General features: G+C 41.9%; 2 long non-coding RNA genes across 2 annotated transcripts; both read right to left on the bottom strand.

Moving 5' to 3' along the window:
* Positions 1-23,732: 23,732 nt before the first annotated feature.
* LOC119155898 lies at positions 23,733-28,086 on the bottom strand. Its single transcript, XR_005106903.1, has 2 exons — positions 27,379-28,086; positions 23,733-24,177 (listed from the first exon to the last, which is right to left on the bottom strand). It is a non-coding gene; the product is annotated as an uncharacterized LOC119155898 (long non-coding RNA).
* Positions 28,087-37,076: 8,990 nt separating this feature from the next.
* On the bottom strand, positions 37,077-45,586 carry LOC119156387. Its single transcript, XR_005107110.1, has 3 exons — positions 45,373-45,586; positions 41,976-42,033; positions 37,077-37,792 (listed from the first exon to the last, which is right to left on the bottom strand). It is a non-coding gene; the product is annotated as an uncharacterized LOC119156387 (long non-coding RNA).
* Between the last annotated feature and the right edge of the window lie 26,503 nt (positions 45,587-72,089).

Here is a 72,089-nt window from a genome sequence, read left to right as displayed (position 1 = left end):
AGGATTTCTGGTGAAGGGAGGCGGTATATCACTGATTTCTTCATCAAGTTCCTTCAGGCCTGATTCTCCTCAATCAGACAGATCCTTTTTAGGTTCATGGGAACATTTGACATCTTTAGGATGGCCAAAAATACATTGGTAGCAGAGGGATCAGGGAATTGGGTAGCTTTTACAAGAGACCTGTGGTTTATGGCTTCCATGTCTCCTGGCTTTCAGTAGCTTTCTGAGGTCTGTTTGGCTCCTGCCTCCACAAGCTCCACTTGTGCTTTCATGGAAATGGTCTCCCCTGTTAAAATATTTCTCAGGGGCCCCATTTACCACCAGCTACTTGTGCCGTTGGCTACCTGTTTGTTAGGCAGTCAGGCCTAAATTTCTTATGGCAGTGTATATATTGTATGCATTTTGTGTTAAAAGAAAGGAACGTGCACCTTCCTTTTGTATGGTCATTTTGTGGGTGGTCTATAGCTTTATGTGGCAGTCTTTTGAGCTGAACTATGCACTAGTGGGATAAGGAGGAGTCTTACCTGAAGCAAACCATGTGCTGAAAGTTTGCCTTCAAATGAACTCAAAGTTACAAAGACTGATTTGGGATTCAGGAGTGACTCGAAGACCTGTAATGAAATGGAGAATTACACAAAAGGATTTAATTTTAATAGCAGTGTGTGTGAGAGTGAGAGGGAGAAGTCTGGAGTCTAGTCACATGAACCAAAATAGAAGGAAAGGGAGGAAGACAGAGAACAGAATTGGGCTAGGTCAAAAAGGTTGCCAAAAAAAAAAAAAAAAAGTGATAAACTAAAATAGACAAGACAAAAGCATGAAACTTAAAGCAAGATAGTAGAAAAGTGTTTGTTAATTTTGCATAAATTTGGTACTAGGGCAAGAGTGAGGCAAGAAGGGGAAGAAAGGAAATTGAGCCTAAAACTATTTATGCAGCTACTGAAGAGTTGCTTTTCTTCCCTTTTCTTGGAGTTCTCATTAAAATGTGTGAATGCCCTTTTTTCCCCAAGAGTTTCTAAGTGTCGCTTTGCACTAACAGTAAAGCAGACATCATGGTCCTATAGTGAGCAACACAGAAGGTGTGGCTGCAGGTGCCTAGAAAAACAAATGCAAGGAATATGCCTCTTTATCAATGTCTAAACGTTCTGTTAGATGCAAGTTGGTCTCAGGGATATGCATTCCTCCCAGGAATGCTTCCAGAGAACTACTTGGGTGTTTGGCAGGGCCATGAAGCACTGGAAGACTTGAGACTTCCCATTTTCAGGACACACTTGGAGGACCCCAGTCCTCCAGACTGCTTGCGCAGCTCCTTCTCCCTCTCTGCCCAACAGTCCCCACAGATATAAAATGGTAGTTTGCAGCCCCTACCTCATAGATGCACTGTGCAATTCATTGCCTGTTATTTTCCAACATGTAGAGACAGAAGGTGGAAAAGCATGACGGGGCTGAGCTAAGGACGGCTGAGGACAGCACTGGCCTTGGGGGGTACTGCTGAGACCCCTGCACGTACAGAATTCAGACCTGTTTACACAGCCTGCCCCCATCACAAATCTTGTGTTTCCAAATGAATATTTTAAGGCAAGGGAATTGTGTAGATTGTTAGTGTAGCTTATTAGGTTTTAAAAATTCATGTTTCTAAATTCCCAATATTATTTCCCCCTTGCTTTAAAGAAAAAAAAAAAGGGGGCGGGGCAGGGAATCTCTTTTCATCTTTTCGGTAAGGGTTTAGTCATCTGTTTCATCTGGAAAGCTCTCTGAATTGAAACTCCCTTCTCCACAATGCTACCTAGGCACTTTGCAATTTTATTCTTTTGAAGTATCTATTGTACAGTTTGTCTCACTTTCAAGCTTTAGCAAACTGGACATTTGCGGCCAGACAGAGGAATTTAAACTAAGCAGCGTGTTATGGACTTGTCAGGCTCCAGTATTCATTAGGGGTTGTGCTGATGCCAAACACTCTTGACCATAAGCATGAAAGGGTGAGGCTCATCTCATGCCACTTTAGCCATCTAAAAGCTAAGCTGCTTCTTTAATCACTTTGACATTGCCAAAGGGAGATCTACCGAAGATGAAATCTATCTATGTATCATCTCACCTATCTTAGGCATTTTTGGACAGGATGAATCTTCCTCTGGATTTGCCCAGCCCACTGTGTTAATGGTGGACTTCACACAGGTGAAGCCATGTGAGATGAAGCCCACAACATGGAGCTTCAGAAGGACCTTCAGCTGTCGGAGTGGTGTGTTACTTTGACCAACCTGGACTCTGATTTTTGGGAAACGGTGTCTGGAAGAAAGTTGGAAGCCAAATGAGTGGAGGCTGTGCCAAGGTATCCGAAATGACGGTTAGCGACACTTGCTCTGAATTGATAAACTCATTCAGAAAGCTATGTAATTGGAATAAAAATAGTTTGTGCTGAGACATACACATGTTGACTCTGTGAAGGGTAGCTGTTGAACCAGGCAATCATATTTTTAACATACTTTGTGTTTTAGCATACAAGTTTACTAAGTCTTAAAAAACCAACAACAACAAAAAAGCAGGTTCCAACAAAGGTACTCTTCTTTTAAAACAAGGGCCCACTTCAGGTGACTCTGCATGGATTGTGTCACTCTGATACTATACTAGCTAAAGCAAAGGATATTAATACTAGTTTATTGAACGTAAACCTGCAACTCGGAGAGAATTTACTGAATTTCCTATTGCATCTTTCTAGTGACTTCTCCCCAGTGTTGGAGAGATTCCTGGAGTAAGAGCAATCTTTTATGTTTGGTTTGGGTTTTTTTGGTGGGGTTTTTGTTGTTGTTGTTGGCGGTTTTTTTGTTGGTTTTTGTTTGGTTTGTTTTTTTTTTTTTTACAGTGCCTAGAGAAACATATCTATCTATCAGGAAGTAATATGCTTTACTTGGAGTACTTTGGCATACAGAGATTTGGTGTTCTGTCTCATTTCATTACCAGACTTGGAGCTTATAGGCTTGAAAATGGTGTAGATTTAGTGGTATTAATGGTGTGGCAGATGGGGCTGCCTTGTACTATGTGGCAGGGACAGATACCTGAATCTGACAGAGCTTTGCAATAGGGGAAAATAATCTGAATGGTAAATCAGGTAAATGACAGATAATTCACCTGTTCACCAAAAACTTGGAGAGCCGCTGGGTTGGAGCTGCTGTGGGTCTGTGAAAGAGTAGAAACCCCAGAAGCACCCTGTTGTGCTGGCAGACAGGAGGACCCGCAATGGAAGATAACTGAGGACATAAACCCCCTCTGCTATTACTATAAGTACGCAGGTACGTTGCAGGAATGCCCCTTCCTATACTGCTTAGAAACTGTCCAGAAGGCGTAAAATATGCTAAGCAGCTGTTAAAGGGGAAAAAGTAACATGTGGCAGGGAAAGATGAAGGATATGCATAAAAATATATTGAAGACACTTCTGATCAAAATGTGAAATATGACATTTTTCTATTTGTGATGCTGCAGAGTGCGGTAGCTGTGTTGGTTGGCGGGGCTGTAGAAAGATTGTTTTTCTATTAAGGGCAAACAAAGTGAGGGTAAAATTTTAAGTTGAGGAATTTTCTGCTGCTAGAAGGCAAATTACTACATGCACTGCTACAAAAGAGCAGGGGTAAACAATACAATATGCTGTGAATTGCAGATGCGTGTGCAGTAATGCTGTGAATACATTAACTTCCCGTGTTGTCAAGGCAAGTGACAGCGGCTGACTGAAATCCAGAAAGGAGCTACTGTCAGTGTGGCACTCGCCTGGGCAAAGTCACATTGCTCCTAATAACAAAGTCTATTCCGTTTACATCTGACATTGTGATCGAGAGGGTCTCGTTTGGGGAATTTTATTTATTTTGACCCAGGGACATCCATTGAGCTGCTCAGTCAGCCTCCAGACTCCTGCCATGGCAATTAGATAAACTCATCCACGCTGTTTCATCAGTAGGACTGAATTTTCCACACCTCTCTTTTCTGCAAGTAACTTTTTTCCCCTCCTGCTGGACTTTACTGTAGAAAGGACAAAAGGAAAAGTGCAGGAGTAAATAAAGCAAGCTCTTTTGGAGCTGTGCCTTGGATACTCTGACCATTAGTGAAGAAAGGGTTATTTCATGAGGGGCATTGAGTCACGCAAGTCTGTAGTTTTGTGCCTACAACTGTGCACCGATCTGTGTAGAAAAGGGACTGCACAGCCCCAAGTTTCTCTTTCTTTGTGCTGTACACGTCCCCAGGAAAACCCTTCAAAGGCTAAAGCGGTAGATTTAGTCTGTGTCCCAGTTTGATTGAGGTAGGTCTGTGTGTGACTTACCCTGTGCTGAACATATCCAAGGCAGGAAGGTAAACATCCCATTGTGCTGGATTTGATGAAAGAAAATCCTGGAAAACATTGCACTTTTCTAAGAAAACTGCCAGAGGCAGATTGTTAGGTCTGAATTAAAATGCAGACGAGATTCATTAAATTGTTGACCCTGCCCCCTCCAAAAAGAAGTCAGGTTGCCGTCTTAAATTGACAGCATTAGAGACAAATTATGTGCACTGATTAATAAGTGTGGGCTAAATTATGGCTCAGAGAGTGGGTGGAGAGCTGTGGGAGTGGGAGCGAGGGAAGGAGCGGAGGAGGCAAAAGCCATCCTGCCGTCGGGGACAGGGTAGTGCCAAGGCTGGGGGGGGCGGGGGGCAGTCTGTGGCACTGGTGGTGCAGACAGGGATGAAAGACCATCAATGAGGGGACAGGAGGAAGAATCTGAGCCTCCTCCAAGGATCCCGTTTCCTTTGGAAGGGAGATGGCAACAAGGCACCCACGAACAGCAGTTTACCAACATGCTTCCATGGGACAGCAGTGGTGGGGACAAGTTGTGAGCTCAGGAACTGTGTTACCCCTTTTCTTTGGGGTAGAGGGAACTTTTCAATTAGAAGAAGAAGGCATAAAAACACAAACGTTGGAATGGTCAGATTTAAGAAGTTACATAAGAAAGGCAGAGTAAATTAGAGACTTGGGAAGCTGGTCTCTATCACACTGGGGGAAAAAATACTGATCATTTCACCATTTCAGACAAAAAAGGGTAAAAGCAGGCATAACAGTATGTGTATTGCTCACAAGACATAATTCTTTGAAAACACTATGACCGGTACATAAATAGCAAAATGAATGTTATTAACATGTTAATTTTACTAACCCTTTAACCTATTGATTAGCCAAACAGAAGGAAACAGCATCTTTTCATTCTCCTCCCCCACCCCTCCCACCCCCCGCTTTTCATGTAATTGGATTCAAATTCACATCTGTAGCTACTAAACCAATGTTTTCAACCTTTCTTCTACACCTCCCCACCCCCAACTGTTTAACCTCCCATCTCCAGCTCTGGCATAAATGTAAGCCTTTATTTGTGAATATTCCGATAAGCACTTTGCCTCCAACTATATTGTTCAAGTACCAGCATCATTGTTACAGCTGTAATTGTTACTATCAAGACACAGTTCTTTGTAATTAGAAAGTCAAGATGGTATTCAGCAGTATGGCATCACAGATTCTCATTTGTTAGGCTATTAGAAAAAAATGTTTACAGAGAAAACAGTGTCATTGTTTAGTGCTCTTAATTGACCATCTGCCTCGTAAAGAAATGTCCAAAGAAGGATAAATAAGACTATAGTGCACTTATTTATTTATTTTCTTTGTGCCATGAGTAAATTAGGAAAAGCAACAGCAGATCCAAACTAGACAAGACATTGCTAAATCAGGCTGCAAGTGAAATCATGTCATGAATACATTAACTTTTATTTCTCTCAGTGTCAAGACTCGTGTCTGCATCTTCCTCAAAGTTTGTTGGGAAGAAAAAGGAGGCCAGATCTTGGTGGGCACTGTGGAGTTGACAGCATTCATCTTTTAACAAAGTCAAGCATATGCTGCTTTGAGTGCAGCATCTTTGCATGCTCAATGACGTGTTTAATGTCACCTTTCCCACTGTAAATCATCCCTGAGTAAATCCACAAGGGAGAGTGGTACTAGGAATTAAGCAGGAGAGAAATAAAATTCATGACCATGTGGTTCTATCTCAGGGAATTTGGTACGTATTGACAAGAGAGATTCACACCTGACGGGGCCGAGAGCTAATTTGTAGTAGGGCTGTTTATCTTCTGCCTGAAAGGAATACTTTTTCATATTTAATGTGCATTTTACTCATCTCTGTGTGTGTATGTGTTTGTGGTTTAATTTGTCTAAGGGTAATTCTGGTTTTGCTGCTTGGCAAAAATGCAGTTTTGAATTTCGGGCTAATTCAAAATTCTGGGCTTTTTTTCCTATGAAAAAGTAAAGGGGGGGGGGGGCATTTTTGTCTTCAAAAACCTGATTTGATGTTTTCATTGCACAAGGCACTGTCTTAGGTAGGGAGTATCTGATCTGTTCTTGCAACATTTGTTTACAGTTTTGAAATGAGAAATGAAAAAAGACCCAATAGTATTACCATGCTAAGCCAATATGGTAAATGACCAAAATGATCTTTTGTACTATTTGTCTTCCAACATTCCAGGTGGAAATTATCCAGTACATTTATATGTTGGTTTATTACAGCGGGGAGTACAAAAAATAGAGAGAAACAATAGGAAAAAAGAAGGAAAAAGAGGAAAGAACTAAAAAAAATATTACATTTAAAAATAATAATACTCTCTTAAAACGTTACCTTCCAGTTTGCAAGGCACCAGGATGCTGGTAAAGGGACCCCCAGTTCTGCCTACTCCACAGCTACTGCAATGTCCATACAGAGGTGCAGCCACTCAGATGGTGACAGTGGGACAGCAGCCAGTGCCCTCACAATTAGCAGCGAGGCTGGTAGGTAAAATTTCCCAATACTTAAAAAGCTGGCATTGTTTTAGCCATCAGTTCCAACAATGATAAATGCACTAGAGGCTCAAAGTGAATTTTCTTTCCCTAAAGCTGCTCCTTTGATGCCTTCACCTAATTTCTCAGGTGCATCGTCACTAGTCCATCTGTTCCCTACAGAAACCTTTCTTTTTCCATCTCCCCTGATTCCAGCTCTAAACCAAATATTTTTCCTTTTTATTCCCTGAGTACTTATTCTTGTGCACAGATTATTTTTGAGTTTCGAGGGAGTACATCAAAATCTTGGTTTTCTGCCCGATGGCTTTTGAGAAGGAGTGGTAGGTAATGGGATCTAGATATCATTTGTCTTAAAAACAGTAACATGTAATATATTGCTTCTAAATTTAAAATTTTCTTTCCCTCCCATTTCTGGAGATCTTTCATTAGTGCCAACTGCTTTTTATTGAGAAGACAATGACCCACCTGTCCTGGTTTCAGCTGGGACAAAGTTAACTTTCTTCCTAGTAGCTGGTTCAGTTTTGGGTTTAGCATGAGAATAATGTTGATAACACACTGATGTTTTTAGTTGTTGCTCTGTGATGTTTATGCCAAGTCAAGGACTTTTCAGTTTCTCAGACCCTGCCAGCGAGAGGGCTGGAGGGGTACAAGAACTGGGAGGGGACACAGCCAGGACAGCTGACCCAAACTAGCCAAAGGGATAGTCCTTCCATACCACAGAACAACATGCTCAGTGTAGAACCCGGAGGGGGTTTGGCTGGGGTGGGTGATCGCTGCTCAGGGACTGGCTGGGCATCAGTCAGCACGGGGTGAAAACTGTATTGTGCATCACTTGGTTCTGGGAGCGGGTGGGGGGCGGGGGTTGAGTTTTACGTCTCTTTCTCTTTTTGTTTTCTCCCTTTTCATTGCATTTATTAGTATCAGTATTAGCATTATATTTTACTTTATTTCAGTTACTGTTACTGAATTCTTCTTTTCTCAACCCACGGGTTTTACCTTTTTCCGATTCTCCTCCCCATCCCACTGGAGAAGAGGAGTGAGCGAGCAGCTGCGTGGTACTTAGTTGCTGGCTGGGGTTAAACCGTGACAACCACCCTTTTAAGATTTTTTTTTCCTTACAGTAGGGAATATAACTAGTAACTTCCACCAGCAGCTGCAGGAAGGTGAGAAGTGCACGGGACTTTCAGGGCACCTTTTTCCTGACCTAAAGACACTCAAATTTATGAGGTCCAAAATCTTTCTTTTGTATCTTCTGAACTGGAATCAATGGAGGTAGCCATCCCACCCTACCGAGGCTGAGAAGCCTGCTCATACAGCATCCTTCTTGCGCTTGCAGATGTCCCCTACACACTGCCTATTTCACTTAGTGCTTTATCAATTTTGATAGTGGTATAATAATGATTTCTTGAAGGTGCCTTTATAAACTGCATCTGAAGCTGTTTCCCCAGCACTAGGTGTATGAACTAGCACCCATAGGTCAGCATGCACCTTGCTAGGGTAGATGCTTGTACATGAAGCCTGTGCCTGTGTTTTGTCTGCATGTGCTTTGGAGTACTGAGCAGAATGAGTGGCTCAGAAAAATCTGATTGACACCAGTAGTTTTAAGCTCATGCATGTCTAGCTACTTGTTCAATTTGTTTAGTCCAGTGGTCTCCTTTATTAGGAGCCTTAGGGTTTTTCTTTTGATTTGGCAGGATGATTATAATGAGAGCTCCTTAGTGCTACTACACCAGGGTATCTGCCCACTTGCTCTCAGCCTCTGCTGTATAGCTTGTGATTAATGTAAAACAGTCAGATGCCCTTCAGATCAGTCAAATTTGGGGATTCTATTATAAACATGAAAAGCGTGCTGACTGCCCAAAGCCCTGGTGGTACCAATTAAAGACAGCGTCATTCAGAGTTGGCACTTATCATACTGCTGCTTTTTTTTTTTTTTCTTTCTTTTTCTTTTTTCTTTTCATGACAGATCTTTTCCATGGCAGTGGTGGCCCCTCTGCTGCCATGCACCTGTGCCATGCTCCAGCCCCAAGGCATGACTTCCTTGTGTAATAGGGCAACACTTTGCTTTCCACTCTTGCTGCCCAATTTCTGCACCTCTTAGCTAGCTCTCCTGTCCAGATGTGAGCGATGGGATTTGAGTACAATATTGTTTCATGTCATCATGCAGGCATGGGGTGTATTGCCTGGACTACCCCTAGCAGAAAGCCCTGTGGTGTCCCTTACCCGCTGGTGCAGTGGCTCTGGGCTGCCACTGCAAATCATTTGATGAATTTCACAGTAAGACCCCAGCTTATCAACATTATCTTTTTATTCCACTCAGTAGTCCAAGTATTCCTTGAATGTCACAAGTGAAGAGCTGTATTATTCACAAAGTGTCCAGTGTTAAATCCTATTTACATGCAAAAGTTGTGCCAGCTTACCCTGAGGTTAAATCAGTGCAAACCCCTTCTGTGAGGACTCTTCTAAACTAATGAGAATGACCTCCCATAATTTCTTTAATTAAAGAACAACAACAACCTAAATCAAGATAAAACATGCTTCATATTAAATAAGGTTGGCCAAGCAAATGGGCTTGTATTGCTTGAAATGCTGATTACACTTTTTACACTGAGTGAACTACGCAAGTGCTTTGGGCAGAGTATATCTCAGCCGTGGTTTCTGACTTCTGGTCGAGCAGCTGCAGCAGTGAGAGGGTGTTACACCTGCCCCCACCAAAGCTGACGGTGGTTTTGCCTCTGCCTGTGAGGTGGCCAGGGTCTCTCTCCAACACACGCATTTAGTGTTAAATCCCATGCACCACTTTTGATATTTCACAAATTCATATCAAGTGTCTGGATCAAGACAAAACGTTATTTTTCATGAAAGTTACTCCCCTGCTGCCACTCTGTGTTTTTCAGAAAAGAATAAAACTGCACCATACAAGAGCAGAGAGAAAAATCCTTTATTTCAGAAATTTCATCTTCTAGAGTCAGGCTTTTTCTTGCATAAGGCTCTCCATAACTCTGGGGTCTTGTAATGTTGATCTATTCACCCTTTGTCTACAACATATACTCCAATTGCACTTACTTAATGGACGGCAAGGAATTGAGGAATTGTCAAATAAGAAAAAAAAACCAGTACTGGCTTCTTATTTCTCTGTGTATTTCTTATTAAAAAAAAAGAAGAACAAAAAGGGTGTTTAAAAGGTACTTAGATTACACTTTCATTTGTGAAGGCAATGGCTATCCTCCTTCCTTTCATTGGTGATTCAGGAAAACACTGAAAACAGAAGTAGTGTTGTTTCCCATCCAACAACAACAATTTCACTGCAAATCTAGCGAGTGTCTAAGATCATCTTGTTTATCTCAACATATCCTTTTCTAATCCAGCTGTTTTCTAAATCTGTCCTGAGAGATGATTTTTCAGCTACTTTTCTCAGACCTAAACCATTCACTTACTCAAACCACCCGTTCACGTAGGGATTGGTGTTTCCTCATCAGTGCTCAGACCCACCTGGAAGGGGCTCTATGCCCGAGAAGCCAACCAGAAAAGTTGCCCCATGAGGCTATGGGATGTCGGTGGTGTTCACTGTGTCTGTATCTTACTGTAACAGGAACCTCATGAGCAAAATCACTGTGATTAATCCTAGCAGAAAATGTGGGCAAACCTGGAATGTGATTTTCTTCTCAATCGATATTATGGAGCTCCCACCAATCTTTTAATAATATTTTATTCATGGATGAAAAGATACTTGGGTCCCAATATATTTTAGGCATTCATATTTAGACCTGTAAATGAACCCAAAAATAATTGTAATATTTTATTGCCTGCTACATGTAAAGTATACACTCAGCTTACTAGTGTATAAATGAAAGATAAACTGCATTTAATCCCATTAAGCATTAAAATGTAAGCAAACAAATTGACGAACAAAATACAGCAGGATGGCAGAAAAATAAAATAAGCTCAGAAAATAATTGGTTCTAAGGAAGTTAATGAAAGTTTGTAGTATGCTTTTTATATGAATAGAGTTCAGAAGAGATTATTTTTTGAAGTGTTACTCACAAATCTCCCATATCCACAATAGATCTTTTGTTAACTGTACCTGCACATTTATTGTGTATGACAGCCTAATAAAATGAAGTCATTTTAATAAACATTGTATCGGAATATCCTATCTTCTCTGTGGCAATGTGAATTTCCACTACTGGAGGAAACATTTAACATTCTCACCATTTTAATACTTTTAATAAATATTTGCAATTCCTGTGATAACGCATAATGGCAGAAAAATGCATTGCCTCCAAAATTTATGTAGCTGTTGGCAGGTGGCCATTTTCCAATTTTCTGTCTCACTAATATACATTTATTATGTATTTCTAAGGATGAGTCTTTTTCCCCCAGTATTTGGCTTGCCATAAAATTGCTATTTCTTTTACAAGAAAAAGCGCTTGTGACAAAGAAATTCCAATTGAACCTAAAACTGACAAATGGACATCTGCTGGCCAAGCTAGAAAAGAAAAGCATTTGCCTGACATAGCTCTCAGTTTGATCCCTTCCCATCAGGTGAAGCCACAGTATGTTTGGATCAGAGACTCATATTCCAAACTGATAACAAGGATCAGTTCTCGCTTAGTAATATTTTCTGAAGTGTGACATTGCATTGCATCATGTTACGCATGACATGACATGAAGTAACATAACATTACATGATGGGTTATGACACAGGGAAGTAAGATGCAAGTTAATATTGTGCATTACATATTTTTTTTTCTTCTAAATAGTTGGATCAGAGCACATGATGAGCTGTGAGTACTCTCTTCTCTGCTGGCTTTATACAACAGCCATCGTTACAGTATCTGAGCATCTACCAGCAGGTAATTAAGCCCCTATTGACAGCTGAAATCCTTGAATCCTTCAATAAGCACAAATCGTTCTCTATATTTAAGTAATAGTATTCATTTGAAGAGCAAGGGAGCAGTGGCTCTCTTAAGTATGAAGCATAAACAGGTGATAAGAAGTGGTAAAACTACTAAAATGATATATACTTATCCTCTAAATGGAAGAAAGCTGATTTTGTAAAACTCTTTATTGCGTTCATAACAAAGCAGGGGATATCCTATATCACAGCACATGTGCTTCTTGAAGATCCTTTCTGGTAGCAAATGATGTTCAGAGAGTGCGATTTGTTATCAGAGAGCTATTTACGATGGCCAAGATAGTAGGGCACTGAATGAATATCTATAGCTCTCAGGAACTGAAACATGATGGTGCAATAGATGGAAAGAAATATCTCAAACAGAGGAAGAGAACATCCTTACCAAAGGTGACTGCAAATTGAATAGTTTTTTCTTTTGTTTTTTTTTCAAAGCTGTGGAGCAACAGCATAATCCAAAATAATAATATACTCCATGTTATTCAGTAATACACTTTGATTAAACTAATTCCTAAAATGATAAATGCAGTCTCCCTAGCAAAGGAGAAAGACTGTCCTGCATCTGTGCTCACAACATCAGGAGAGAGAGATTTGCCTCATCAAATACTGTAAAACATGCTCGGAAAGAATTTCTTGTCAATAAAGAAGGAAGTGACAGAAATATGATTCGCTTTGGCACCTTCCATGCACTTCCAAACTTCAGGAAGCACAATCGCGCCCCACTGCAGGTGCACCCTGTGCTGGAGAAGAGATTCAAGCGAGATACATGGGCATGGCCACAGCAGTGACTGCTAAGTCTTTCTGCAAAGGGTCATTGCATCTTCAGCACCCAGTTTGAAAAAAGGGGCAAATTCACACCAGTTTGGGGTTTGTTTTTTTTTTCCCCTGGTGCAGACCTTACAGATAAATATATTGGTGTCATGGCACGTATAGACAGGCTGGCATTTGCTGAACCTACAGTGGCTCAGTGAAGCTTGGCAGGTGCAATTAGGTGGTGGTATGAAAAAGAAGAAGAGGACCGTTTGCTCTGATGAAAGCAAGGCATAACGGCTGTGGCTAAACCCTCAGATTTTCACTGTCATGCCTGACAGAGTGTATTTGCTCAGGAAAAGTTGCGATTCGTGTTAGATTACTGGTTGGCATTTGACTGTAATTCATAAAGCAATAAAGGCTGCAGAGGGTCTAGCTGGGTAGGATGCGGCTGAGCAGTATGTGATAGCTGCTGGGGCACGCAGGCTCTGTCTGAGTAAATCCACTGCCATCTTTCTCTGTCTTGGTCAGGCACCACATTCATGTTTTCACCAAAGCAGCACAGTGACTTTTCATTACGCAAACTACTGTTGCTTCTCAGTCTGGGAGGCTCTCAAACAGCGTAGTGAAAGGGTGGCTTTCTCTCTCCCTGAACTAAAAAAGGACAAGGCTACAAACAGTTAACTGAGAAACAGGACTGGCTACTGTACAACAGGTTAAATCTCTAATTTGCTGGGGAATTATGGGCAAGTTGCTTCATCACCTGCATTTTTGTTTTTTCCCTTTACTTGACCTATGTTGGCCCCAGTTCAGGAAAGAATCACTATTTGGAAAAGTACTTACTGGACTTAATACGACTGTTTCAATGCTTTCCTGAACCAGTCCTGGAGATACTGCAGCACTGGATATGTAGAAGACAAAGGCGGATTTTTCACTGATGATTGTGGGCTTATGCCACTAGTAAAATTGCAGTTTGGAAGTGACAAGGTAAAAATTATCTGTTGGTTTGGTTTTGTTCTTTTTTTTTTAAATACAAAATTAGTTGTGACTAATCCTTTTTCATGAAAAGCATCTATTTTGAGGCTAATTCAGCTGAAAACCATGAGAAGTGGGTGCAAACTTTTCAGTTTTCTACTGGAACTTCTCAGCTGTGTGAAAAATTATGGCAGCCTTGAATACCTGCCCCAAAATCAAATTATTTTAAATAAAAAATAATTATACAAAATATTGTTTATATATATTTCTAAATGTTTACTTTATGTAATAAACAATTGAGAAAAAATATTAAATATTTATAAAAAGTATTTATTATAGGTTGGTGCTGTAACGTAATTATATAATACAAATAGTATTATATAATTATATGGAAATTTATAAGTATAGGGATTCAGGAGAGAAAAAATGTCATGATTTTTCTTTGCAATGGACAACATTCAAATATTGGGGTAAGGAGATGAAGGCCCCTTCTAACCCCTCCTGCCACTTAAGTCAATGGCAAAATGCAGCTCAGATATCTGCTCATGAATTCTCTGTTTCTTCAGTGGCAGAGTTTTTCTACATACTTTTTTTGTCTAATTGATTTTTCTTCCTGAATTTACAGCTATGCTGCTTTTTTGGACTGCTTTGTGGACTTGCTCTCATGTATATTTATTGTGATTAACCCGTCTCATGCTAGAGACTATCTGTGTTTTGTGTCCATTTATTTTTTTAAGAGTGGAGGATACTTCATTAAGTTTTTGTGTTGCCTCCTGTTCAATGCAAGTTGATAAGAACCAGATATTTGAAGAAATGGAGAAAAGTAGATTAAAGATTCCTGTCCCCTCTTGGCTAGCTTCTCTTAGATGAAATGAAGAATTTGTGAGCAGACAGAAGCAGGTGATACAATCGTTTTCTCTACCAGTAAGCTAACTGTATCAGTGTCTGAATCGTACATCTTTCGATAATGATTTCCTTGTGAGAAGAATTCACATATACATATTTCTTACTCGGGTGCATGCATGCTGTTTCCTTAGCAATGGACTGTGTTTTATGGTCCAACTCTGCTGGGTCAGTTGTCAAAGTATAATAATTCACCTAAACATCTTTTTTTGGGGGTTGTACTAGTATTTTTGAATTGGGATGCTCTCCAAAAGACAGTGCATGGTAAGTTTCAATCTCACAGCACAAAGGTTGCCTCAGATGTGAACGGCAGGCAGATAACAGAAAACCAAGAGATTGCTAAAAAGACCAAACTGCACTTTACACAGATGATGCACTTGGGTAGTGAACCTGATCATCATGCAGAGATTTAAACTTGTGCTTATGCTGCCTCATAGCACCCCAACCCTTTTGAACCTCAGCCTCCCAGCCTGCAGGGGAGCATGTGCGTTCTCCCCAGCAGCAAGTGTGTTGCTGCTGATTTCATCCATGTTAGCGAGTTTAGTTGGCTTGAAAAGATTTCTTGGAAGTAACTTTTCATTACAAAGGGTGGCCATTAAAACAAATAGAAAGAAACAAAATCCCACAAAAACAAGAAAAACACCTGATAGCAGGGAAAACTGTGGCACTTCTCCATGAATATTCTTAAGCTTATACCTTTTGTAGGTATTAGGTGATACCTTGTAGGAACAGACAGCAGCACATGGATTGCAACAGCTTTAAAGAACAGCTTTTTTTCTGTTGCTTGTTTTACAGTGTGGCCCAATAGTCTTGCAAACAGATATTGCTTGCACGGTATCACCATTTCTCTTAGGATAATCAGTATAGGTTGGTACAATGCATAGCAACACGCAATTAAAAATTAATAGTGAAATGATTACATTATTCTCTTCTAGCAGAAAAAACCTCCACCTTACAACAAAACCTTTAAAGCACTTTGGCTGTTTTCCAAAATAGCTAATTATAGTCCACCTAGCACAACTTCTGTGAAGCAGACACGCTATTGCCAGGCAGGAATTGCTAACTGTCCGTCGAGGACCTGGGCAGGCGGCAGGGAAGGCTCTGCTCAGAGTCCCTCTGCACCCAGCACTGCCCGCACCACACCAGGAAAACTGCGCAAATGGCAACAGCATGGCAAGTCAGTCTCTTCTATCATTGGAATAAGCGGTGACATTCAGAACTGAGAGACAGTGTGTTGGGAAGTCTAGAGATTTGCTTTCCTCAACACCAAAACAAAGGCTTTGCAACGTTACATATATTATTCTGATCACAAAAGTATCTTGCATTAGGGCTTTCAGCATGAGATAATTGACCTTGACATTGCTTTCAGCTAAGGGCACATAACTCTTATCGCAGTGACTTATCTTGAAGAAAAGCATGCAACTGCAAAGAATATTTACTTACCATCTTCTCTTTTTTTTTTTTTTTTTTTTTAATCTTGAAAACTGCACTGCAAGGACAAGTAGGCAGAAGTGTAGTGAGGGATGGAAGGTATTTTATGTGGATGAACACATGAAGAGGTGATTATGTACTGCTAAAAGTCTAATCCTTGGATAAACTACAGTTTGCTATTAATTCTTTTGGACTTGCTTAGCTGCTGCTAACATTTCCATGACTTAACGATTATAGTTCTTGACTAAGAGAACTTTCAACAAAATGTGTAGGGGATTAGAAACATTGATAATTATATTAAGTATATTAATGGGAGTGAACAATATTGTAGTCATATGACAAAACATGAGGAAAGCAGGGCTTTAATTTATCAATTAATTCTGTTTCTAATTGCTTCACTAGTCTATTGTCAGAACGTGTTCTACTTGCAACAAGGAATGTGTTAAGCGGGAAACGCAGACCAAAATTAAGGGGAAGAGAGATGTTGTATTGTACATGATACGCGTCTTGTTATCCAGAACACATTTAGCCTTGTTTGTGGGGCTTTGCATTTTCTCCTAGTCTGACGTGTATGTTAGTTACATATGGCAGCAAATCAGCTGGACTAATGGGTTGAGTCTCAGTTGAGATCAGGTTAGCTAGTTAGATAGGTCAGTCAAGAGCAGAAAATGCCACTTAATGAAGAGCTCTCCAAATTATCAAATCCTTCTTCCCACACCTCCCCATATGTGCAGGATGAAAGCACAGGACAGCAAGACAGCAGACCTTGGAAAAGAGGCGCTCAGTGGTGTATATCCTATACTGACTACGCCGATTTGTTTATTCATTTGATTGGATCGAAGCTGTCTCTAGAGGAAGGCAGAGAGCTGCAGTCCATTGGCCTTAATCCTTCCCGGTGCTCCCGTATCTTTATACTGCTCCACCAGCTCAACACTGCTGTAAAACCAACATAATCCACCCCCAGCGCTCCCTGGTGTGAGGGAAATCCCTCACCAGATCCCTGTGCTGAGCGTCACAGCTGCCACAGAGGCTCTCTTGGCAACCGAGATGGAAGGCCAAACCCCTCCTGCAGATGTGTCCCACTGCAGGGCAGAGCCGTGAAATGAATGCTCTGCTTGATGTCCCAACAGTCTGAGGTGTGCAAAAACCCAGCCGTAGGGGTGGGGCATCCATCAGGGAAAAAAAAGGTCATATCCATAAGTTTTCTGCATGAAAATCTTCATGTCCTGAAAACCACCCTCCTCGAAGAGATTTCAGCCCAGAAAAGAGATCTTAATGTCATTGAAGTTTCCCTCTGCACAGAGCCCTTGCCACATAACGATCCAAAGAGGCCATAACACAAATAACGACTAGCTCCTGAGGCAGCCGCAATAAAAAAAAGAAATAAAGTGCCGCCATCTAAGAAGTGTGCCTTTGATGGCCTCTACAGGCATGGTAGCAACAATCTCTACAACTGCTAAGTCCCCTCATGTGGTTTTACACTCACTGCCCTCTCAGTCCTGTGCCAGGAGGCTATGGTGCAACGTTTCGGGGTCTGCTTTTCTTCTCCGCTCATCCCTCCTCTGGTCCTCCTTAGGGGTTACACCCCGGCAGACTCTGAATAAAATATCTCACCAACCTTGCAGATACAGACTGAAGGAAGCCATCGCCCATAATGCTGGTTTAGTGGCCTTTTCGGAGCTTTGCCAGCTAAAGAGGGAACAAGCCCTGTCCTGCTCTCCTTACTTTGGGGTGTTGGGCGTGCACTAATGCAAGTGAGGGAAGGTGCCCTGGGGAGTTTCTTCAGCAACACCGCCATTCGATATAGGGGTCTTGGGTGATGAGGATGAGGAAGATAACCCAAATTTCTTGCTTCTTGTGGCCATCCCATTCCCCTCCTTGTGTGATAGCCAATGCTGATCCCGTTGCTTATTTTGCCAATCTATGCATAGTTTGGGATAAGAATCAGGTAAGCAATGATTTATCTTGTTGTGTAAGCCACCTTGTCAAAAGGGCATTCAGGACAGATTCAGATCTTTTGGTGCGGTGTGCTGGTATAAACGTTGCTGCTATCTCCATAGTCCCCATCAGGGGACAGAGCTCAGATAGTCCTTTTGTGTTTGTTTCCACTCACCACAGATGAGACCTGTGAGCCTTTGCTTTTCCCCCATCAGAAGCATAGATTAACGTCATCGAACCACCAGAATTGCTTAATGAGTCTCAGATATTAATAAAAGTTTGGACGTGACTCAGGCTACAATGGATGAGAAGTTTGAAAGCAGTTGGTTCAAGATTACAGGAGGCTGTGAGAAAATATGGTATCCAGCAGCTAGCATAGTAGTGCAGATATTTCACTATCCAGGGATCTCTAATTACTAATAATGTACAGGAACAGTATGATATGTCCTTACAATTGCAGAAATCCTTTCAAAGATAAGCTTTAATAGTTTTAATTTGACAACCTGTAAAATTATAGAAAATTATTAGTCTGGGAATTACAAAAAATCCCCATAGTACAGTCAGACAATAAAATTATAATTCCTGTGGGTATTGTAAATTTAACTGTTTTTTATTGTAGATTACACATCAATAGCAACATAAGTTCAAGAGTGTCCCCCTCCCCTCCCTTTTCTTTTCCTTACAGAAGCGGGAAAATGGACAACCCTGCTGGTAGCCTTGTGAGCCCTTGTCACAGAACAGAGCTTGAACAATTTCGATTAAAGCAGTATGTTCGAGACGTGTCATTAGACCTGCATTAAATTACATATCTGGAATGTTAAAATAAAGAGTACTGAAGCTTATTCACAGCTGCCTTGGTAAAGTATGAGTAGTCAAGGTTTTGATTATCTTTAAGTTCTTATTTTCTAAAACTATTGTTTCGTCAAACAAATATCTAGCACATTTAAGAACAGTGTGAGCACATGAACAGAATTGCTTAAGATGGTAAAGCATTAGCATTGTTTCCATTCTGTGCTTGGTAGTAGTGTTTAGTACTAACAATGGGTAATTTATCAATTATACAAGAGGGAACAAAGCTCTTCACCGTCTCTTAGCTCCAGAACTACCTATTGAGGTAGGCCCAAAGCTTGAGACCCCTTCCAGGCCTCAGGAGGCATCATTTAACGTTAGGCATTGCATTACCTGGTTTTGGCTTGTCCTCTCGTAGTGACCCCATGGAGGCTGCTCAGTACTCGGCACCATGGCACATCAAGACTTCCATGGCTTTTTTTTTCTACACCAAGAAAATTAGACCCTGTTTAGCTGTTTGCCCGCTGAAATCCGGGAGCTCGTGGATAATGAGGGCACAGAACATACCGTTCACAGTAGGCAGCTCCTTGCCTGATAGCCTGCTCGTCTTGATCGAGGTAAGTAGACGCATGCCAGTCCACTCTTGCCAATGTTGCCCGGGATGCTTGTAGGGACTTTTAGAAGAACAAGCTTTGTTGGATGTGTTTGGCCAGCATAAACCCTAAAATATGCTATGTTGACAATTAATCTTCTGTGTGACTTTGTTATATACACAGATGCAGATAACAGTGTTTGCCCCTATATAAGGATCAGACTGGCTAATTTTATTTGGATTCTGTAAGTGCTTGTGATCATTATGTGAATATAACTGCACAAATGAAAATACCTCTGTTTTATTAAGAGTTTCAATTAAAGCATTTAATGCACAGATTTTATCATAAGAGAGGCATCACACAGACCTGAGTAAACATGATGGCAAGGCAGGTATTGTTACGATTAGTTATTACTATTATTGTGTATAATCTTTGAAGCGTTAACTGAAAACTGGGAAATGGAGCTCCTGAGCACCAAAGAACTTAGCAGGTTTTTTATGGAGGAGGCACCAATAGCAAACCACATCTGCCTATGGCACAATGGTGCTAGAGCCCTGTCTGGAAGTCCGTGATCCTGAATGGTTTTCCCAATTTCCAGAGATCAAAGAAGGCAAAAAATTCAGTTGGATCCATTCGTTGCCATGCTTTTTTTATTTTTTATTCAGGGCACCTTTTACTCTTCCCACTGCCATTTTTTCCCCTGCCTGATCGTGATGAAGGGCATCCCTGCGCATTAGAGCTGTGATTGTGTCTGTTTACCCAGCAAAGCAGCTGGAAAGTTCTCATCAATAGTGGGATTTGAACGCCTTTACAAATGGACTTGAGGAGAGATATTTGCCTTCTTTGCGTGTCCTGTGCCATCTGAGATTTTTAAGTGTCTTGGGCCTCCTAAAAAGCTAAAGGGGAGGCATTCGTATTAGAGTTTAACCAATATAAATCTTTCAAAAGGAGAAACCTCAAGAGGGACTGTATTGTCAAAGCAGTTAATGGTCTAAGCCACAGCAGAGAAGAGACAGAGCTGGCCCCAAATCAGGTTCCTTATGCCAAATAGCCATGATCTCACGTAACACAGTGAGATGTAGCTGAGTGGTCTTTGTTTTGCTTTGGCCGTTTCCTACTACTGACCCTTGACCAACACCTGAAGGCTATGGGAAAGTTTTTCTCCATCCTTATCTTGACCGTCATTCCCTGGCAGATTCCAGCTGCTGAGCTTAACTGCCCTAAAAAAGAAGCTGGAGAGCTCTCATCCGCTAGGATTTATATATATGGATACTTGGAAGCTAAATCTTCAGCCACTAAAAGGCACCATACTGTAAGACAAAGAGGCAGGAGATAAATTTTCCTGCCTTTGAAATTTCTGTTCATGTCACCCACTGAGGCTAACTTTTACCATTTTGACTCCAGTGAGAAGAGCTATTCCGATGTGAGTGTCACACTCTGCACTGTGCTGCAAGGGTGAAGTGAGAACTAAGGATGAGTAGCACTGTCAGGATTAAAGCCAGGCCAAATTTTTTGTTTTGCTAAAACTCACTTTTTTGAGATAGAAATGGGGAAAATACTTTGATGCAACATGTTGAAAAGGACCAAAAAGTTATTATTTGTTCCCACAAATATGTTTCAAAAAGAGAGACCCAAGCCTTATGGTAACAGGAAAATATTTTCAAGTGAAAACACAAGCATTTAGGGACAGAGATTGGCACAGAGTACAACATAACGGGAGGGAGGGTCCAAAGGGCTTCAGGGAGCTCCTCACAGAAAGCACCATTAATGATCTTCATGTTTCTCTCCATCTGGAGGGTGTTTGAGCTCACAAATGTTTACTTAAACGTTTTACCTAAAGAAAGCTGCGAGCTTCCAAATAATTTTTTTTTTAAAGGGGTTTGGCTATTTTTCGTTCTCATGGATGAGGTTAGAAGGTTAATGAAAGAGTTAATCCCTGCCTGCCCTACTAAAGGGAACAGCTCACATTTGTGAGACTTCAAAAGCTTTTGGAGTGTGTGTGTATATGGATGTTGTTATTTCCTGCCAGCGCTGTCCCAAGAAGATGAGGCCAGGGGGCTGGTTTTTGGAAGAGGAGTTTGGCCTTTAAAGAAATTACCTGGAGTGAAAATAAAAAGGTTAGTGTAAAACATTTTTGAGAGTAAACCCCAATTCAATGAAGTTCTGGGTGTTTTTTCCTGTGAGGACCTAAATTAAAACTTACTGGAGAGCAACAGAGGCCAACCACAGCATTTCATGAATGGCCCAGAGAATCTGTTTTTAAAAGTGTCATTACATTGGCTTAAACTTTTGAATATGTTAACAGTTTGAAAGAAAAAAAAGAAACCGTCAATTTAGGAAACATTCAGCAGAACCATTTCTCCTCAAATTGGAAAAAAAAAAAAAAAGTATATTAATGAGAAATATTGTATGATTTTACTAACTGGTTTAGTGGACCTAAAAAAAGTAAAGGACTTGGAGAGCATTCTGTCTGAAGAACATATGACAAACACCACTTGTTCCCGAATGATGGCCCAGTGAATGCATCTTTGCTAACCACTTTCATCTAGCTGGATCACCAGCTTCAAGCACTTTTCAATTCTGTGATACAAGTTGGGCCCACTCCTTAATGAAACAGAACTTGCTCTTAAGCAGCGTCTTGTATATCAAATAAGGGAAAATGGGCCAAAGCTTTGTTGCAGTCTTCAGTCAAAGGGCAAGCACATTACCCAGTCATTTCGCTGCACTCAGCAAAGGGTTTTAGAAGTGCAGCTTTTCGGGCTTGTAGTTTTTGGGGTTTTGCCCCATCTGCCCATCTGCTGTGTGATGGCTACATGAATGGTAGCAGGCTAGGACAAAAACATCTTAGAGAGGGTGATTAATCACAGAACAGGCTTTTCCAAGCCTCTTCTCGTTGGTGTGGTGTTTTCATTCTTGCCATTGCAACCACAGAAGGGTTTGAGGCCATAGGCAGAGAACATGCCTGCATTATTGCGTGCAGAGAGGGGTTGGACACTCCTGTTTCTTGCCTCCAGGCAGGTCTATGTTATGCCCAGCCGATCACAGCACCAAGCAGTTATTTATAAGGAGAGCTGGGTGTCCATTTGCTTTCTGGCATTGAGGGAATGCTTATTGTACAGCATAGAAAATTACCTCAGGCCCTGTTAGTTTTTTCTGGAAAAATATGCACTACTGTTTGGGTTACTTATATGTCTCCATGACTCGGTGTCCCCCTGCACAGGTGAGGGTCCATGCTAAGAAACTGTGTAAATGTTATAGTTGATGTCTCCTGGCAGAGAAACAGCACTGCAATTTCTTTTTTCTTCTTTTCTTCCTTTTGTGTGAGGCTCCTGTGCTGCAAGCTAACCATTTCCTATAAGGAAATGGCATTGTGTTAAAGTTATATAGTGTATCATATTAAATTTTATAACAGTGCTTTGTGTTTTGAAAAGACTTGGGGGGGAAAGAGCATCAATCAGGGAACCACATTTGATAGACTTGGAAGGGGCCTCCTGGGTCATTTTGTCCAAGACCTCTATGAAACAGGAAAGCTTCTGCAAAATACCTTTCCCATAAATGTATCTAACCTTTTCTTAAAGACACTGAGTGATTGTGCCATAAACACCTCAAGCAGGTAAACTAGTCTGATTGACCTTACGATCAAGGAGCGTCTCCTAATACTGTGTATAAGGTACAATTTTCCATTCTTTCAACTGTAGCTAAGCAAGAAAAAAGGGCAAATACACAGTAATGGGCAACAATACAGACTGTGCAAACAGTTTTGCTTTCACTTTACTGCCATCACCTACCATAAATCTGGATGTACCATTGATACTTGGTTTCCCAGTGTAGTGTCTGTGATACTTGTAGTATCTATCTCACTTTGTCTCTGACTTTTGGAGAGCCAACATTACAGAGTGTGGAAATAACGAAGACGTACGAGCAGCACTTTCCGATTCAGAAAGCCATTCAAGACCCTGTGCCATATAGTTAAAGTATTTATTTCTATTTCTTATTTATTAGAATTTGCGAGTTGGTTCTTGTCAGGACTATGGGAGCAAGGGGAAGCACAGGGCTTTCTGTGTCTCCGTCAGAGTGTCAAAGAATAATTTTCATTCTCCTCCAACGATTGTGCATATTGAAAAGTAAATACACAGTAGTTTAGCTGTTTGTTGGTGCAATAGTAATGCATTGTGTACTGGTTATGGCCCTCCACTTCTCTGCCTTCTTTCCCTCAGTGAATATTGGGAGGTGTCATTTTGTGTAGATGTGTTATTAAATCAGACACATTTCAAAGGGCTTCCTGAACTGCACAAAAAATATCTTTGGCTTGCCTGTCCCACCCCACCCCGTTTCTTTTTTTTTGCAAGTACTGAAGGATGGCGAGAGAGCTGAAGGCCAGCTGCTCTCCCACCTATTTCTGTCAGGTGTGTGCTGCTTATGGAAAGGGGTTGTCTTGTGGTGTCCATCCCACCCGGCTGACCATTAACTAACGCATTCTGGGCGCAGGAGCCAGTTAGACACCCTCCCGTGTATCCCTGCAGCTCCCAGGGAAATGCACGTCTTTAAAAGCTGAATATGCCACCTTGGCGGCAGCGAGGCACGGCTGTCAGATGAATGAACAACCATCTCACAGTCATACATCAGGTTTTATTGTTGTCACCAGCCACTTCCTGAACATACAGCACCAAACCCAAATGAGACACTGAAGGAGCCCAGTAAAAGCTTGTGAAAAGGTGTGGGACAATCAATATTTTAACTGATGCCCAGCAGGCCCAGCCAAACAGCCTTTCTTTACTAGACAATCTCGTAAGAATACTATTCACAACCTGATGCAGAGAAGCATATTTCAGACTAGCCGAGGAAGACTCTAAAGGAATTTCTTCTTCAGAAGAGCTGAGAAAGAAATTTTACAAGGTGCAGGTATCCTGAGCTTGATTTTCATGTGCGTTCGTTGTGCTGGGGTAGATCAGGCCATCTTCTTTTTTCTGGCAATTTTGTTTGTTTGTTTCACAGTTGTACTTCTCATACACAGAGGATGCTGCATAATGGGCCAGGAAGGCTGGAGCTGAGTCCTAAAAGCAAAAGACACAAAAAAGGTAAGATAACTTAGAAAGAATACAGTGATCCTGGGTTTGAAGACATGTCGGTGTCTCTGCATGTCCCTGGCCACACTTCTATGCTGTGCCTTCTTTATGCCTCCTGCCTCTGTGCTGATTCAGACTGGTACTCACTTGTCCTTCTCAGCTCAGTGCTAATAATTTCATAAAGAACTTAAATAAGCTCTGAAAAATATAGATACTATTTTTTAACTGCCTTTTCTATACAACTAACTAAATGCCATCCTGTCTCTGATGTGCAGAATTTAAAAATATTTGTTCAGTATTTAATCACATAGATATATGGGCTAAAATACACATCATCCAGTTGTTTAAGGGCAGAGCTGGTGAGATCTTGACAATTCAATCTGATATTATAAAATTGCAAGGGAATATCAAATACCTACGCCAAGAAAAAGAATAGAGCTAACAGACCTGCTGTTTATCGCTTGTATTCTTTTCACCCATTGTCTTTTTCTCACTGAATCACCGAATCAAGCTTCCCTCACCAAAACAGATGAGCCAGTCCCAAACCCCAGCCCAGTCCTCATTCCCTTCCTGCATTAAACTCTGCTGTACTGGCAGCCCTTCTCTGCTGAGATGATTTGAAGCCCACACAGCATTTGCTTACACAGGGTCCTAGGTGCTTGACCCACAGGACAAAATCAGGTCTGCTTCCTTCATGCTGACCTGCTTCAGTCCCCCATATCCCCCATCCCCTAGACTGTAAATACTTGGTGGGGGGAGAAAACTGTATTTTTGTTCTGTTTTGTTAGGAGGGGGAATGAAGGCAAAGATGGCTTTTTTTTTTCTTTTATTACTATTATTTTTGAGGGAGGATGGTTTTTTAGCACAGATGAGTCTGACCTGTAACTGAGCTGTTAGGTACCCCTGAAAACAAAAAGTGCATTTCCATCAGGTGCTCCAAAACCAAACAAAAAAAAATTATATATCATAGAGATTTTCCTATCCTATTCAGTGCACAAATGCCAATCAGAAGCAAATATGGGGCTGTATCTTGCAATCCATTTTCATATTTACAACAGAACATGGCATATCATTTAATTTAAATTTGCAGCATGCCTAGTGTAATTAATGCTGTGCAGTGCCTAGAAAATCCTGATTTCTTAATGTGATACAACGCATGCATGCTGAGACCATTTTTTTTAAAGTACTGTATCATTTTGGAACATTAATGGGGAGGCACTTCCATTAAACAGGAGAAAGGGCCATGCTTACTTTCCCTTTTATGGAACTTCCATGCAGCTCCCCGAAACATGATGCAAAATACAGGTTTGGGTGTTGGTTTGGTTTCTTTTGTTGTTATTTTTTTTGCTGGTTTTTTTTTTTTGGGGGGGGGGGGGGGGGGGGCGAGAGGGGGAAGTCAGAGATTTGATTTTCCTTTGACACAGCATGATGCCTGAATAGCCAGGCAGCTATTCCTAAATTATGTGCATTTCATTCCTAGGAGCTGTGAGAATTTTGAATGGGCTGTTGTTAAATACAGTACACAAGCATAAATACTCAAGGGAGCAGCTAACTGAAATTTTGGCATGAGCAGAAATCTGATATCTATCATGGTAGTATCTGAGCACGTAATAATAATGCATATTGATTTGGCAGAGTGCTGAGAGAGGGGCTTTGGTGTTCTGGGGTGAGAACTGTTAAACCTGGGAGTATCTCGCGTGATTATAATAAGCTGTGGTATTTGTGTGCTGTGGTTTTGGCAGGGGCAGAAATGTTCACGTGTAATCTTTAGACTGGCCGGGGGTCTCATTTTTGGCACTGAACCCAAGAAATCAAATGCATGATAAAGATACATATATATTATACATAAATGAAGCATGGGGAATTTACATCTGTACCTGGAAAATCGGGTAACAAAAAAGGCAACGTGCTTGGCAAGAAGGGTGGAGGCCAAAAGCCCTTCAAGGTCGGGAGCTTTACTGCCCTGACTTCAGTGACCTTGGGTGTTAGTTTATCTACTTTATCAGGCAGCTATATGATTTGAATTGTGCAAAAAAGAAGAGAAAGTAATAAAAATAACCCAACCCCACAACAGAACCCCTATCATTTCACAAGGTGTCAGTTTCTAGCAGAGTGTACTGTAAAAGCTCTGTTTAAAGACCTGTTGATAGCAAAGCAAATTCTTCAGGTCCTCTAAATAAATCTGTTCCTAAATATAATGCTTCAACTTCTATACTCTCATCTGACACCTGACAATTCAACCTTAAGAGTAATTGGTCCTGTCTTTGAACCTCTGCAAATACTGTATGAAGAGGGTGGACAATTTATTGATTTAGATTGATTTTTGTAAGCAGCATATGAGACAGATACGGTATCAGGTGTCACACAGTATATATTGCACTCCTCGAAAACATCCATAGGCGATGAGGCTGGGTTCAAGAATACGGGGAGGGTAATGTTCAGCGAGCACCTGCAGATGAAGCCACGCTGCAGCGTGATACCTCTCGGAGTAATAATTACCCAGGAGCGAGACGTCAGCCGGGAACAACAGAATTGGCCAAGTCTGGGTTCCAGAGGTGTGCTAACATGGCTTTTCTGTTGGGAAGCCACCCTGAGCTATGTGCTGTCCCCACATGCAAGAACCCAAAGGGTTCTTCTAGTGCAACTTCCCAGCCCGTTGAGCTCTTTCTATTGTCTGTGTCAAGCCTCAAGAAGGGGCTGGAGGAACGGGCGGCTACTGGAATGAACGGTGGGACATTTCCATGCCCATAACTGTATGTTTTAGTGCTGTGGTTATTTGAGAACATTACAAGACAGTGCAGTGGATTTGTTAGGAGTGAAAGCATTTGTGAACCGGCTGTTTAGGTTGTGACAAAAATTGCCATTAATAGCTGTGAGCCCCAGTAAAGACCTAAAAAAGCTATGGAAATAGCAGAACAAAAGACGACAGAAACAAGACGGTACAGAAGGTCTCATCACTAGGGATAATGATTAAGATGTGAGACTGAGGGCTGTCCCACTTGTGTGCGAGTTTGGCTGGGGAAATGGCCCTCCTCTCGCTGTCTCGCTGCCCTCATCTATAATGAGGGAAAGAATAACTTTGCAGCATACTTTACATTGGCATTGCATGCTAACTTCATTACTGTTTGCAACAGCCTGTGCAATCCTCAGAGGGAAGGAATAATAACAAAGAAAAAAAATTATAATTACCAAGCACATAGTTTTCATCTGTAATCTTCGTTTCAGGATTCACTATTTCTGATGTCAATATTTTATAACGGAAGAATGAGATATGCTAAGTTTCTGTTTGATGGAAGTAAATTCAGATTTCATATTGCCGAGGAGCTGAATTTTTAATACACTAGAGCAGTATGCAGACAGTCCCCCTGTTTGCTGCTCCTGCCGCTCCTTTGTACCAGTTCAGCGATGTTCCCGTGACCAGGCAGAAAAATGGAAAGAAGCTGCTCTGAATTTTCTGTGGGGTGACAGTACTTTGTCATTTAGCTCTGTCACGATAATTGGGAGTGTCACACAATGAAACAACACGACACCCCCCCGGTAAACGAAGAGTTTTCAAAGTAAGTGATGTACAGCCCCTGTCAACTGCCAGAGCTTTTGTTTGTTCACAGGGTGAGGCAGCGTTTCCAGAAGAAAAACCGCACTGGAGAGGCACACTTACAAAGTAAGTTTGTGGTAAATTGATTTCCTCTGTGTTTTTATAAAATCGGATATATCGTATGAACAGTAGGAAAATATCCTCTTTTATCATACACTCCCAGCTTCCAACCTGCTGAGGACTTTCCGCAAACTCTTTAGGAATTTACCTCTTTTTGTTAAATTGGGTTGGATCTCATTAATAAAAGAATGGTATAATGGAAAGGAGTTTCTAAAATTATACTGTAACCTAGAATTGCAGGATTCAGCTTTCTCTGCCTGAAGAAAAAAATTCTGAAGCATTAAACTTACTTTATCAAGCATTGCACCTGACATGCTCTCATAAATTTTACATACATTTTAACTTATTTTAATATTATGCAGGCTTGGTTTAAAATATTCCCATGAAGTAACTAAAACGAAGCTGCTCAGCCATAAATTAGAGCTAAAAAAACAATTGTTCCCTGCCCGCCCCATCAATATTTCTTTACTTAAAATCATGTGTTGTATGTAAGTTAAATTTTCCCTTGCTGAGATACTTTGTATAGCTTAACAGGACTACCGCAGAACCAGTGAGCCATATTTCTGTAGGGTTAAATGCACTCTGCTTTATTGGAGGTATGGTGTCTAGAAGCAGACATTAGTAACCCTTTGCACGCCACGCTTCAGCAAGGCTCGTAATTAGACATGCAGTCATATATTTTTGCAGGAGCAGCCCTACAGCAGCCCTACTCATTGGCTGGGCAGATGAAGGGCCGGCCGGAGGCTTTGTGGTGAGGCCTCTCGCAGCGCAGCACACCCCAAGGACGCCCCTTCGGCCAGCATCCTCAGCCAGCAGGTACGACATCATTGACAACTAATCACAAAGCTCCATTTGTGTCCCAATTTCTTAAGCTAGTTCAAAGTCAGAGCTAAATTACACAAACATTTGCCTATCTAGACATAACAGGACTGTTATGAAATACTGTCAGCTTGTTGCCATTTAGCCTGAACACACACTGTATGTGTCTGTCAGGCCATACTTGGGCAGCGCTGCAGCATGCAACGTGTCCCAGACACTGGAGTGATTATGTCTGAATACTCCTTATCTGATGTAAAAGCCGACAATGCTACACATCTGTGCTTGCGAGGCTCCGCTGTTGCACTGCGACGCCAGTATTTATTTTGCTTCTGCAAGTTAGTTTTCCTTGAGAAGCAGCAGGGGCCTTCTTCAATGAACTGAAAAATGTGTATTGTATGAAGGTCTGTGGAGGGTTTGTACTGTAGTTCAGTGGGCAAATGTGAACCCAGGGGATGACATTTCATTTAAACATTTGGTTTACATCTTTACATGCCAAAAATATTAACGTCTTGACTTTAGCAAACTGAATTCAGCACTTCCCCTCCCCCTTAAATGAAGTAATTATAACCAAAACATTCTGTGAATATTTATTCTTCCTTCTCAAAGGTGGGGTTTCACACAAGAACATTTGGTTTCAGGGCTGAATTGTCAGTAGCTGCTCACTTGACACTTTCCCGTTAGTTTGTATTGGAAACCACCAGTAGTTTCTTTTCTTGTGTTTATTGTATTACGCTCAGAGCTTTGATCAAGACATCTTGGATAACGGTAAGGTCTAGCTTACCGCCTATTTGCTATTTTGAAAAAAAAGTGAAGAATATGGCTTCTGTCAGAGGATTTGTGAAGACAGTTAATGTAATTGAGAAGCAGAAGGGCATTTACGGAAGTGCATCTGAATGTCCTCTTCACATGTAATTGCATCAGGAATTCTACATTAACATGCAAGTCCTGTCCAAAGGAAAAAAAAAGGGAAAAAAAAGCTTATTTTTAGGTAGAAGCCCTCAGTGGGCAGTAAATTACCCATAATATCCCCCAAACTAGCAATTAGCCCTGTTTGCTGACTACCTGAATTGTTTCACAGTAGTTCAGCACAGTCTTACCAGTTATCACCATACTTATCATCAGAGATTCAGTGTACAACTCCCGCAGCTTCACATACTGTATGCCTAAGGTCAGTCATAATAACAAATACATTTTATTTGCTTCTTTTGGTCCTTCAGAACTGTTTTCTCAGGCTTCAATATGTGCGGAGAGCTGATGCTGCCATGCTGCTTAAATGGCAAGATTTTGAAAACAGAAAGCAAATCAGAAGCACAGGTATACTGTGGTATTAGCTAAGATGCGCGTTTTGTATTTATTCCCATATTAGCCGATAGTCCTAAGCATCTGCTCTGAGAGGTTGAGCTTTCTACCAATTTATAGGGTTTTCTCTTCAGAAGGTCTGACACTGGAAGACATTTTTCAACACAGGCTGTAACTGAGGAATGTAAAACTGGAAAATATGGAAACAAAAACCCATGGAAATTTTTTCCTTAAGGCTGCTGAGCAGTCCTCATATCCCTAAATATGAACGCTTTGCCAAAATAGTAACTCAGCTTTGAAAACAATAGCTCTATTGCCTGCTGTAGGCCTGCTCATGGGCCTACACATGCACACAAATACAAGCACACACATCCTAGCAGCAACATCTTCACTGAACATGCCTTGGTTTTAAAGAATACTGAGTGAAAATGAGACTAATTAAGCATTTGAAATAGAATACGGAAATATTTGGACCCTGAGCATCAAGGGTTTATTTTTAAGCACTGTGCACTCCTTTCTGAGTAATGCTTTAATTTACACGTTATTTCTTAGGAAAAATCCAACTGAATTAATATACACCCTACTGCCACTATTTACATCCCATTTTCAATGTTGGGTCTGCATCACATTATACTGTAGGACCTGTATTCCTACCTCGGATCTGACGGACTAGGTCTGAGTCGTCAGGTAATGAAGAAGATGGAACAGGAATTCATGCTGAAGAGGAATATTTGAAGACTGCTGTTCATTTGCAAAGACACTCTGAGAAGCAGAAAATGGAAAGATTGCCTTTGTCTGGCTCTAGCCAAAATGCTTCAGCTTCTTGTTTCAAGATCAGGAACATCAGCTCGGTGAATAGATGAAGTGCCTACTCCGCATATCCAAGAGAAGCTTTCAGAAGAGAAACCATCCGGTAAAGGGTAAGCTATTACTCTGATGGTTTTTTCACTTTTGTAGGGACAAATTAAGGTAAAGCACTCTGCATGGCTATGGGCTGGTGGAAGGACACAGCCCTGAGCTGCCCTGCCATTTTATACCGAGTCATGCTGCTGCGAAACAAAGGCAAGTGACACAGAGAAGACTGTAGGTAAAAGACTGATTTCCTTCTCAGGGTTTAAGCCAGGACACTGAGACGAGTCTTATGTCCAACTTTACTACTCTAAGAATCGCTCAAAACGGCCCCAAACTTCTACTATTTCAGCAGCAGATCCTCAGGTGAGGAGTCCATTGGCAATAAGCTCCCAGTTAACGGCTTAGCGGGGCAGTGACCACAGTGAGCCATGAGCTGTTTGGCCACCTTCACAAGACACTCAAGGGGAAAAAGGGAAGACTTGATGGGGACAGTGCCAGCAGACTAGCTCTTCAAAAGAACAACTTTTTTCCTGGGTGGGGGGAGGAGGGGGAAGTCTCTGGGTTGAACATTTGACTAAGAAAAATACAAATAAGCTGATCATAAATTAACAGTCATCCCCGTTGTGAGCATGACCCTGCATACCTGGCCAAGGCAGGCAAAAGCAGATTGATTAAACAACAAAGTTCACCTTGTTTTCTGAGTTGAAAGCTCATGCTGTTTCTTGGCAGAACAGGCATGTCAGGGCTGTAATAACCACTTGCTACCTTGCTTCAATCAGCGTTAAAACCAGCACAATATTAACATCTTGGGGAAAATCCATCTGGAAACTGCTTTCTGGGGGGGGGAAAAATGAAAGGCTGGTAACGGAATACCACACCCAGTGTTCATTTATTTATCAATTTCGTAGTAACTTTAAGGAACCTCAAATTTCTCCCTCCTGTCACCTGAAAATTTTGTATTTCAAACATTTTCTGTTAAAATGCAGAGCTGGCTAGTTGTTCAGAAAGAAGTGGCAAAGAAGAGCAGTTCTTCAGCTGAAGGTAAATTGCATGGTCTGGCAGAGGCAGAGGTTTGCATTTGCTGTTTGGTTTTACTCTGGAGGAGGCTTTTGTGCACACACCTCACCATGAATCCACGTGGCCGGTACCTTACCTGGGACGAAGCCAACCCATCGCTCCAGTAACAAGCGAGTGGTCAGAGCATCCCCAAACTGTGATCCAGAGCAACCACACACTCTTAGATGTGGGAAAGCTGTTGTGTTTACACCTTGGGGGTTTGAGGTTGGAACACAAAGAGCTGAACATTAAAAAGACTGTGAAAAAAATAGTTAGTTTTTGCTGGCATGGTAATATAAAATTGACTTTTTCTTCTTCCTCTTGATGTCCTGATATAGAGGACATTATTTTGCTGCACCTCTTCCTGTTGAATCAACTAACGTGATCGCTTCAGGATTCAGAGGACGCTTGTGCATGGCATGAAAAATTTTATGTAAGTCCTGTTGTGGGAACATTAATGCAAAGCTAACTGGGTAAATGAGCCAAAGAAAGCCTTCTGTTTATAGTTTGTGCTGATCTTTCTTTCCCTTTTTTTTTTTTCCTTTTTTTTTTTTTTTTTTCTCCCCTGAAGCACTGTACTCTAGCATTGATAAAGCTTGAGGACTATACATATGATGTACAGCACACATGTCCTAAAATCCATCTCCTCTATGTGACTGCTATCTTGTACAGTTGGTTCAGCTTGGAAGCTCGCTGTGCATGTTTTGGAGACTTTTAGCATCTCCAAAGTATTTTTGGAAAGCAAGCAAATGAATCAGGGTCTGGACACTGCATTTTTAAATTGGCAAAATATTTATCACTTAATCTGAAAAACACTTTGTTTCATAGAGCTGGACTATGAAGAAGGCATTTGGCTCTGGATTAATTTTAGATTAAGTTTTAGGACCAGGGTGGGCTGTGGGTTTGTGTTCAATGATACTTAAGTGTAATGCCCTGGCTTTCCTACATCCTGGCCTGTAACTGCGTGGGATGGTGCTCTGCCAAATTTCTGTCACCTTGGGCTTCGTTAGCATGAGAAAACAGACCCTTTTTGGCTTTGTGTCTCACTGAAAAACAAACCATTGGGGCTGGTTTGCCAGTCATCTCTTTTGGCCAGTTATGTATAGCTGCCTCCTACACTCAACTTTAAAGGGATTTGGACAGGATTTATTTAGGTTCAGTTTTTCATTACAGCTCTTAAGCAGGTACCAGAGTGAAGGTTCCTGTTTGCAGTGGTGAACATTTACTCAGGTAACTACTCCTAAAGGTCTCAAGAGCATTGGCTAAGTGCTCAGCAGAATGAGTAGATATTTTATAATTAAGTCCTTAATTGAGAATTCTATATTTAAAAAAATATAAAATTCTGCAACAGCTTCCACATGAAATATTACCTGTGCATTTAAGGGGGCTAGGGGGCTGCATTCACTTTCTCCAGCTATGCTAATAGCTATTTCAATAGATGGAGATGTAGTAAGTACAATGCTCCATATGGTGAGTGAACCAGAACACTTAAAAACATTTGCAGAAAGGAACTCGGAACGAGTAACACAGATAAGTAACTGGTATTTTTTCTTAAATGAAGAAACTTTCATAAGACACATTCATTCTGTTGTGGAACAGAAATAGTGGCACGTAACCAGCATGTGTGTGCAGCATGCCTTTTGTCTTCAGCACAAATACTATGATGTTGTTTTTCTGCCTCTGAACCAGCTATGTGGGGAGGAAGAAACTATCCTTCCTCCACAAATGATTTTGGGAATAATTATGTCTAATGGGAAAAAAAGGGAAAAAATATCACAGTCTGTTCATGGACAGTGTGAACAGAAAGGAGTTGAGACATTTGTGGAGGTACTAATTCATTATAAATTACTCCCATTTTTTGGGTAGCAACAGTCATTGAACACAAATACAATTCTATTAAGGGCAGTAAGAGTCCTGACCAGATAGAAAAAGAGTAAGGCAGTCAGACTTCTGGAAAGACAACTAGACGGGGTACAGCTCGTGCTGTGATCTCTTCAGCACTGGTGAAAAGAGCACTGTAAATGTTTATTTACTTTAGTACTCATTGGCTTCTTAAATGAAAGAACTGATACTATTTAAAAGCTCTGACTGTGTCACACTGTTCCCCTCCTCTCTGCAAACTGCTGAAGCTGAACACCTGTCCCAAGTTTTCTGCATTATTGGCAAACGCACGGGAGGCGGGTCAGCGCTGCAGCCAGCCAGAGCGGGGCAGAAAGAACTGGCATCATATAATGGGGGAGGAGTGGGAAACCCTCTGCTGGGTGGGGACCCAGTGCAATGCCCGCAGAAATCGGTACAAGCCCATTCTTTGAGTGCCATGATTATGGACAGGGTTTTAGAATGGCTTCATCTGATAAGGCTAAAAGTACCTGCAGGTTTTTTTCCAGGCCACACACCAATTAATGCATGTATTTTTTAAATTTCTGAATGGCATGTCAGTGAAAATCCATGTTAGTATGATTGAGTTCAGTGGAGTAACGCTAGGAGAAAAATCGGTTGAGCCAAGATCAGAGGCCAAGTGCATTTAAAATTTGAGGCTCCATGAAGGACTTCTAGAATCACCCTACTTTTATACACCCAAACAAGCTTACTGCTTCGGCTAGAATGAGGTTTTCATCTCCTTTGGAATTCTGGGGTAAACTGTCCTTGTACAATTTTTTTTCAGGGTCAAGTTTTAGGCAATATTTTGTGCTGCAATAACCACACCATGACAGACAACCTTTTCATCAGATAAGGAAAAAATTTTCTTCTTCAGGTCAGTAAGAGAAAGGAACATGACAAAGCTACAAATATAGAATCTAGAGGTGGAAATCTTCTGCGTTAAGTGCAGTTATTGGTCTTGTTTAAATTTTTACCCAAACATTTCAGATGTTTAGACAGAGAAGCAAATAGATACTTGAGGGAATCTCAGCAATGAAAGCAGCTTCTCTTTGTTAAATGATTCTCTCTGATAATTGCTGTGGAAATTTTCAGAAAATTATTTTTAAAATATATAACTGATAGAGGGAATTGAATTGGGTAAACTGGTTACATGTGCAACCTCTGATTTGGAACAGAAGCAGCTGAAAACTGAGGGGAAAGGCTGTCCGATCACGTTTCCATTTGCCAGGTAAGGGCCAAAGAAACTCAGCAGGGCTAAATAAAGATTTTCAGATAATAATTTGAACATCTTAATCTGTGATACTAAAAGAAAAACCCAGTCACCAAGCAACTGAAGTTAGACATTTAAATTATGCAACTGATTTCCAGAGGTGTGTGAATACACGACAGTGCCCAATAAAGTCGGGGAGAGCTGAGGAGGGCTCAGAGCACTGGGGTGGGGGTTGCAAAAGGGAAACAAAGCCCCACATGATGGTCTCAGATGCGTAAAGCTAAGTTTAATCACTTAAGTAGTGATATTTTTAGATCCTATCTATCTCCAAAGGTGCCTTGGACAATCTTTGCTGCGAGGGTGGTGGTTCTGAGATCTACATGCACATGACAGTTGGGTGAAAAAATTTCAATGGCTGTCAGAAACTGCAGTCTGGATATTTTGTTCTTAAAATTTGAACCCACACTTTGAAATTGTAAGGATTTTGTGTTGCCAAAGGTTACCATTGGCTGGAAAGAGTTTTGAACTGTTTGCATGAAGTGGCAAGTCTCTGGAGGCTCATCCAGCACTGGGTTAGATGAAGTCGTGGCCAGGGCACCGCAGCCAGAAGGATGGTCCTGATAAGGTAAGAAAGGAACAAATGTGAAATGGGGAGAGGGGGGAGAGACTGGTGATTCATTGTTAATCCTAAGAGTTTGCTTACTCACCTTGCCAGAAAAAAAAACAGAGTAGAAGGAGCACAAAATTTAATCCAAAAAATTATTAAAAAATAACCTCCTAATTAAAACAAACTAATTAAAATTAACACAGTGGTTCTTTTTTTCAGGCCAAGAAACAAAATCACTTAAAGGTATTTTTTTCTGAGTGTCACTTTGGAAAAATGTGTTCTTGGGGGCAGAGAAGAATGTCTCTCCATTATGGAAGGTTCCCCGTGGCTTTCACTTGGGCATCCACAGTGCTGGGGTCTGCTGCAAGGCTGGGGTCCGGGGGTGTCAGCGATCCTCAGTGAGCTCAGAAGCAGCTTTGCAAAGAGCTGCGTTGCTGCACAGTGGTCACTGGCTACAAGTACCGTGCCAGATGACCTTCCAGGCTGGCCAGTTACAGTGAAAAAATGGCACTACCGCAATTTTAAGATGACAGTGCTATAGCAAACCAGTCATCACATGCTTGAGTTAGTAGCACAAGCAGCAGATTTAGAGTATTATGAAAATATATGCATTCTGAAATGCTGTGAATTATACCAAATAATTCTGAATATCCCTTTTGCTATACTAATGAATCAAAGCAGAGCTTACCACATTATCTGTAATCACCATGGAGAAAATGGATCTCAGTGTACATAGCTCCTGTATAAATAGTACGTCCCCAGCACATTCTTTAAGTAAGTAGCGTCTTGATTGCATAATAATAATAATAATAAAGAGAGCGGTGTCCAGCTTGCACACAGGCCAATTAAAGTATCAAGTGCATGAGGCTAAAGCACTCCTGACTGGGGAAAAGTCAGGAGGCAGGTGTCCAGCTTACCAGTGCGCTCACCTCTGTGACTTTGCCTCCCGACAGCCCTTCTGACAGCAAACCATGGAGTCTGGAGACCTTTTTCCCTGAATCCTTGACAGAAACAGGTCACGGGGACAGCAGAGTCTCCACCACTTTACAGTCTCCTGGCAGAAACCAAGGATGTCGTGACTGCAGCACTGAGGCACAACTTTGCTGTTTGGGTGAAGCCTCAGCACTCGAGTAATTATTGTGCCTTGCAGCTTTGCTGGGCTGGATTTTCACTAGCTGGAGGGACCAGACCTGACCTCCACTGCATGCCACAGGTATGCTTGAGAATTCACGGAAAGCGGTGAGCTGGTGGAATGTAGTTTACAGGGTGGCTGGATCATATGTTTATGGCCTGAAATAGGAGATCCCAACCCAGACCACTTTGTTGGTTTCCAATGGTGAGAGGCAGAATATGAAGATCATATAATTCATGCTGGGGAGTGGACATGAGAAGAGAATGTGGGCAAAACCTGGCACAACCCACAGACTCAATAGTTGTCTTGACATTAATGATGGCTAACGACCTAATACCAGTACTAAACACCTTCAGATTTAATACATTCCACATTCAGCCTGTAGAAACTCCCTTCACAGAGATGGCCCAGAAAAGCTAAATGATTTAGATACTAGGATGCTAGAATTATACCTTGCTAACATCACTGGCATAAAAGCAGCAGAGGAGTAGGTGCCCTAGATCCCTGGAGATAGTCATTTGCCACCCAAAAGGAACGTCTAGCAGTTCCCAAAATTCATAAAATATTTTTGTACCCTCTGCTCAAGAGAAATGGGTGGTCAAGACTGTACCAGTATGGCTGGAAGGACTCTTCCACTTGAGCATTGCTGCGGCAGAGCTGGCCAGGTGGCTGGAAACACACCACCTGTGCTGTGATTGCATGGGCACATGCCAGCCTAGACACACGCATACTAATGCACTGCTCAGGCAGCCTTTTTGGGAGGATAATTGTATGCCCTGCCCTGAGCATCATCGGGAATGGGCCACTTCAGGGAATGAATCTGCTCTTCAAGATACAGCCACTTATTCTCTTCTCAGCACTGCAGAAGGGCAAATGTCCCTGGTTCAAGCCTTGGAAATAATGAGGTAAAATGGACTCAACACCATTAAAACCTCCCCAAAGACAGGACTAGATATTAGAATATCTGATGGGAAAAAAACAACGGACAAACACAGCTTGCCTTGGCAGGACCCCTCTCAAAGAGATGTGGTAAAAGCTCCCTGGTCACGGAAGGAGAGCTGGGAATTAAACGTGAAGTAGTCCACAGGGATTCTAGAAAAAAAAAAAAAGCCAAAACACAGCTAAAGACACTGACCACACTGAAAAAAAGGGGGCCCTGCAGGCGGTTTGCCACACTGCAGTCAGAGACTAGGGTTTTCCTTCTCCCAACAGAAACAAGCAAATGGTAGGACAATGTGCTGTTATCCCCATTAAAAAGGGGAAAGAAACTGGCAGGCATACACTTGGAGTAAGTATGGACTGTCTTAAGCTCCAACTCAACCTGCTTTCAGCTGAAAGGAGCTCACTTTTAGTATATATTAACTTGCTGTACTAATGCCAGTTGTGGCTATCAGCCTCACAGCTTGACCACACGCCACAGAAATAGCCAGGCTCAGGGCCGTTTTGTCTCCAAATACTTTCTAAATTTGGCTGTTTAAAATAGGATTTATGTATATTTAAGCATCTAACAAAACACCCCGTTCTAAACATCAGGGTTCATCAGTGGCCTCATTCATGTGCTTGAAATAAAGCACGTGCTGAGGGCCGCTGCTGAATGAAGGTCCGCATTACGGGGTTTCCAGAAACACGGAGCGCCCAGGTGCCGCTGGGTAAACAGACGGCTCTTTATTTTGGAAGCCTATAGAACCGGTGCCCAACTTTAGATAATCAGAATTTTATCCTCTACAAAAAGACCGTGCAAAACACAAGTTACCACCGTGAAACCAAGAGCTGCTTTTTATATGTTACCCTAACTTTACTGAATCTAAACTCAAAAATTTCTCAGTACCTTTGCCATTACTTTATAAAAAAATCTTGTGACCCTTTTATAAGAAAAAGTACAGGGGGTGTAGCTCCCATGCCCTGGACACACTTACATTTAGCTTGGTTCACTTCCAAAGGCCATGATCCAACAAGATATTCAAACACCTGTATAACTTTTAAGTACTTCACTGAACTTTGGCAAAAGTAGGGAAAAATAAATTCTGTTAAAACACCGCTTTATTTCTTTCAAATCTGATTTTTTGAGAATCTTGAATGCAGTGTATCACGTAAAATATTTCCTTCCTCATGCAGAATATTTTAATATTAAGCCAGATATTTTTATATTTCCACAAATTAAATGCACCATGGCTGAAGGTTTGACAGAAGCTTTAATTTGCACATAAAAAGGTAGAATGATTTCAGTTTTGACAGCACAAGCTTTTGATTTGTTAATAAAGGCAATTCTTTCTCAGTTGTGAACATATTCCCCAAATAAGACAATGCAGTTTGTAACAGAAAAAAAACATCTTCCTGGCATGGAGAATAAACTTTTGATCCAAAGTTATTAAAGACATTCAGATTTTATAAAAACAAAAGAATGAAACTTTCACATGCAAGCTTTAGTACTAACAGAACAAGAATCAGAGGAAGATTCACGTTCCTGCCACATTCTCTATACCTATTGTTACTAATGTAACCTACCGTCAATATACTTGGGTGAAGTTCATTGCTTGGAAGTACCTGCAAAAAGTTGAAGTCATTTTGGGGGCTGAGGGCGAGGAAGCTGTGTGTCTGGGAATGGGTTTGGGGAAAATCAACACAGATCTGCCTTGCAATGTCCTAATCAAACTGAAACGTAAGAACACTAAGATTTCAGACCCTCATGATGAAACAGAATTTGTAAACCAAGATATAACCAAGGGAACTGGAGGCTAAGCTTTCAGACTGACCTCCTCTGTGCCCATGTCAGAGTCCTCCTTTACTCCTGAGAGACTGCAGAGGAGGTGAGAGCGTGGAGCTCTGAAGCAGTTTGAGCAGAGCCAGCTCAAGCATGGAAAAAACCCATAACGTTTGGATTTCTGATCTCAGATCAAACAAATTATTTGAAACCTTTCCCCATGTGACAGCCAAAACCTGCAGCATGGAAGCAAAGCTGGAAGAACCCAGGGTCCATTTCGGTATATAAGAGGGTAAAGCAGTGCCTGCCCACGGGCCTGCCAAGTGCTCAGCTTTTTCACAGGCTCAGCAAGTGCTTTGCCCTGGTATCAGAAGCTGACTAAAGCTGCTCAACAAGGTGAGCGATGTGTCCAAACAGTTTGAAATACAAACCAGCCAGTGCTGTTATTACAGGCCCACCACTTTTAACTCTGAGAGTAGAGACTAATCCTGACCACCAGTATGTGGGCTCCTGGATATCACTTGTGTGGGCATGGGCGAAGCAGCGAGCAAACTGCGCAAATAATGCCTGACGTAAGATGTAACGCACCTCCCACACATTGCTAGAAAACTCTTCCTGGACATCTGCAGCCATGGCACGGAGCTGTTGACTGTCTGTGTCACTGGAGAGAGCGGTTACTTACAGATGATTGGCAGCAGCATATCCTGCTATAATGCTAACTAAGCCTGTGACACAGCCTGCTATCAATATTTTACTCTATTGCATGTGGCATTTTGCAGTGACACCAGATACAGTGCTCTGAGGCTTACTGCTTCACAGTCCTTCCATTTAATAGCAAAGTCTCTTGATGTTTGTAAACTTCTAAGCTTTTGCTGGAGGAAGTCAAGCAGTTCATTACTAAAAGACATTTTTGTTTTCCAAATAGTATCCCCTCATGCTTTTCTTTGCTTGCATCTCACCACAGTTGCCTCCTAATCCAGTGTTGGTGAAACAAGGCTGAAGGTATTTTGGTCATGTTTTCACACTTCTGTTGTACAGTTGCCTCCTTCCACTTTCCTTCTGACTACACTCTGCTTCACAAATGCAGCCATCTGGCACAACATCTCATTTTTTTGTATTGACACCTGAGTAATCACAGCCCTTTTTTCCTCTCTCTCTCTCTTTTTTTTTTTTTTTTTTTTTTTTTTAAATAAAGATAGCGTTTCCAGCTCCAGTGCATAGGCTTATAATAGGCAAGCCACATGCCATTAAAGAAAAGCAGCAGAAGTGAGAGGTCACTGGTATTAATGCTAGAAAACATTCAGGGTGAGATGAGAGAAAGAAAAGCATTCAGCATTTTCAATGAGATTATCACAAGTCATCTCCAGCACTTTTTTTTCCTTCACATTGGTTTACAGGAATGGTTATTTTAAAACTTAACCATCTTCAGGTTTGGGCTGTAAAGACGCTAGGCTCGATCGCTCCGGCAGAAAGGCCTGTGGGGCACCAGGGACAGCACGTGGGACATCATAGCAGTATCGCACACCAGAGCAAACCCAGCCTGGTGTGGTAGGAGCAGCATTTAAAGAGCACACGTTTCACCTCTGGATCCTATTGTTGAAAAATGAAAATAATTTGTGTCACCGACAGTTTAGTGGCGCAGTCACCTCTGGGAGTGGGAATGAACTCGACAGTTTAATTCTCTGTCTTTACGACAGTCGGCTGTAATTCTGCTAACTCCAATGGGTTCATGCTGGGAAGGGATTTCCCTTTCACAGGGTTCAGTGCATTGGTCACGTCTGAACACAGTTCTTTAAGATCACAACTCACAATACTATTAAGTCAAGCATCAATTGAGCCCTGCCTTCTCCCCCCACCCCAACTGGAAAGAAGTATTTCCATATATTGCGTGTATGAAATATACTTCTAGAAACTGATGGCAAAGTTGTGGCTCCCAAAATTCAGAAGAGTCTTACCACACATTGCTGTACAGCCAAAATTGCATCCCAAGAGTTTTTTCCTGGCCTTGTCTCAAAGGACATCTTTCAGACCTACTCTCTCCTGCTAACACTCACCTTTCCCATGCTAGAAATAAATTTGACAACGCTAACTTGATCTCCACCTGGCTGCCATCTCCTCCACACATCTGATCCTACCCCTGAACTCTATCCCTCTTGAAATAAAAGATGGCCACCACCCTGAGGACCAAGTGACCTGGAAACACTGCACAGAGATATATGAGCAATGGAGCAACTGTGCCAAAAGAAACTCACAAATCACATACTCCGGGCAATGGGACAACTGGCAGAAAGACAAAATAAAATGACTGCCTCTACCTCTCTCCAACTCCCTCAGCCGACACCACGACAGTCTGCTGCTGAAGCATATCTGCATCAGCTAAACCTGCTGTTTCTCTAACAAACCTCTTGCTACGGTTCTTCAAAGCAAGAGGAATTGGGCCAGCCAAGGTCAGGACGGTGCTGTGAGCCAGGAGAACCATTTCCTACCAGCTCAACAAATACCCAAGGACAGAGGAGCAGAAGCAGGCACAGGGGTAAGGGACAGATTCCAAGCAGCTGCCCTGCATGCACCTACCTGGCCACTCCCTTCCAGTAGCACGGCATGTTTGGAGAAGAAGCAATCACCGCAGCACCTGAAATAAAGACACAAATTCTCAGGCACAACAGCTGATACCCTATCATTCAAGTTGTCACAAACCACAGATGTCAACAGTATGATTTTTGCTGTCAATATCAATTTGGAAAGTGCCATTGATAAAGTGCCAGTACAGTTCAATAATGTTCGACTCCACAGACTGAATGTGCACTGAAATCCTTGCGGTTTTTTTCCCCATTTGTTTTAAACAGACTTTTCCGATAGACTCTATCTCTAGGGGCAGGCTAGGCAAGCGCAGTGGGCATCTGTGCCACATCAGCTCAGTGTCTCTTTGCTTTAGTGGGTTAGCAAAGAAGATTTTTTGATGCTACGAGCAGCGTCCCCCCTGTGTGAGTGATCAGCAGGGGCCACAGCATGCTTTTTGGATGGATTTACATCTCGTGGAGATGCCAAAGGGGAGGGAAGAAGTTTGACCTAAAAAGGTCAGTCTAGACCCTATCAGGATCCAAATGCAGACTCAGAACCAGGCTAGGACAATCTGGACCTGGTTTTGTGAGAAATACCTGTGAGTTTTTCAAAATGCAGCCACCTGGAAGATTCCCTTCTTCACTTTCAACTTGAAAAGAGAGATGGAGCAGTTAATGGGGGAAAAGAAAGGCCATGAAAATTATAAGCTCTGTAAAAAGTTTCTTTGCAAATAACAGTTTAACACTATGAAGTTAGTTTAAAATGGTTTCAAAGTCTAAAATTAGTTACATTTTAAACTAACAGCATATGCTTTTATTGTCTCTGATCTAAAATATAATCCCAGGAGGCTGTGAAAAGCATGCAAATTACAGAAAGCTAATTTGCTCCAACAGCGACACCTCCCATGTAGTTGGGAGGTCTATTAGACCTCGTGTACTCTCCATTATTTGCATATTAATAGCACCTGCTGAAATACTTTGGGATTTACTTTTCCTGCCAGCAGAGGGACAAAACAAACAAAGAATTTATATAAAATTCCCTTCATACAGATTTGATGAACAATAAACTATTTAGACAGCACTAAGAATGCCAAATTAGTGAGACATTGGGGTAGGATTGCAGATGGCATCTGTGATTTACAGAGAAACTGGACTGCAAGTTTGCTTAAAAAAAAAAAAATCACAAACCAAAAAAAAAACCAAACAACAAAAAAGCCCTCTCTGGAAAGCGCTGGGTAATTTGAAATCACTCAGTTGGCTCAAGTCTGAAGAATGGAAAAGTTTAACTAAAGAAATCCAGATACTGCAGCAAGAAAAAAAGAAAAATACAACAAAAAACCCCTACACATCCACAACCACTGAAATCAGAACCCCCCAAAGTGGACCTTGATTAAAAATCTACAAAACCCCAGGCTTTGATATTAGCCAGGCCTGCAAGGCCTAGTCTCCTGCACATAAAACAGAAAATAAATTAAAACCAGCTACAGCCTAAGATTTACTTAACAACCCAACTTCCAATCTCTGCTTATGACCACTGCTTCCCCTTCTGGCCCCCTAACTATAAAAAAAGGCCCCTTGTATATTCCTATAGCTCATCTTCTTCAGGGTAAGGGTGAAAGCAGTTTCTTTCCACAGTAGCAAATGGAAAAAGCTCACTTCTCTGTGCAAAGCTGAGCCAGACCCCGCAGGCGGGATGCATAACACATGCCTCTCTCTGCAGAGCGGACTCGGGAAGCTGACCAGGGAGGCCGGGGCATTCCCCAGCACCTCTTTTTCCAAACAGGCAACTGGTATTCCTAAAGAAGCACCAGCCATGTACTCGTATTCCCTTCAAGAGCTGCAAGGGGCCTATATTTCTCCCCACTTTTTAAACCCACTGCTTTGATTCTGATTATGCACCCTTTTTTAAATAGGCACTGAAAGGCCCACTAGAGTTATTTACTGCTGGTGTGCAGAATTTCTGTAGCATTTTAACTACCTTCATATTCCCAAATGAAGAAGGCAATTGACGTTAAGTTCAAATGACTAAATTGTTCTCCACATATTAAAAAAGTAGTGAAAGAGCTTTTCATGTAGGACAATGAAGCACGGAAAAGTAATGTTTTTAGCAGCCTGGCCAGTGCTCTGCTGGGAGGGTGAATCGAGAGTCTGTCCTGAGCAAGGGCAACCTTCAGCCGCCATCCTGGCAAAACCTGGCAGCCACCTTCCTCTGTGGCAGCAAAGCCCCCAACTCTGTCCCTGCGCACTGTGTGACTCCTGTGTGAGGGGGTGGAGAGAAGAAGGGACTGTTATCAGGAAATATATTATTATTGGCCTCTTCCCTCTTCAACCACAGGCAGAGCTCGGTATCTCTTTTGGCTCTGCACAGCCAAATGAGACCTATGAAAAACTTGCTTAGTGTCAATTGTGATTACCGAAGGAGGCAATCAAACACTACAGCAATGGGGACCCCTGAAATGCTACAGACAGGCAACTCCCACCATGGCTGTCAACAAATGCTAATTCTCATTAAGGTGTATGTAACTCTTAAATGCTGCAACAGTGGTAGCTATTAGTATTAGCTGGTAGCTAGTTAATAATAAGTAGTAGAACTAGTTAGCTGCAGGATGGCAAGCAGATGCAGATCAGAGAACTCAGCTCTGAGCTTATGATCACCATTGGTGATAGTATTCAGCATATTTTTGCATAGCCAAGAACCTCTAAATAGCTGGAAGGGAAACAGGTTACCAGAACGGTTCCTGGGAGGCTTCAGTGGCTCGGGGCATTGAGAAGCAAAGCTGTCTCTTTATGTTTAAGATACTAGCTCACAACTGTTAAGAACTGCGTGCTGCTATCATTCACATAGATTCAGTGCCCTGTAAAAATCGGTTTGCATCCCATTTCTAGAAGAGGAGGGCAGGATCCAGCTCCTCTAACTTTTTTGTGTCCAGCAATCAGTTACCTGCTGTGGGCTCGTCATGGATGCTGTGCTTCAGGGATGGCAAGAGCCAGCACGGCGCCTCGGTAGGGGAAGTGTCTCCACCAACAGAGATAAAGCCCAGCCTCAACAAGCAGGAGCTGGTGACCCAAAGTGTCTGCCCCAGTACAGCTTTTCCGGCTGGCACTTTGTGTTTCAGAGAGGCGAAGGCAAGTAGAAGCGTTCAGAGGGACCTGTGCTCTTCCAGTCCTATTACCTCTGGGGTATAGCATGGCAGAGAGACACGCACTGTTACTGCCTGCCAGGTACACAGGTAAAAACCTCCCGTGCTGCCACGCAGCACTGCCTCAGCCTTTTTGTAAAGTGTTCTTCCAATCACGGAGAGCCATGGATTTGTAATGACAGCGATAAAAACAATAATAAAAAACCCCACCCTGAAAAGCAAAACCCAGGCCATTACCTATTATAACAAATTGAATTGGATATTCCTTACCTGAAATTTCATGAGCAATTAGCAAACAGAATTATCCACAAATGCATGTATGCCCTATTATCCTCGTAGCGACTTCAGCAGCCACGACGTTACAAGCTCGCAGTTTGCTATCTAGCAGCTCTAGCCGCCTCCAAACCACAGCTTTTTCTTCTTTCTTTTTTTCAACATGAAGTTCATGGCAGCCAGTGTTCTACCACCTGCACACTGGGGGAGGAAAAAAACAAGGGGGAGAGGATCAATATGTACAGTATGTTTATATTCAGCAAGAGCATGTTGCAGAGTGGGGAGCTGTGATGTGTGTGTTTGCATTGTCTGTGAAAGGATCCTTAAGTGGCACTGCAGCTGGAAAAATAATGGAAGATCAGGGGACTGTCTTCAGTGACAAACTTTTATCTGGTAAGTTACAATTATATCGTAGGAAATGATACCTTAGACCACAACTAATTTGTGAATCCCAGGAAAGGCAGATCACTGATTCTTCATCAGGGCTGCAGAACCCGATCTATAAAAATTTGGGCCCCAGCAGGAGGTTGTGTGTAAGTGTGATTTACATTTCAATTCTTAGTCCACCACAACCTTTACATTTTCCTGCAGCACTATCACAAAGGAAATTTTTGTTCTCAGTGTGCTCAAGATACATATTAAAAAATAAAAAATCCTGGTACAATGGAAGTCAGTTGTTAATGGGAAAGAATGTGGCATTTATGCTCAAATTGTTTCACAAAACACCATTACATCAGAGTCTTTCATCATTTTACGGGGGACCTAGTCCCCCGACACCATCTTCAGGGACTTCATGTGGTGCTTGCCACTATCATTCCACTTGCACAGACACCCCAGCCCTTTCAATTTTTATCTGCTCAGAACCCAGAATATGTTACATTATTTAGTTTTTGTAAGAAGCTTTTCTGTATGAAGAATTCACAACAAATAAAAGCCATTTCCCTGAAAAAATGAGCTTGTGAGTGACGGTTAAGGGAATTTCGGGCAGACTCCCTTTACAGGAGGGGCAGCAGCTCTGCCATCCTTCCCGCTGACTGATGGCACAGGTCCAACTGATCCTACATGTAGCAGCCACCAGCACTGGCAACAATGGCACAAGGCTCACATATTTCTCCAAAAATCTTGATGGGTCAGACTACAAACCCTGTATATGTGCTGGAGATGAATTATTCACAGTAACAGGAGGGCTTCCCTGTGCCACCACTGAATCAGGGAGACAAGTTTGCAGAAAGGGGAAAAAAAACTACTCCTGACTCCTTTAGCCAAGGAAATGTTCCACGTCAAAAGCTCACAGCCTCTTAACCCAGTGTCAACAAAGACAGGTCTTCATGCCCTTCCTGTGTGTTTGTGAAGCCAACTGAGCCAAACTCTTTGAGAGGAAGCCAACGTGCAGAGCCGTCCACAGGCCATAGAAGATGATTATTAATGTGCTGGCAGAGCTCAGATGCCTCTCCTTGCCGCATATGGAGCCAGGTTTTGTCCTAAAGAGCTACATATGACCATGAATTCAAATTTACATTTATTTTGGCAGTTTGATACCTGTTTTCCTATGCACAGAATTTTATTGCCACTTATTCAGATATGGCTGAACTCAGCAACCCTTTCCGGTGACACGTTCCCCAGCTGATTGAATTTCCAGGCTCCAAAACTCAAAGCCCAAGTAAAGGGTGCAGGAGTTTGTCTACCACCAACAGGAGAACACCAAACATGTCCAAATGCGCTTCCAAGTTTCTTTCTGCTTTTGCTGTTACTGGGGTTGATAGGAGCTTCCTATTGACTTCAGCAGATACAGGCTTAATGAAGGACATTTTTTCTACCTATCTCATAAAGGCACTTTCCTTCCCTCACTCTAATTTGCCATGTTGGGACCCAGCGATTTGTTTTATTGCATAGTGATGCCTGCTGGCATTTGCAAGACTGCAGCACTTTCACCGTGAACTTTCATACAAGCTGCTCCCCTATGACAAATGGAAAGCAAATCTCCACACTGAAGGTTACGGCTCTTCTTGAAATGCTCTGACTAAAGTGTGTTGTTCCATAAGGAAGACGCCAAGCTTTGGAGAAGTTACCCCCATATTTGAGTACCTGTTTGGGGGGGTGGGGACGGGGGACAGGGGATGGGACGGAACACGGACTGGGGCTGATTCTGCAATATAACAAGACACTGACTCTCTGAGGCTTCTGACCTGGGACACCCCAAACAATCACTTGCTTTTCGAAATGTTTGTTTTCACTCCACTGAGTGTCTGAGTGCCCAACCAGAGTATTTCAGACTGAAAAAGAAGTCTGGTCCTGAACTTCCTGCTAAAAATAAAAACCTTTATACAAATGAAGGATAAATAACTTTTCTTTTATTTAAGGACACTTCCTTGTTAAGAGCGCAGAAAGCAGTCAGAAGTACAGATCTTACCAACTGCTCTTCAACTTAACATCTCTGGCATTCAAAACATACAACTTCTGTGTTTGTACTACATTTCCCTAACAGCTTATATCGAGGCCAAACAGACAGCATTCTGCAAAGGTCTTCTAAAATAAGCTGATTTAAAAGAGCAAGGTCAATGCCCAACATATGTCAGATTCTGTGAGTAGAAATCAAAGAGTTAGGAGCAAATGGAGTATGTCAGAACTCAGTGGTTTTCCATGCCAGGCTCCTTCACCAAGTTCACGTTTCTGCTGCCAAAAACAGTAACAATCCCATCATATGAGCTTCAGCTTTGGAAAAGTGTCTACAGAAAACCTCAGTGTCTGTACGTAGGCTACTTAGCTCGATATATGAGACTAACACATAGATAAATGTGTTTATCTGGACTTGCTGTTTATTGTCTCTACAACTATATTTTTCTTTTAATGGGACACATGCTGACTCCATGCCTTAGCCCTAGGCTCTATTAAAATCAGATTAAAAGCATTAGTAATGTAGTTAATTTAGTTTATAATATGCCTATCAAGAAAAAAGAGAACATCAAAATAGAAAATTTTATATATATAAAGGATTTAAGATTTTTTTTTAAAATATTCTGCTCCATTTTTTATTTTTGAAAAAAAAGGGCATTTTTAAAAAAATAGAAAAGGAAAACTTTTTCCTCTGTTCAGGTAAAGTAACTCTGTCTGGTCTTTTAAAACATGTCTTGCAGAATGATATTTGTGATTTCAATTAAAATATGCTATTGTCACTTTAGCCTCCCTCTTTGGTATTTTAAATTGATCCTAATGGCTTTGCCTTAAGTGATTTGCGTCCCATAGTGAATCCCTGTCACTTACAGCACCTCCCACTATTGCCCTCCCGAATAATCACTACCAGATAATCACTTCTTCCCCCTTCTTCCAACGTTATTGCTCGCTTCCCCTCTGACTCTGCATGCTCGTGCAGTCTGCAAAGTATTTGCTCTTTAACATCTTTAACATATGGCTTGTTGCTCTGGCACACAACAGTCAGGGATTTTAAAGCAGGATAAAAGCTGCATGAAAAAGGCCAAACCAATGGCTCTACAGGTAGGCTTGTATCTCTGCATGGCCTGTTTTTCCAGGCGGCAAACCGGAGAGTGAGGAAAGGAAAAGCAAGAGAGGAGTGGGCACCATACTCATAGTTTAGGGGCTGGCAGGTGCTTGTGCAGCCCAGGTCCACTTGCTGCTTTCTAACAGCCCTGTGAGATGGAGACCGTCTGAGGTGAACCTGTTTAGGATTGCAAGATTTCCACTGCAGACTTTCCACTGAAAAGATGCCGTCAGCCCCTAAAAGGCTTTGGTTGAAAGCTAAGAGCAGAGCTGCCCTCGGGCCCTGCGTGCTCCTTCAGTGATCCCTCACCCCCCCTGGTACCCACATAAGGACGCACACAGAACCGCGAGCTTTCTCCTTCTGAGAGGAGGATCCTTTCTCCTTTGCCTTTCATGGATCTCATTATTAATTGAAGAATCATTTGGTTTGCATAATTGTCCTCTGCCATACGTAATTCCAACCTTTCTCTTTAAATTGGCTTATTAAACTAAATACAGTCTTTTGTTTTTGTGACTCCATCTATCAAAGCTTCTAGATGGACAGTCAGTGCGATGTGAAGGAAAACCCCCAAACTAATAATATTAGGAAGCACCTCTTCATGTACATTTATGAGATCTACCACCAGGTGACTCCATTCTAAAATATCTGTATTTTCATAAAACAAAATGCTTTATTTCCTACACCCTGAACATGATTATGATGCCCCCCTCCATAAGATGTAACACTGAAAAAAACAGTGTTAAATGAACAGCACTCTTACTTAACATATGAACTATTTCTCTTTGAATAGCACATGAAATTGTTTTAGAGACAGGGATTTCCAGAACAGCCTGATCTGTTCCTGTCTAATCAGACCTGATTAATTCAAATCAAACTGCAAACCTCAGTTTTATTTTGCTTTAAAAACTCTAGATCAACAACAAATCAGCAGTATGTAGATATCACAGAGGCAGTTAACACAGAGAGCCTACAGACACAGAGTCTCGTAGAGTCAAATGGATATGATTAAACATTGGGAATCATTTATTAATATTTTATATATTCAAATATATACAGAGCAGGTAGGACCAGTTAGAGGGATACCCTTTCACAGGGGACTTTATTATATTTATGCCTAAGAACAGGAGATCCAGCTCAGGTGTCAAAGGGTGTTTCTTCAAAATATAGAAAAATTATTAACAAATAATAAGGTTATGTGGGAGGGTTTGTAGCACCGAAGTGCACTAAAGCATGCAATGATCTACACAGGTAATCAAAGTGTTCCTGTGATACTGAGCACAGCAGAATAAATAAAATAAGATAAAATAAAATAAAACAATCTTGCAAATGCAAGATTGCAAATGCAAAATAGGTAGCCATACAAGAAGTATTTCAGAGATTTACTGAGTCATTATTTCTGTGGAATGTGTACCCAGAGAGACTCTCAGCCCTGACCAGTTTAATCCACGTCAGACCAGGAAGACACAGGGTCAGGAGGCTGAATGTGGATTTGGGCACTTGGCACAGCTGTTTTCCTTAGGTGCAATACACTTGTCACTAGTGGTGGCACTTTGCATTTGCTGTATGGCAGCATATGTGCTTGCCACATTTGGGACCCATTATATCTCTTTACCCTGCAGCCACTTCCCTTCCCTTCTCGTTAGCTGCATGTCCGTATAATCTTCCATAGTCTTTGGCTACATTGCAATGCCAGTGCTTTGCCTCCTCTGCTTGCTCTACTGACTAGACATACTGCCTGCACTCTTCGCAAGCTTCACAAATTACAACCATCTGTAGATGGGGCAGACTGTTTATATATATTACCAAATTTGTACATATATGCACATGCATATACATACAGACATGTTCTACAAGAAAGCATAGCTACTCCATCATTGAAACACTTACGTGTTCAGAAATACTTTTGCTACCAGGAAGAGCACACACAGAAAAAGAAAAGTTGAAGAATAGCTGAAGAAATCTTTCAAAGCATAGTGTAAGCCCAAACTAAAAGCTAAGGTGAAAAAAGGGAGGGGATGGACTATACGTTCACATTTCAGCCTCTGCAATTTAAATCATAGTTACTGCAATAGCACAGACGAATTAGTATATGTTGATATATTGGCTTGCAAATAAAACAGTATCTGACTGCATGTCCAAAAGAGGTAGTTAAATGTTTCCGCTTGCTTTGTACAGACAGTTGCACAGCCAGGACTGACCGCAGGACTCATTCTTGCTCAGTGTTGGGTCACTGCATACGACAACAACAGTTAAGAAGAAATTTGGTTGATGTCTCATTTTGAGGGGCTGCACTGCCAGCCTCCTAACTTCAAATACACAGTGTTTCTTACCAGGATGCTGGGACACTGGTTCAGAAGAAAAAAGTCCCTGGTCTGGAGAGATGAGCTTGCCCAGGCAAGTTCCCAGCTAAGCGGTGCTCAGGCCCAGCAGAGGCTCTTTCTCGGGCTCCCCAGAGGTGTAGGTGTGCAGCCAACAAAGAACCATTGAGCTTCAGATAAAAGAGCTTTGCACACTCTTAAAGAACATTAAAAATGTAGCAGCCTCTGATTCACAGTTTTGTAAATATAACTATGTTTTTGATGGCCGGTATTCAGATAAGGCCAGACCTCCTTGTCTCCCTCCGAACCAGAGCAACCCAGGGTTTGGGAGCTTCATGCCTGGATGCATAGACGTGAGCCAGTCCGGTGGAGAGGCCCCATGGGAAATGCAGATCCCTATTCAGCTTTTTCTTTCCACAAATATGAGCAAGTTTAAAAACTAAATGATAAACTCATGATAAACCTCCAACCTCCAAACTATAATTAAACTGAGTTCTTAAAAAAACCCAAACTACTACTTAGCTTTGGTCTGTTTCTGTTATCATTAAATTTATAAGTATTTTCTGAAAATCTCATCCCAAGGAAGCAATCACAAAACCCCATTAGGGTTATTTTTACACAATGGTGAGGACACAGAGTTACCTTCCTGAAGTAGCTCCTGTCTAGCTACAGTGACACAGGCAAACCTTGATCTGCATGTGCTATATGCCAGGCCTGCTGTTTTTAAATGCTACTGAAAGGCAGCAGTTGGGAAAATGATGTTACAGCCATGGCCTACACGGGCTGTCATCTCAGGGAGCGCCATTTCTCTCGGCAGCTGCTCTCAGCAGCTATATCCCTCACCTGACAATTGCCTTGTTCAGCAACAGGTCAGGCCAGCAAAACCCTTCGCTTACTTTCAGCCTCCCCAGGTAACTGGGAGGGAGTGCGAATCACCTCTGGCTTTCTCTGCAGCCCCCATTACATTAATGAATGGCTTTATATAAAAAATTGCTGCTGACAACTAAATCCTTTCATAAGTTGTGATGCTTTTGGACCTGTCCCTCCATTTTCCCACCCTCTCTTACACAGATACAGGGAGAAGGCTTAGGAAGGCCAAAAAATCAGGGGAATTTTGGCCTTTTCTTTGAAGTGACCATTTGTGAAGCACGGGAAATTGGTTTGTTCACTTTGGGATGCACAGTTTTGAGGCAGTTGACTGGAGAGAGAGAGAGAGCATCCGCAGATCAACAAGAGACAGTTTTTCATCGGTACCCTCTAACACAAGTGACATGAAGGAAAAATCATAGCTGGGGCAGGAGAGGTGAGAGACTGGAAAATGCCTGTCCATTTTAATGTAAACAGTTACAATATGCACATACATTTCATGCCATCTCACTGCCCTTATGTCAGGAACGTTAAGTAGGTAAGAGGCCCCTGGCTAAGCACCGAGAAGTCCACAGCTTACAGCAACGCTCCCCAAGTACAGCCTGTGGGCCTGAGAAGCTTTTGTACGCAACATGTAATGGCCTTTTTAATTGTGGTCATCCTTGACAGAGCAGCTGATGGACAGCATTACAGTGGTGACAAGGTACCTGGCAGCCGTGCAGGTCCCACTCGAGGGGGAATTAGGTGACGCTGCTGAGCTTTCCTCCCTGTGCTTTGCACATGCGAAGCATGTTGCGTTCCATCTTCTGAACAGAAAGGTTCTGCATTTTGGGTGAATTTTGTTCAGTAGCCCCCCAGCCATGTCATTAAGGTGCCCTTCAGGAATAAAACTTGGAAACCTCCTTGCTGAGGAGCTTGGAACTAAAGATACAACCTGTAATCTGGGTCGAGGTTTTATCAGCATCAAGATCAGAAGGGAAAAAGCACTTGTATGTGAATGGCCAACTCAACTGCTTGGAGAAAGGAGTTGATTCATGCTGCCAATATTGGCTCTTACACAGATAATAAACTAGACTGGCCTTTTTCCTGACATCACACTTCAATCAAAAACTTTCTCACAAAATGTCACTTTCAAAGTTGCAGCTTTAAAAAAAAAAAAAAAGTCTTTATAAAAAATTCATGGCCACAATGATCTGATAATGCAGCTTTCTGATACCAGCAGATGTTTTGTCTAACATGTTCCCTGAAGCTGTACTCTGTGCCTTCATATCTTTCATTTCCAGTTGCTATCTGCTGACTGTGGGATGTCATGTACGTACCCTATAGCGATGCACAGCAATTCGCATCTAACACCGCCGTGCGTAATGAGCTTCACAAGATGCTTGTCGCAATAACTCCGCACTTCCCCAACCATATGGAACACAACACTCCAAAGCCCACAGACACTTTTTTTTATTACAGTTCAGATCCTTAAAACATAATCTGTGTGATGTCTAGTGAATGTACGTGAAGAGCTGCTGAAAACAAAGTTAACACTTGTTCACATCATCTGTTACAAATGTCCAATTTGGGACAATAAATTTCCTCGGAACCTGTTCTTTTGCTGACTCGTTGCTTTATCTTTTTTCTCTTTCTCTCACGTCGTTTTTTTTATGAACTATGCATATGTATTAAATGGGATTTGTTGTCCCTAGATACCAATTTGCATAAAGTGCAAGCCATCATTGGTTGGAGAGAAGCAAATTACTTCTCCAGCAAGATCACACTTCTTTTTTTTCTTTTTCTTTTTTTTTTTTTTTTAATTTTAACAAACCGCAGGCAGAGGCTGTTAACAGCACTTAGCCAGATATGCAAAGTATCACTTTTCTCAAAAGCAGTTTGATCAATGAGAAAAAAAAAGAAAAGGAAAAAAAAAAAAAAAGAAGAAGGGGAAGGTATTATTCAGTTAAGTACAATGCAGAAATGACCCAAGACTGAAGCAGCTAACCCAGCCATTCACCTGTAACTCAAGCTGCCTGATTCTCAGTAAAATACAATTCAAGTATGGCTTAGCACTCAGGACACAAAGCAAAACAGCTCCACTGAGCAGAGCCTCCCAGAATCACCGTCCCTCCTTCCAAGTGTCCTCAGTGTGTTTCCAGAAGTCCCAAGTGTGCTTGTTACTTTTACGTGTTGTTCAGCTCCCTTGCAGAAGCCTTGCTTGCTCATTCACATCCCCACACATTTACTCACGTTGGGCACATTCTGATGGACTGTATAAATACTGGCTTGAAAGAGCTTTACAAGTGCAGGGAGGCCCTCCTCTGCCCTCCCCTGATTTTACTGGCTCCCTGGCACCAGAGGTGCTCTGCAGGATGGCAGCTGCCATCCTAGCAGGCTTTGGACAATTACAGTCTCCCTTTTTTCCTTATGTTCCTCATTGCGCACACCTGTGACATGCTGGCAAGAGCCTCGGCTATAACAATATGACAGATTCCCAGATTCAGAGCTAGCCCTGTATGAGCCCTCTACATCCGAAAGGAGGAAAGACAGAGGAGGGAAAAATTACAGTGAGGGGATTTTAGAAATACTTCAAGAAACAGATTATGAAGCAAACGTGTGATGCACAGGATGATGTACAAACTCACCAGCCCACTACTAAAAGGATTTGCAAGCCATGAGCCAGGCTCAGTTGAAGTATGGGATATTAAATTCACTAAAGGGAACAAATTAACAAGGACAGTGAGCTGCAAAATTTCCAACTAAGTCTGAACTTCTTAAGAATTTAGTGCTGGGGCATTGCTTGGGGTGCTGGGGAGAAGAGGTCCTCCCTAAACATAATATTTTATTCTGTTGAGCTCTCTGAAAATGACTGCAGGATCTGTCTCTCACTAAATGTTTACTCAGAAGTTAATCCCAAATCCATGAATATCGTGTGCTTGGATTATTTTACCTCTGAATTTAATGGACAGATGATACTCTCTTAAGAATGGTTTCTAAGATCACACAGAACATCAGTAACTCTTTGCAGACATAGGGCAGTTTTGCCACGGTGATGACTAGATGCTGAGGTGCCTTTCAGGGAGTTGTGCATGCCAGAAGAACAAGCTAGGACCCAGCGTGTGTAAATTCTCAAGAGACAGTCCGTATTTCCTTGTTACCTTCAGCATCTATCCAAAGATACACAAATACCCACAGATTTTATACTGTGTGATGATTTGAAAGTGGAAAAAATAGTTTCCGTCTGCAGAAATATTGGCAACTTCTTGCAGCTTTTGCAAAAAGGCAAAAATTTCACACATCTCTTATTAACGTATGCTGCTTTGTTTCCGTATTTATATTTGTCACATTTAAAAGGAATAAAATAGAATTTAAAAGAAGATCCTCACTCCCAAATGATCACAACAGCACAAAGAAGTCATGCAAAGATTATAACAAAAACTCACAAGAGGGAATTAAGCACCAGCTTTGAAAATGGGGCTTTTTGGTAACCAAGGGGACTGTCACTGTTAACCAACAAAATCACCATAGGACCATGTGAAATCACGTTTGGGACACTTACCCTCCAATGGAGAAGAGCACATGGACCTTGTCGCTCCGCTCTAAATTTGCTGTCTTAAAAGGCAGGAAGGATCAACAACTTTCTCTCTCAGGCTTCTCTTGCTTGAAAACCCTGGCACACTCAACTGGCAGTTCAAAAAGGCAGCGGCTAGGTGCCTCCGTACAGGTGCACCTGCTGCCCGATTCCTCTGGAGACAGGCGTAGCCGAAGAACTATATTGCTAAAGCTTAGCCGAACGCAGCGTACGAGACCCAACTGTACGGCAGGCACTAGATAACATGCAATCATGGCCTCCTACTGCAGCAAATTCTACATAAACCCAGGCCTTTGAAAGAATTAGTAAAAAAAACAAAACATGTTTTTCTCATTCCTTATCTGTACCTACTCCATTTTACCTAAGGCTTGCTATTAGCTCAGCTGGTGATGTCACTTACTTCACTGGAACCTGTTATCATGAAAGATTTCTCACAGGATTTTCTATTTTGTTGGCTTTGCGCTTTGTGCACTGTTGTATTTCATTCCGTTAGATAAAGGGTTAAGTAAATCACGTTCTACCCATATAGACTAAGTTATACTCCCTGTGGGTTGCTGGCTTCCTATTGGCTAGAACGATGACCTTGGAAACAGACAAAAATGATGCATTGTTGCAATAAATATTATAGCTTGCACCTGTTTCTAATTAAGTCTGCCAAACAATTTCAGAGATACTGAAGAGAGAAATGTGTTGGCTTTTAATCGGGTGTTCTTTGCTGTTTGATCTGGATTGTTAAGCCCCCCACATGACCTCGCCTTCTTGGCTCTTGTTTTTGTTTTGCTTTCTGGACTTTTAGAAAGCGCTAGCTTGAAAGAAGTCTTCTCAAAGAGGAACATCTCTGCTTAAAATCACTTATAACTAAACCCCTGAAAACTGATGGATTACACTAAGGCTCGAAGTAGTTTATAGCAGGATGCCTCAGAAATCTCCAGTATGGTTTCTCGGTTTCATACGTCTGTTGTGGTCTCCTTTTCCTTCATCTCCTCCTCTTCCGCCTCCTTCTCTCTTCTCTCTCTTCAGAGCTTAAAACCAGCTCCATCTATTAGCAGGCAGGATCAGGCTGACCAGGAAGCTGGGTTGGTTTTTTTTGCAACGGGACTTCAACATGCCAGGGAAATAGCTCAGGGAAGATTTTCCTGCTAAATTCACCAAAGATATGCAAATGGAGCAGTGGCCACCTTCATATTTCACAGTTAACGATATCTTGGGAAAATTCTGGCAGCTGGTGCCTATCAGAGCAGTTGCTTTAGGGCAGGTATAGATCGAGGAAGAGAACACTGAAGGCTTCACAGACAGGTTGTGGTTTGCAGTTCAGCATCATGCTTTTGACTCACTATATTGTTTCTCAAGTTCATCTCCCACTGAAAGTGCTTCTTGGTGAAGCGAGCGTTTTGTTACTTGGACATCTACCTATCCAAGCTACGCACACTTTGCATAGATTTAACACCTGCTCTGTGATCTAGCTCTGTGGACAAAAGCAAACATACGTGGCAAATGTTGACAATGACAATGTTTTCCTCAACACAAGCGGTAAAGAAATAAGGATTTACTATTATCTCCGTTTTCTAAATGGGGACTGGAACCACAGCTCAGCCAACACTTCTGGCTGTCAATGATAGAAACAGTCCTGTCCCTTCAGCCCCTATGGGGTCCCTTTTCTCACGCTGGGATAAGCATTTGTGCATCTGTAGTTTGGAACTGACTGAGGAACTTACCCACCTGAAAACTAATCCAGAGAGAAAGAAAAAGAGTTTTTATTTCAGCCAGATCAACTTCCTGATTTTGGTTTGCACGCAGCCTGGCAGGACAGGACTGAACAACTACGACAGAGAGAGTACAAGGCAATATTTTGGGATGGAATTGCATGAAATTGCTGAAGAAACAAGTAGTGGCATCAAGAAGACAATGAGGGTCTCCAGAATACACAGATGCCTTTCTCTGTTGTTAGTGTAATCAACCTCACAATCTAGCAAAGATTTGCTAGTTGTGCACCAATCCTCTGAGCCATCCAAAGTTTCTCATGTGTGGGCAATGCATCTCAGAAGTACCATGACTGGTGGAATTAAATGAGCCTCTGCTCAGTCAAAAATTAATTATTTGGGGGTGGAGATTGCAAGGGGATTATTTCAGTAGCCATACTAATGAAGGCAGTATCAGACAGGTTAAAAATAAGCCTAAACACCAAGAAGATACGGTAAGAGAAGGGAGCAGCTTACCCTGCGCAGTGTGATGAAGCCCTGCATCAGTATTATGGCAAGAGTTTTGCTCAGGAGAAGAGACAGAACTACAGAGATATTTTGCAGGGTTAGCACATCTTCCTCTGTCTGATACGCTCTCTCTTTGCCACCTTTCCCTCGATGGCAGGTAATAAAATGCCTGCTGGTACCCCCCCCCCCATGACTGGAGGTACCCAGAGTGGTTCAGCCCATCGTGAGTGCTGTGCCAATCATTTAACAATTCCCACAGCTGCCTTTGTGCGAAGCCTCTCTCTTAAGCCTCTGGTTTAAGAATTTAGAGTAATCATGTAAAAATGATACCCCTGTGCTCTATGATCCGCTGAATCTCACTAATGCCGGATCCCAGAAGAGGGCTTATTAATGAAAAGATGCAATGCCTCTCTCTCTGCTCATGTTTCACATGAATATCTCTCATGGATTCGGCAGTAAACCTTACTGCTGATAAAGTAAGTATAATGAACCTCTGTGCTCCACGAGAATGAAATCTCGGACTGATGAAGTAGTTACCTGCTCTACTTTCCAGCACAATGGCAGGCTTGAGAGGTACGAGGAGAAGTACTCGGCTGCTATGGGAATAGCGGTGCAGTATTGCAACCTCCTAAATCTTGGGTCTGATTTGCTAGCGATGCCTTTGGCTGTGTGAAAAGATCAAGAGTTTGGAAGGGAGGAGTTTGTAATTAGCTGAGAGAAATGAAATTATGTTTTATTGTAAATCACTGAGTCAACGGAAGAAAGAAGGTTTTTAAAGGGACAGCAACACCTTGAGGCTACTCTGTGGCCTTTCAACATTACACAGTAGTCAAAACCCCCGTCAGCTCTTGCCAGTTGGCTAGCTTTTGAGAAAGGACGAGCACCAAGCATTCTGCAAACAGCAGGATCCTGCTGCTTCCAGCCCCTGGCATCTAACCCATTTTCCAGAAGGCACTGAAAATACTTTCAAGTACTGCCTCTGTCCTGAAGCTCCTTTGTTAATGGCAGCAGACTTTGCCATCCGAATTTTCAAATTGTTATAAATCCTTTCGCTGTAGCTGTTTGAAAGCAAGCAAGCAAGCAAGCAAAGAAACAAACAAGAAAAACCCCACAGACTAACAAGAAGAAAGGCTGATTCCATGTTTATCCATGGCAAAAGAAATCAACTACCCAGAAAGCACCATGATGCTGCAAAAAGGAATAGGTAAAATATTGTAGGCAGCCGTGCAATCAGTCTCTGTATTTATCTGAGGCCCTCTGTGATTTATGTTTTCCATTAAAAGGAACACATGCCTCACGAATTATCCCTAATCTGAGCATCGGTAGGATGGTATAGGACAAGCAACAAAAGTCTGGAAGGCGTCACTCTGGAATATCCTGAAATGATCACAGAGACTAGCTTTACGTCCAACAACCAGACTATATCAGCTCATTGCACCTCTGCTACCTGGATCATGACTTATCTTTACAGAGCCAGCCCCATGTAACCAAATCCAAACTTCTCAAACCTCTGTGAGGCACACATCTGAATATGGAAAATTATCGCAGAGATCACAATGCTGAAGAGTGGTTATAATCCCATCTCAAACACTGGTTATTATCCTCTGCAGGTTTATTCAATGATTTAAACAACCCATGAAATTGTCAGCATCATCCCTCACTTCAAGGGGATTCTCTGGTTAGAGGGAATTCAAACACCCTGAAACTCAGTGGAACCTTAAAACCGGGACCACATTTCATATTAGCAGCTTGGGTATAACTCCTGTTATGATTAATACCTAAATGCCCCATATGTTGTCTTTAGAGAGGAAGGAAGTCACATCACCTTTATGTGTGTGCATTCTTCCCTTTGCTTTTACATTTCTTCAACACACAAAATGTACTTAACACACTGCTTATTGAATGAAGGATTAGTATTATTTTCCTTCCTCCAGTGAACTTTGTTTCACTTCATCCTGCATATATTTTGCTAGGCTGTGTTTTCCTGCCAGTACACCACTGTTCAGCAAACTACTGTACGTAAGGCCAGCCAGCTAATACAGTGATACCCTTTTAGTCACAAGGAGTGTTTCTGTAATCATGGTTGTGCTTCTGGTATGAATGACAGCTTACACCAAGAAGCACAAAATGCACTTCCAGAAGCTTTGCCGAGCTGGGACAGAAATAAAGCAGCTTCAAACTGCCAAGGCATTTGAAACATCCAGGGGAAGACACATTTTGAAATATAGCCTGCTATCTAGCTACTCTGCTAGCATAAATGTTGACCAGGCACTGTGAAGGGAGCTACTGCCCCATCCTCCTTTTATTGTGCTGCCGCATCTCATGTTGAGCTAGACTGGGAGCACTTGTAAAAGCACCCTGCTTTGCATCCTGTTAAAAATTAGTATAAAACAAACAGCTAACAAATTTGCAATGGCTCTTTATAAGGTTTACAGTCTCATTTTTTTGTTACTAAGATTGGTATGCTGCCCAGTAGAAAAGCAAGTAGAACAGAAGGGTATACAATCCATGATGCTCTTGGAAGACCAGTTGGAAGTTCCTGTTCACATCACTGCAGCAATGCAGACCTGTCTGGTGGAACTATTTTCTTTTTCTTGTGGAATTATACATTAAGTCCTGCTAGGTAGTTACTCTCTTTGTTTCTGAGAGCCAAGCTAGTTGCAAGATCATGCTATGCCATGCTTACAACCTCACACTAAAAAGGAGAAGATTACAAAGGGGGCAAAATACCCTAGAGGGTTCCCCTTTATCAGAACCTTCCCTGACAGTTTGCCTTCTCATTTCCTGAGCTCTTGTCTGATTATTAGTGTACTGACAGAATAAAAATAACCTCATATTCCTACATGAATCATAAATAAAACCCTTTTATTTCATCAAAGAGGTTGGCAGGTTTATAGTCCTTTGCAATGCATGCACGATGTGAATGACATACCTTTAATTTTGCTGACAAGCTTGTCGGGGTCCTAATGAAAAAGAGTGAAAAGTGGGTGACTTCTCTAAAGGTTTAGCAGTTGCTTTTTGGTGAGGATATATATTTCACCTTGCCACTGTAATCAAGGAGCCAACTGATCTTGGTAATGAACTCTTCAATTACAGTCCACTTCTAACTCTTCGAGAATGCCTAGGCAACAATACCACAGTGATTATTGCTGATATTACAGATTAAAGCAACCTGGGGAGAAAAGGAGGGGAAAAAGAAAAGAGAAAACCTGAGCAGTGTCCTTGCTAGAGCTTCAGGTACCAGGGTGCATCAGCAATGAACCAAAAAGAGTGATCAAATTCCAGATTTCGGAGAGCTAGATTTTATATTGCTGTTGTACACCAGACAATAATAAAATCACTACTCTCACCTGTATTTTGACATTATGTATTCCTTCCCATTTGTTCAACTAGCCCATTTGCTTTTAGAAACCAATATCAAGTATAGTAGAGGTTATCTTGGGACAGCCTCATAAAAAAGAAGAGGATAGTGCAAAGTATTTCTTTTGGTGTCTCTGGCAATCAAGTTTTCTGATATAGGTTGCACAAAGAAAGAACAGTCCAGGAACACAGAAAATAGATGCAGTACAATCAGAAAATCTTTCCTATTTCCCGTCCCTCATAAAGTGACGTTTAGCTGTTCACAAAGAGGGAGGCAAACAGTAAAATATTTATTTTTAGCAGCGAAGGAGGTGCTTTCCCCTTCTTCAACACATCCTTTCTTATTTGTGCTTTCCTTTTACCGTCACCTATTTTGCTCGGTAAAAGTCAAGAAGAACACTAGCCCCTAAGTTTGCTTTCTGACCACAAACAAATCATCAAAGCCACAAGTCTTTACCCTTTCATAAAAGAAGTCCTGCTTTTTCGGAAATGGCCCAGGCAGGTCTTCACCTAATAATCTGGGAAGAAATTAAGGGAATAGGGCAGCTTTATTTGATATCTTGGAGCTTATGCTTTGTTTTGCTAGTGATTCCTGTCTTCAGCAAAAGCTTGTAAGAGAAAGTTTGGGATTTGGCATGTTACCCCTGCCTGACTGCTGTTCTTTTCTATTTCTTGGGTTTTTTTGTTTTGCTGGTGGGTTTAGAGGTGGGACTGCAGAGAGAAAAAATGAGAGACACATAACTAACGTCATCTGACCAGAGAAAGAACCAAGGGTTGCGTGCACAGCATTGTGTGTACATGGGGAGGTGGGGCAGAAAAAGAGAAAAAAATCATGGACAGTGAATTCCAGATCGCTATCTTGTCAGGGTTTTACAAGATTCCAGAGCTGCACTTTTAATTTTCATTACTTTCCATTTTCCTTTGATATGTTCAGAAGCAGTATCTAATTTTATTAGGAGCTTTTCATCAAACATGGATATCTTCCTTCCTCAAGGGATTCCCTAGCCACAAAAACATCAGGTTCTGTGAAACATTAGCTAATCCCAGTTAGAGTTACTTGACCCTATCAAGCTAAGAAATAAATTTTACTCTTCATGAGAGTCCTACTGTTTACAGTCCAGACAGAATTCTTAGATCTCAAACTTTTCAGAGGAAAAACATTTTTCATAATGCCAGAAAAAATGGCCTTAAAGACCTAGGCCATACAAACCTGAAACTGTTTCTTGTTTAAAATTAAATATGTTGACAGACTTCCTTTTGACTGTGGCTGACACCAATGCCTGATTTTCTTGGCATAAAATCCAAATGGGTAACAGCAGAAGCCATTACTGGCAACATCCAGTCCTGTACTCCACACATCACTACTTCTTGCCCTCGATCTTCCTGCATGTGGCTGCACACAGAGGGAAACTGCCACGAATCAAAGCACTTCTCCCTGTTCAGTGCAGACAACACACACTTCAACAAGAGGCTCAAAGTTTGGTGAACCTCGTACAGCAAGTGTTTGTGTGGTGCATGACCACACAAGCCACTGCGGCACGGCCAGGTGAGCAACGCAGGCACAGGCAAGCTGGAAGCTGCTGCTAGCAGCCAGTAACTTGGCACATGGGAAATGCAGAACATTTGGGGTTACATTCAGAGCTGGTAGAGAGCAAAGCACACACTCCAAACCCAAAGGGCCAGAATCTTTCTGAAGCTGTTTTGCTCCACTCTAACACATTTAACAGCTAGGATCATGCCAGGCATATTAGCTAAGTACATTAAAAGTACACTGTCACACCATGTTTTTAAACATAGCATAGCTTATTTTATGAAATGGAATGTGTTTTGTACTTAGAGCCTTGCTCAATCAGCACAGCCCCAGTGCTCTGGAAAACAGGGGATCAGGCACTCTGGCTGTAGTGGTGTTACTTGTTCAGCTGTTTGCAATGAAAAGTCTTGCTAGAAAAGGTTAAGAAAAGACTCATCTATTCCAAAATTATCGGTTTGTTATCACTATTAATAATACTTTATAGTACTTAACATGCTACTTTTCATCTTCAAAGCACTTTGCAAATATTAATTAATCCTCACAATCTGCCTGTGGGATAAGCAAATGCTGTTGCTCCCAGAAGTTGAGTCACAGGGTTAACTGACTTGCCCAAGTCTAGAGGGTCAGGATCAGCCTCCGCACGTCCTGCTCTGATGCTCAAAACACTTAAACACAGTGTTCCCCCTTCTCTTAGATGGGACGGTGGATGTGTGCCACTTTTATACGCGAGCTATTTTCTTAAAGCACTGTCTCCAGCTACTAACTGCAACTTCAGCTGCTTGAACAAGGCTGCATTTTTCTCCCTTCCCATGTATTTCTGCATTGATGCAAGACATGGACAATTATCACCTGATAGTTAAAGGATTAGGTTCATGGAGGAGCTTCTAATTTCTAAAACTACTCCTCAAACTCTGCTTTGCAGTGGAGAATCATGTATGTGTGCACAGAAGTGATCAGAGAGTCACAGCTTAAAGAAGAAACAGACTTTAAAGACTTAACAGGCCACCGTCACTTAGAGACATCAGTAAGCCGAAGTGTCTGACTGAAGGCAGCCTGCCTGTGTGGACTGATTAGCCCTAATGTAGTTTTTTTCACTTATGGATTTGGGTCTGGTTTGTTTTCAAACAACTTGCAATACTTTAAGTGCTAACAAGCTAATGAAGGTTTAGGGGAAAGAAGGACAGGCCCACTACATGTTTTTTATTTGTCCATGCTTCTTTGAGTTGGTAAATCACACTGCATTGCTTTATTGAGTGTCCCTTTAGGAGTATATTGGAAAAAATTCTATCTGCCACAATTAATACAGTGCCTAGTGGATCATGCGGCACAACCCTGGCATCGAAACTCAGCATTCTCTGGGAGTCCTTTGGTCCCACACTGGATGCCAGAAAGGATAGTAGCTGTGACATGTGATACAGCTGCTGATAAATGATGGTGATAATGCAGAACAAAAAGGCTAATGAGTTCTCTCCAACACCACACTACTTTCATGAAATGAATGTGATGATGACCCTGTTTTGCTACTTTTTTTTTTTTTTTTCTACTGAGTTACTTATCCCTTTACCTGCGTGTTAGTTTTATCTTCTCTTTACAATGCTATGGCAAGACAGCCAAAATTAATGTCAGCATCTCCCTTCACTTTCAAACTATAAAAGAGCCTTTGAAGGTAGAGTAAACCAAAGAAGCCAGTAACTAATTATAAGCCATTGTACTGGACTTCGAGGAACAATGAATAGAAGCTATTCCCCAGGCGCTTACCAGAGTGCTTTGCAGAGACAGTGGTGCCTTTGTGGGAGAGGGAGATCCCTTCAGTGGACCAGAGAGAGAAGAAATGGAATTGTTAATGTATGTAAGAGGCAGGAGGATTTCTATGGTACTATTTCATCGCAGAGGCAGAAGGTAGCAGAGCCAATCATGAAAAGCGTAAAGGTGTGAAGGCACAAAGATGGAGAGTTGATTAAAAGCACCGTGGGGAGCATGAGCGAACAAACCAATGGTAATGATGGAATTATGCTTGAGTGGAACGCAATAGTCTACGGCATCCTGGCGACTTGGGGATTAAACATTACAAGGAGCGGAGCCGAGCCCTTGTCCAGCCTGTTGGTACTCAGAGATGCGCTGATTGATGGGATGGGTTACATTACAAAACAGGCTGAGGTAAGACCACACTCAACATAAGCACGTCTGCACCCCAGCGAGATGTGACAACTGAATATTGCCCAACCAGGAGCCGGGGTGGAGAAGAGTGGTATCGAGAGAGATGCCAGTCATGGCTGTCATGCCTGGGGCAGCAGGACAGGGCTCCATCTGGGGAAGCAGAAGCACGAAAGAAGAAAAGGTAAAAGATGAGAGATGGGGCCCTGAGGGTCCTTGGTGAGGTCAGAGGTAGCACCTGTCAGGGAGGCAGGGAAGTGGAGCTGTGGAGGCTCACAGCAGTGGGGGAGAGATGAGCCGTGGCTGTGTGGGGCAGCGAGGCAGGGGCTTGGAGGCACAGGCCACAACAGAGGGAGCACAGATCAGAGCTGGCTATGAAGGCACTGAGAGAAAGGCCTGGAGCAGCCTGGAGGGAGGGAAGAGACAACTGGAGCAGCCGGCAAGATCAATGCAGGGCTGGCTCTAGCTGGGTCAGCAGTGGCTTAGGGCTGCCAGCGCTCACCAGCGCCTGCTAGGCTTGCCCTGTGCCTACAGCCATCGCCACATTAAGCACGTTTGTGTCAAAAGTACAGCAAAAGCTGCCTTCATAGCAATACCTCTATGAGCAGTCTTGCACAAATACAGCTTTAGCTCCCTTCTCCTTTACTATCTTAGGGATTCCTTTGCTGGTACGAGGCATACATCTTTATGTACATATATATCTCTCTCTATCCCAGATGCCCCTATCGCTATGGCACCAGGATCACAAATCTTACCTGGTTTTGTGGTTAGTGACCTCAGGAGGAGGGGCCTGGGGCCATTTTGCCTGCCCCAAGTTGGTCATACAGTGTTGCCACAAGAGTAATTGCGATGGATGGAAGGAGGAGTAAATAGATACTGCCTGTCAGGATAGACAGGGAGTGCTGTGGTCTATCCATAATGGATAAAATCATGACTATGACAGTGCCATACATAATACTAAGCAACGTGGAGATTTTCTCTCCGATGGCATTAGCCACGTTGCCCCACAGCCAACAGTAAAGGTAGCACTGCCCATACCAGGAATGCAAGGGGACAGTTTGACCTGAGGCCTTGCCTGACAGGCAGTCCTCCCACCCCACAGTGCCAGAGCCAGACCTTTAGCAAACACAACAAGGCCATACCTGGCGTTTGGGCACGAACTCATAGTGAAATAATTGAAAGCTAAACATTTTCAAAATCAAACATTCGCTGAGTGGTGAAACAGACTACTGCAGCCAGAGGGAAGCTGTTCCTAGGTGGCCTCATCAGTTCAGATCCTACATGCAGCTGGGACCACTGGTGTGGCCCCAGTTGAGGGACCTTCAGCTTGCTAGAGTTCACTTGTGCTCTTGGCAGTCAGGCCAGCTGGGTAGGAGAGAGCAAATTTCTGTCATCCAGAGCCCTGATCTGGATAAAGATTCACAAGCAGAAAATGCACAGAATCTTTCTGAATGCTCTTAATGAAGATGACTTATACATGACAGTTAAAAATATACCGTATGTTAGCTTCCCACTGACAGATATGTATCTTTCGTACAGAGTCAAGCCTGAGCACAAACTAATAAACCACTCATTGAGAGAGGAGCTCAATACTGGAAAGCAAAAATCTGATGTTTAGGCACATCTTTGCTCTTTCCTAGCAGTAGTGGGTGAAAAGTCTGAAAGTATAAGGCTCAGAACTGGGCTTGAGCACGTGTCCCTGGATGGGCCCATTCTCCAGATAGGGTCTTTTCACTCTTGAAAGCAGCAGGCACCAGAAACTGGAGAGGTAGATCAAGACACGGCACAAATATTAAATGTAAATACGACACATTCCAGTACAGACCCTTCACTGAAACAAGCCCTAGAGCAAAGCTATCTCTTCCTGTTGATGACAATGCAAAGGACTTCAGCATAATAGTATTTACTCAGTTAAATGAGATCTGTGATGCACTTCAGCCTTAGAAACAAAACCTGAACTATCTAAGTGTACCATTTTCAAACCTGAGGATTTATTTGCATGTGGCTGTTGACATCAGTGGGAGTCACTGCTGCAACCAAACGGACTGCTTTTGAAAGCCTGCTCAACAGGTGAAAAGGCTGTGTTACATGTAATGGGGAATGACAACTTTTGCTTTAAGCTCAAGCAGAACCCAAAGCGAGGAAGTACAGACTTAGTTTAGATACTAATAAAAGTACAAATATATTTTAACTTTGCAGGTGTCAACTTTCCAGAGTCAAACTAGCCCTAGAAATGCAGGGGCAATTTGATTGGCCTTCTTGCCCAGTCAAAAACTGTACATTAAAGACGCCCCTATCAAATTCCATGAGGTTTACAGCTTAGCAGTATCTAGGACTCAGAAGTTGATCTTCACACCCATTTGGCCACTGCTCAATTCAGTTGCCTTGTACAAGTCACTTCACCATCTTTTACCTCACTTCCCTTCAGTAAATTGGGAATAAATATGTTCATCCTCTTGGAGATCACTGGATAAGAATTAAGTACTATTATTAGGTACATTCATACTAAATGGGTGATGCTAATGTGGTAAATAACATGTCTCTTCTAGTACAGAGCATTTTTTTGGACACAAGGGTGCTGGGAAGTTTTAATAACCACCTTGGCTTTTGCCTTCATACCGGTGAGAGTCACCCACTCGCTTAAAAGGCCTTTTGCTATTTATTTTTTAAAATATATGTTGAGCCTTTCAGCCTAGTCTTCTTAAGCATTTCAACGCAGAAACAGAGTACGCACTTTTAATAAAGCTCATATGGTCATGTTTGTTCCAACCTGAGCTCCCCCCAATCTGAGTACCTAATCTTTCCCAGGATGAAGTTTTCTTTAAAAATATGACATGGCAATCCTCTTTCTAACAAAGACTACACGACTGTCTTAATCTTTGCTCGTGTATGGGAGGCACTTGAAAAAACCTTTTTTTTTGTAGATCTAGCAACTTTAGAGAACAGGAATCAGTAAACAGCAAGCTGATCATTCTGTCTCCATTAACAAGCAGTGAAGGAGTTAATTATCTGCTTCTTTTCACTAATTCTATTGCAGAGCTCAGTTGTGCATATTAAATGTCCAAGTTACCAGATTCAAAGAAAAACTTGATCTCAATTTGGCTACATATTAAAAGTGCCATTCCCTGTTGTCCTACCTAGCACTGTTAATTGCATACATTTAGCCCTCTATTGGAGAGTAATTTAGCTTCAGATTTAGAAGAAACAGCCCTGGCCTTGGTTATTTTGGCATACAAGTCTCCAGTATGACTCTGTTTTCTAAGCAGACATTAATGATTCTAAAACTAATATTCATTGTTTGAAGAGGCATAGCAGCCTTGGCATTTACTTAACCTTTTGTCTCATGTATGAGACTGAGTCAGCCTAAATCCTTTTCTTAATTAATATCTATTCTTTTTTTTTTTTCTGTCCAACATTATTTATTAAACAATTTGCATGCAACAATTAGAATTGAGAGATTAGAAAAAAAGCACTGTATGAGCAAGCTCACGTTGAACAACGACCACCATGAAACTGGTCCTCCAGCTCAAACAAAGCTCTGAGCATGAATGAGACAGGAATAGGGAGTAAGTTAGATCAGGTTAAAAAAAAATAATCAAAACCCAAGTCCCACCGTTCACCTGTTAGCCCTAACATTAAGCTATTCCCTACTAAAATAATCATTCTAGAGGGAAAGAGATAACATACTACGGTAAAAGCATGAAAACCTGGGATCTGACACGCCTAGTGAACGTCAGTGTGGATAGTTATGGTTGTGAATAAAGTTCAATCACTGAACCTGTTTGTTTGTTGCTGTGGTAGACCAAAATTATCATTTCAGACTCCTGTAGCATTTCACAGGACAGCACTGTCTGCTCCATATGAACTGTCTCAGCTGGAGCTCACCTACTTTTCCAGTGTATTTGTTTCTATACACTTTGCACTTTTGTGATCACTACTTCGCGCATACTGCTGAATGTGCAACAGAGGGCCCTTAGGAATGTTCAGATCAACATGGAAAATATCAAGGACACGTTTGGCAATGAAAATAAAAACATTCTGCGGTTGCATTACCAGTTGTATGACATTAAGTAAGAACCAGATTGCAGGTGGCTCGCATATAAATACACATGGAAGTACAGACTCAAGCATCCTCCCTCACGTATTCTTCCAGCCAGTAGTCATGTGTAATCACAGACGCTTTGCTCAGTGGATTGACTGTCTGGAAGACAAGTGACTGAATCACCTTTTATATCTTACCAGGGCTGGATGACAAATCAGACCTACATGAAAAACTATAATGCTCTCCAGACTTTGAAATTATAACATGGATGTGATAATATGAGGAATATCTTACACCCATTAGAAGAACCACAGGAATAAGATTCATTCTAGGCACTGGTATCAATGCCATCCTAAATCTTATACTAGCCAATGATCCTCAATCTCTAATGCTTTTAGGATCTTCCTTCTAAAAGGCTTTAGATCTCTGGGTACCACACAAAGCTCTTGATCCACATCTTTCACATAAGCCTATAGACAGTGAATCCTCCAACCCATAAGACAAGGTCCTAAGGGTCATATGCATGAGTTGCTTCTTTGCAGGCAGAGAAGACATGGTGAAGAAGCAAAGGAGGAGCATTGCTTAGAAACCTTCCTGAGAGCTGATCTGGACCATTGCCACTACCTCAGAGCTGATGCTCCAAAAAGAAACAGTCTAGATCTAGGGATCCAGAAGTGTCATTTTCTTCAGAAGTACCTCACCAATGTGGCGCTACTTTAAATATTATTTCAGGCATATAGTTCAGCAGCTAATTTCAGGGCATGAACTTAGACAGAAGGTTTTAAAATCCAAATGCATGTCTATAAACCCAACATATTAATAAGTTAACAGTTTTCAATAAGACATCAACATTTGCATGCATCTTCCTACTTGTTATGTGCAGTACTACATTTTTTAATGTTTCTTGGATGCTAGCCAGAGAGTCTGAGTCCCTAGTTAGTTCATCTATTACTTTCTTGCCACAATAGATCTGGGTCTTGGCCAAGTACTGGACTCATACTGCATACAAAAACACAGAATTGTCTCCCTTATCTATTGATAAACTTCACTTCCCAGACAAGGGGAGAAAATAACATAAATTAAAATAAATAAGTAAATACATAAAGATGCAGCACTAATTGTAACAGTAGTATTTTTAGCGTCTTTTAACACTATGTGTAATCAAAAGATTTCCTTATGTATTTATACTGCCTTCGTCTCCCAAGAGTCTAATTCATGAGCATTCACCTGAACGGGAGAGGAAGATCTCTTCTTTAAACCCCTCCCAGAGCTCCTCAGGCTTTCCACAAGAGTGAGCAAGCTTACATGACCTGAAATAAAACAGGGGAGGAAAAGGCTTCAGTACCATCCTTCCCTTTTCAGTGTTTCTCATCTGATGGACTATGGAAGGGTTTAAAGAGGCCATGAAGGGTTAGAGGTGGCTTCTGTTTTACGTTTGACCTTGGAAATTTTTATCTGTTACTCAGAGCCTCTAGTGTCTTCAGAGGAAGACAGATGAACACAGAGGAGATGCCTTTTGAAAGTTCTGAAAACATTGTCCAGTGTAGCTCTGACGGCAGAGCAATGCATGTTGCCTTTTATTGTGGGTTTAAGGTAGCAAACTATAATTAACAAAGAGCAACAAATAAGGAATGAATGAAATAATGATCCTGGCTGTAGTTTTACAGCCACTTTAATCCACCAGAAGTCTGAGCTGCCCTTGAAAGGACTGGTCCTGCCTGCCTGCCCAGCCCTGATGGGACCATTTTTGCCCACTTGAAGACATGCATTTGATCAGAAAACTAATAGGCTAAAACATCACCTGACCCTAAAAACACCCTTTGATGCTGCTGAGCACGCAGAAATACAACACTCCTCAGAGCAGTGCAGGCAGGCACGAGGAGGTAGGGATGGGACAGGAAAGGTGTGCCATGCCGCTGGGTAATGGCCCAGTCCATGCTGACCCCTGCAACCACCATGACACCTGAGCCAAGGACATGCAGGCCAAAGCCAAGAGCAGCAGGGGAGGTGTCTCATCTTCACCCAGACTGCAGCTAAAATCACAAGCCAGTCCACATGGAAAATTTTTCTGTCAGTGTAACACCAACCACAGCAGTCCACTGGGTTGACTTGTAAAATTTTGCTAATAATACCAAGGTACCTGACAAGTTAATGGAACACATGATTCTTGTACCTTCTGAATGAGCTGTGTGCATATTTTTTCTGCTTAATTTGCCCAAACAAGGCATCAGTACTTTAATTTCCGTTATTTCAGAAATTAGATCCTCTTGAAGAATGAAAGGATGCTGTGTTTGAGAGGGGTAGCTTTTTTATGAAGACACGTAATTAATGGAAGCCATTAAAGATACTTGTAAAAATGATTCAGATTTTTATATATGATGACTAACTAACCTATTATTGCTCTTCTTGGTCAGAGATTAATGGGAATTTCTTAAAGGATAAAGAATTATTTAACAAGCTGCAGGATATGTATGGGCTTGGAATACACTCTGTGATAGTGTGAATAATAAGAAATGTGGCTGTTTATTTCCTTGACTAATGAACCAAAGCTAAATTCAGAGATAGCAAGATGTCAGAAAAAAAACCAGACCCCAAACCAAAAAAAACAACAAAAACCTAATAAGGCAAGTGGATGTTTTTAACATGAATCTAAACATACACTTTAGCAAAAAACCCCAAAACACTACTCTCAAGAAATTCAGGTTCTCATGTGCTCAAACTCAAGATGATATAGGAAGACACCAGCATGATCTCTGAAATTACTGAGAAGCACCAAAGACTTTAAAGACAGAGTTTAAAATCAGGTGATGCTGAATATTCAACAGCTACTTGGGAGGGGAGAGACTGTAAGGCAGAGAGAACAAACCACTTCGCTGCTTGCAAGAGCTTCCCATGAAGAAATTTCCTTTACAAAGCAGAGACAACAATGTATTTGGTCAAAGATTTCCAGGCAAGGAAAATTGACTTCTAAGACCACGAGTAACAGTCACGCGATGATTCCCTTGATGACGGCACACATGGACAGCTTTCATTTTTCCAACTCTTTCGGATCAGAAGGGACCACAGACTGTCTTGAAGCACCTTCTCCCCACTGGGTTGAAAAGCATGTGCAAAGAGGGAGTACAGCATCTCTAGGCTGAATTTGGCGCTAAGGGAAGAGAGCAG

This window comes from Falco rusticolus, chromosome 12 (assembly GCF_015220075.1).
Source record: "Falco rusticolus isolate bFalRus1 chromosome 12, bFalRus1.pri, whole genome shotgun sequence".
In the NCBI taxonomy this organism is placed as follows: domain Eukaryota; kingdom Metazoa; phylum Chordata; class Aves; order Falconiformes; family Falconidae; genus Falco; species Falco rusticolus.
The sequence above is the reverse complement of the archived record's forward strand: the minus strand, read 5'-3'. Positions and strand labels throughout refer to the sequence as shown.